The 72,089-nt window shown below is 35.1% G+C and overlaps 1 protein-coding gene across 1 annotated transcript; it reads left to right on the forward strand.

Moving 5' to 3' along the window:
- The first annotated feature begins 14,640 nt into the window (after positions 1-14,640).
- On the forward strand, positions 14,641-56,276 carry GABRA6 (gamma-aminobutyric acid type A receptor subunit alpha6). Its single transcript, XM_020992381.1, has 9 exons — positions 14,641-14,690; positions 14,845-14,963; positions 15,353-15,420; positions 17,349-17,569; positions 17,655-17,737; positions 18,102-18,245; positions 18,668-18,820; positions 24,114-24,361; positions 55,962-56,276. Exons 1-9 carry the CDS (start codon positions 14,641-14,643, stop codon positions 56,274-56,276), a joined length of 1,401 nt encoding a protein of 466 aa, XP_020848040.1.
- Positions 56,277-72,089: the final 15,813 nt, after the last annotated feature.

A 72,089-nucleotide genomic window follows, 5' to 3' on the forward strand; every position in this document is an offset into this window, starting at 1 on the left:
GGAGAATTTTTACTCATGGAGTTCATTGATGGCTTTTTCAACTTTTTTTTCTAAAATGGGTTTTTTAGGTATAGAGGTTATTTCCTCTTCTGTCAATCTGGGCAATTTATATTTTTGTAAATATTCCTCCATTTCACTTAGACTGTCAGATTTATTCACACACAGTTGGGCATAATAGCTTCTAATTATTGCTTTAATTTCCTCTTTATTGGTGGTAAATTCACCCTTTTCATTTTTGATATTGGTAATTTGGTTTTCTTCTTTCTTTTTAAAATCAAATTAAAGAAAGGTTTATTTATTTTATTGTTTTCCCCCATAAAACCAACTCTTAGTTTTACTTATTAGTTCAATAGTTTTCTTAATTTCAATTTTATTAATCTCTCCTTTGATTTCCAGAAATTCTAATTTGGTATTTAATTGTGGATTTTTAATTTGTTCCTGTTTTAGCTTTTTTAATTGTATGTGCATTTCTTTGATCTCCGCTTTCTCTATTTTATTCATGTAAGAATTTAGAGATATAAATTTTCCCCTAAGAACTGCTTTGGCTGAATCCCATATGTTTTGGAATGCTGTCTCATTATTATGAGTTTTGGTATGTTGTCTCATTATTGTCATTCTCTTGGATGAAGTTATTGTTTCTATGATTTGTTGTTTGACCCACTCATTCTTTGGGGTTAGATTATTTAGTTTTCAATTAGTTGTTAGCCTCTCTTTCCATAGCCCTTTAGTACATGTAGTTTTTGTTACATCATGATCTAAAAAGGATGCATTTAATATTTCTGCCTTCCTGTATTTGATTGTTAGGTTTTTGTGCCCCAATACATAGTCAATTTTTGGAAGGTGCCATCTACTACTGAGAAAAAATGTATATTCCCTTCTATCCCCATTAAGTTTTTTTCCACAGGTCTATCATATTTAACTTTTCTAAAATCCTATTCACCTCTTTAGCTTCTTTCTTTTTTATTTTGTGGTTAGATTTATCTAGTTCAGAGAGGGGAAGGTTGAGGTCTCCTACTAGAATAGTTTTGTTATCTATTTCTTCTTATAACTCACCTCCTTTCTCCTCTAAGAATCTGGATGCTATATCACTTGGTGCACATATGTTTAATATTGATATTACTTCATTGTCTATGGTTACTTTTAGTAGGATGTAGTTTCCTTTCCTCTTTTAATTAGATCTATTTTTTTTTGCTTTGTCTGAGATCAAGATTGCTATGCTTGTTGTTTTTTCTTTTTTTTATTTACTTCAGCTGGAGTATAAAACATTTTCCTCTAGCCTTTTACCTTTACTCTGTGTCTCTCTGCTTCAAATGTGTTTCTTGTAAACAACATATTGTAGAATTTTCACTTTTAATACATCCTGCTATTCACTTCTGTTCATCCCATTCACTTTCCCAGTCATGATTATTAACTGTGTATTTCCCTCCATCCTATTCCCCCACCTTGTTTATACTTTTCTCTCTCCTTCTTTACCAGTGTTTTGCTTCTGACCACCAACTTCCTCAGTCGGCTATCCCTTCTGTTAGCCTCCCCTCCCTTTTCTTTCCCCTTTCTCCATCTACTTGTGCCCTCCCTTACACCTTCTCTTCTATTACCCCTCCGTTTTCCTCTGTCTCCCTTTCTACTTCTTCATAGGGCAAGATAAATTTCTATACCTGAGTGTGCATGCTATTCCTCCTCTGAGCCAAATCTGAAGGGAGTAAGGTTCAAACAATTCTCACCCCTTTCCTTTTCTCTCTCTGCTGTAATAGGTCTTTTCTGCTTCTTCATGTTACGTAATTTATCATATTCTGCCTGCCCCTTTCTTCTTCTCTGAATACTTTTTTTCACCCCTTAAATTTTTTTATATAGTCACTTAAAGTCAGCTTATATCCACATGCTCTGTCTATGTATACTCCTTCTAACTGCCCTAATAGAGATACGATTCTGAAGGGTAACAAGTATCATCTTCCAGTGTTGGGGTGTAAACAGTTTAACCTTAATGAATACCATGTTGTTGTTTTTTTCTTTCCTGTTTACCTTTTTATGCTTCTCTTGAGTCTTGTATTTGAAGATTACATATTCTGTTCAGCTCTGTTTTTTTCATAAGGAATGATTGAAAGTCCCCTATTTCCCTGAATGTCCATCTTTACCCCTGAAAGATTATGCTCCATTTTTCTGGGTAGTTGGTTCTTAGTTGTAATGCAAGGTTCTTTGCTTGGAATAGCATATCCCAAGCCCTGAAGTCCTTTAATGTAGAAACTACTAAGTCCTGTATATTCCTGACTGTGGTTCTATGGTATTTAAATTTTTTCTTCTGGCTTCTTGCAGTATTTTCTCCTTGACCTGATAATTCTGGAATTTGGCTACAATATTCCTTGGAGTTTTCATTTTGGGATCTCTTTCAGGAGGTGATAGGTGGTTTCTTTTAATCATTGTTTTACCTTTTGGTTCTCGGTTATCAGGGCAGTTTTCCTTGATAATTTCTTGAAAGATGTTGTCAGTCCATTAATTCTTAAATTCAATAATGTTTCAATGTATCTCCAACCTTTATTGGATGCCTCTTGGGCTTATTTTCAGACCAAGCACGGTTAAAAAGAATTGATTGCAGACACATCAGTGCAATATACAGGGGGAAGCAGACAGAAAACAGTTAGATTTATGCCAGCAACTAATCTTTGCATTCTTCAATTCGGTGTTTACCCTAATGGTTTTAGGAATGACAGAAATGGTGTGTCTGGCCTAGTCAAAGAGAACACAGCCAGAGTGCTTTAGGTTATGGTAAAGGAGGATATATTTAAGGAGAAATGAATGATGATCCCAGGCACCAAGTCTCTGAGACAGAAAAATAATACAATAATATTTGGAGTCTTTGGTTTAGTAATTCAAAGGGAAAAAGTTTCAGCTGTGTCAGTAAGGGCTTGTTTTGTGGATAGAGGTGAGGAAGGGAGGCATGTAGATATATCTCAGGAAAGAAGCATGATTTCAATGAAGGTTTCTGATGTTGATCATTGCTAGGGATGATATATGTGAGAATTATGCCTATGATTTAACTGGGTAAATAGAGGTTAAGTAACTTGTCCAACATCACACAACTAGTGTCAAATGTAGTATGGAACTTTTCTTTCTGACTCAAACACAGCAATCTTTTCACTCCGATGCTTCTGAGAAAGAAAAACAAGTCAAAATTCATAATTTTCTGTCACATATAGTAAGTATTCTAGCAGCAAATCTGCTATTTTGAGTACCAGTAGTTGAGGCAGTATGAAAAAGAAAAGATTTATCTACTCTTTTTACAGAATTATCAGAGTCTATAGTCAAAGAAGCTTCTCTGAGACTTTCTTTCATGCTGAATATTAGATTCATCTGTACATTAAATCTCTTCATTCTCCTTGAAGTGTTTTTTTTCCTTTTTTGTCCCTTGAAATTTCATGTAGGTATTAGAAACAGATAATATTTAATTCAATAAACAAAATATAGCATTTAAACAAAAACTATTTCTGGAGATTACCTGATATTTGGGGGAAAATTTGATGACCTCAGAGGGCTGGAGAACACAAAACACATAGACTAGTTATATATGGTTATGTGCATTTATATATGTACATATATGTTTATGTATACACATATGTGAGTATGCATGTGTACATATGCATATCTCAGTGGCTAAGTTGCTTTTGTGTTATCCCCATTCTTGAGACTATTTATTAGTCTTCAGCTGTTAAGGCACCATTAATATCCATAGATTAACTAGTATAATACTTCTCTGCTAAGACAGAATCCCTCTTACCCTAGCTTGTCAGTTGTAAGAGATTTGACCACATTTAAATAATTTTTTAAAGAACTGAAAGTCAGAAAAATAAAACAAAGAAATAAATTTAATTCAAGAAATATCAATTGAATGACTAACGTAGGTAGAATATTATACTGAGAGGGTGGGCAATGGGTCCACTGGGTAGGGGAGAAAATAAATAAACCAATAAATAAGATAGCCCATGTTTTCACAGAACTTTTATTTTACTACGGAAGAAGTTGGACTTACACAAAATAATTAGAATTCAATTGAACTGTGAAAGTTCATGAAAAGAATTATTTCCCATCCAAATTCTTTCCTGGACTTCATCATATGTAGAAACTCATCATTCTGCAAGATGATAACAGTTCATTAACTCAGAAACCTTCTCAGATACTTTCTCACCTTGGCTGTATGACTTCATTATGCCTCTGAGGTGGGTAAATTCCTCCACCTTCTCTTCAGCTTCTTTTTATATGTTGTCTTCTTCATTAAATTGTGTGATCCTTGAGGGAAAATTATATCTTAACACCTTTCTTTGTGTCCCCAGTGCTTAGCATAGTGTAAGGCACATAGTAGATGCTTAATAAATACTTATTGGCTCTTTAAAGAACAGCTCATGAAACATGTAAGGGTCAGCCTAGACAATTTCCCCACCTCATATAAAGTAAATGATAAGATGCTATCTTATCCTTACCAAATGAGAACATATCTTAATCAATCAGAGACTTTAGATGAAGCAGAAAAATCCTTGAAAGCTATCAGAGGAATTATAGAGACATTGGAAGGGAAGTCTGTTCTGAATGGTTGAGGAACTTGGTCATGCCCTGAGGGGCTTATCTAAAATGAGGAGCTAGTTCAACCCAAGAAGTTAGAATAAGTGGACAGACAAGAAAAAGTACATTTAGCCAAATTTCCTAAGAAAGAGTCGAATGTGCAGGAGGAAAACACCAATGATTCCCTAGCCTTCCTCGAGGAAGATCTTATGAAATCTGGAGGTTTGGAATAATTGTATTTCTCACTGGCATCCTTCCAGTGTCCCTGGGACAGGAGCAGCTGTCAGCATTGTCTGCGTTGGAAGCCAAGTATACATACATGCCATATTTTATTGCAGTTTGTGGATACTGTGTTGGGTGTTTTTTGTTTGCTTGTTTGTTAACAAATTGAAGATTCTCAGGGCAACCCTGAGTTAAGTAAGTTTATAGGCACAATTTTTCCAATATGTGCTCATGGCATGTCTCTCTGTTGAATTTTGGTAGCTCTCACAATATTTTAAACTTTTTTGTTATTATCACACCTTTTATGATGATCTATGATCAATGATCATTAATGTTAGTGTTGTAGTTATTTTGGGAAGCCATGTACCACACCCACATCAGAAGGTGAACTTAATAAATTTGGTGTATATTCTGACTGCTCCCCTGACCAGCCATTCCCCCACCTCTTTTCCTCTCCTCAGTCCCCCTTATTCCCTAAGACTCAACAAAATTGAAGAATATTACATAAACTTAGTTGAAAAAGGAGTAGCACAGTTTGAGAGGATTAACTCCAATTTTGAAAGAAATCCTACTGAGGGTAAAATGCTATCAAACAGCATCATGTACTGTAGAAAAATCTGTTAGAAAAGGAAAAGTCAACAGATGCAACAAACTTCACTGTTTTCATATTTTAAGAAATTGCCACAGCCACCCTTACCTTTGGCAACCACCACCCTGATCAGTCAGCAGCCATCAACATTAAGGCAAGACCCTTCAACCGCAAAAAGTTTATGACTCACTGAAGACTCAGATGATGGTTTGTACTTTTTTTAGGAATAAAGTATTTTTATGCATAATATATAAATTTATATAAATATTTGTATATTATATATCAAATATACTAACATATTTTTATATTTAAAACATATTAAATATTTGTAATAAATATTATACATACATACATACATACATACATAATACTATTGCACACTTAATAGGCTACAGCAGGCCTGCACAATCTGTAGCCCCACAAAAGATTTAGGATGGCCCTCAAAAAATGTAGAGGAAAACATTCTCTACATTGTTCATGAGTCTTTGACTGGCCACAAATTGTGCAGGCCTAGACTGCAGTATAGTGTAAATATAACATTTATATGTATTGGGAAACAAAAAAAAATGTGTGACTTGCTTTACTGCAATATTTGCTTTAATATGGCAGTCTAGAAGCAAGCCTGGAAGATCTCTGAGCTATGCCTGTAGATTGCATGTAATGAGAAAATGCAGATTGAAGGCTTCACAAAGACCCCAGCTGAAAAGCTACCACATACCTAAAGGCAACTAATTCAATACCTTATCAAGGAGAGAAAAGAATTTGTAGTTGCTTTGTGCCCTTTGCCGCACAAATGATCCCTATGTGTGAGTCCACTTTCTCTGAACGTCATTGTGGGAGACTGTTTTTCAAGTCTGGGGAGGTGTTTTATACCAACTATACCATCATAATAAATAACTGTCTAAAAGCTTAGTTTCACTGACTAATTCACACTAATGAAAATCATTGAGGATCTTGAGCTATAGCAACAGTTATAGCTGAATAGTAGGGAGAATCCCTAGACTAGTAGTAAACCTGTAGGCATCTTAAAACTTCAAAATGGCAGGGCAGCTAGGTGGTACAGTGGATAGAGCACTATCCCTGGATACAGGAGGACCTGAGTTCAAATTCGGCCTCAGACACATAACACTTACTAGTTTTATGACCCTGAGCAAGTCTCTTCATCCCATTGCCCCAAAAAATAAACAAACAAAATACAAAACTTCAAAAAGGCTACTACAATAGGTACCTTCACTTTCTCTTCTCTCACTCTCTTCTTATCTCTTTACCGGCTTCCATTCTCATTACTATTCCACTGACCTTACTTTCTCCAAAGTTACTAATGATGTACTTATTGCCAAATCCAATAGCCTTTTCCCAATCTTCATTCTTCTCTACCTCTCTACAGCCTTTGATGCTGTTGGTATTTTTTTCCTCCACGATACTCTTTTCTCTCTAGGTTTTTGGATCACCTCTCTTTCCTAGTTTTCCTCCTACTTATCTAACCACTACTCCTCTGTCTTTTTTTCTGGATCATCCTCCACATCATGCCCTTTAAATTTAGGTGCCCCTGAGAGTTCTATCCTACACCCTTTCTTCTTCTCCCTATATAGTACTTCACTTGATGATCTCATTAGTTCCCACGGATTTAATATTTTTATGTTGATGATTCTCTATTGTATTTTTTCCCAGTCTAATGTCTCTACTGACTTCAAACCTTGCATTCTCAACTGCCTTTAAAATGTTTTGAACTGGATGTCCAGTAGACAGATTTTCTTCTAAACCCTTCCCCCCTCCTATTTTTCCTATTACTGGAGAGGGAAACAGCATCCTCCTAATTTCTTAGAGTAACAACCTAGGAATCATCCTGGATTCCCCACTACCTCTACCACCTCCACATTCAAACTGTTGTCCAGGTCAGTGGATTTCACTTTTACAACAGCTCTCAAATATGTTTTCTTCTCTCTTTTGACACTGACACCCTTCTAGTACAAGCTTTCATCAACTCATGCCTTGATTATTACAATAGTCTGCTTGTGTATTTGCTTGCCTCAATTCTCTCCCCACTCTAATCCATTCTCATTCAGCTACTAAAGTAATTTTCCTCAAATGCAGGTCTGATCATGTCACTCTCCTACTCAATAAACTCCAATGGTTTCCTATTGATCCAGGAGCAAATACAGAATGCTGTGGCATTCAAAGTCCTTCATAACCTAGCCACCTCCTATCTTTCCAATCCTTTTTTACACCTTGCCTCCCAACACTGATTCTGATCCAGTGACATTGCTCTTCTTTCTGTTCCATGAAGACACTCCATCTTTTGGCTCCCAGCATTTTCTCTTGCTCCCCCTCATGCCTCAGATGCTCTCCCTCCTTAAATTGACCTATAGATTTCCCTTGCTTTCTTTTAGTCTCAGTTAAAATATCACCTTCTAAGGAAAGACTTTTAATGTGCTTATTAATTCCAGTGCTTTTCCTCTTTTAATTAGTTTCTATTTATCCTGCATTAAGCTTGCTTTGTATAAATTTGTTTCCATGTTGTCTCTCCCATTGGATTGGAAGTAGCTTGAAGGCAGAGACTATGTTTTCCCTCTTTTTGTATCCCCAGTGCTTAATGCAGTGACTGACACATAGTAGGTACTTAATAAATATTTTTTAATTCATTGATCTAACCTGCAGTGCCAGTAGGGATGTGGGGAGTAACTTCAGAGTTCATATATACCACAAAGGTATAAAATTCCAAGAACAGAGAATATCAGCAAGTTAGTGCACATATTTTTCTTGCAGGTTAAAAACTATATAAGGCACTGTGGAGAGCCAAAGGAATTATAAGAAGAGTCTCTGATAAAAAAGATCCTACAATCTAATTGGGAAGATAGAATGAAATAACATAGAGCAGCTAGGTGGTGCAGTGGATAGAGCTCTAGCCTTGGAGTCAGGAAGACCTGAGTTCAAATCAGGCCTCAGATACTTGACACTTACTAGCTGGGTGACCCTGGGCAAGTGACTTAACCCCAATTGCCTCACCAAAAAAAAATTAAATAACATGGTACATGGTAAGAGCAATACAGTTATATTCAATCAATGGACTAAGTATAGGTTGCCGATCTCAAATAGTACAGTAGTTTGGAGAGATCACTGAGAGTCAACAGTAGCAGAAGTTTTCAGGGAAAAGGTGGGGCTTCGACTGAGTTTTCAAGGGTGAGTAGAATTTGGATAGACAGAGGGAAAGGAGTGTTCATGAAAGAGGAACATGAATGAAGGACTGAAGGCAAGACTGAATGTGGCATTTTTGAGGGATAGTGAGAAGACTGGTATTACTTGAACGGTAGATGCATTTATGTTGAGTCATCAGTAATAACTGTTGGCTAGGTAAGGTAAAGCAGGTCAAGAGAATCCTTGAAAACAAGACATTTATGTTTAAACCCAGAGGGAAATTGTAGCTACTGAAGTTTTTTGAGCAGTGGAATAAAATGATGAAATGTTAATGGAAGATGAAACTGGTATAATTATACAAAACATATTAGAATTAAGAGAAATATTAATGAAGCCAACTCAGAGACTGCTGTCCTAATCTAGGCATGAGGTGATAAGGTCATAGAATAGTGTGTCATTAGCAGGGATGGAGAGGGACAGAGGAAGTCAAGGGACATCAGAAAAGGAATATCAATAGGACCTGGAGATTGCCTCAGTATGAGGTGGAAAAGCATGATGATTTAAGGTTGATCCCCAAGTGTCCCAAAATGTGTGGATGCATGGGAATACAGTAGAAAAAGTATCTCGTCAAGAAAACAAAATATTTTTTTGCTGTGTCTTCAGATCAAAGACAAAATGATAGCCATAGAAATGTGGTATTAGTGGTGCTTAAATATTGAATGTGGCTTTAATATTCTATGCACAATGGAGACCTATAAAATAGCAATGAATGTGCCAACAAGATCAAGCAGATGGTAATAGAAACATAGACAAGTCTAGATAAAGTTTCAAAGCAATGAAGCAGAGAATCAAGAGCAGGAAGAGATGAGAATTTAAATCTTCATATTTCCTTTCCCATAGCAATGTCCCATGTTTATTGAGTGCTTTACAGTTATGAAAAATTTTGCCTATGTAATTAATTTGGATCTTTGCAATAATCCCATGAAACAGGTAGCTAAAATATTGCTGTCCTCATTTCATTCATGAGGATACTGAAGTTCAGAGAGGTTAAGTAACTTACCCAAAGACACACAATTCAGAAATGACTGTGGTAGATTTTGAATCTTCAATTTTAAATCTACATTTACTACAGTTTCAGTACTCTTTACTTACTACACCATACCAAAGCTGTCTCTACCACTTTTTTTAAGGTATTAGTACCCAGCAGGATTATTTTTCAAGCTATTTTGCAGCAAAAATGATATAACACCCCATTCTCCTGCAACAATACCATAAATATCATAGCATTCTATGAATTAATTTACTTTTACATTGGAATTATTTTTAAATCTCTGAATAAAGGATAGCCCCAGAAAAATATATGACCAACGAACTGCAGCTGTCTTATCCAACATCATAAAATCAGAAGGTCTAATCCTCTCTGCCTCTGAACAGGGATTTCATAACTATGTTTGTTGTCATTTAGCATCTATAATTAATGAAATCTTTTAAACACCCACCCATTAGGAAACTGCTTGCTGGGATTACGCCCTTCCAACATCATTAAATGGTCATCAATTACGATGTAGAAATAGTTCCATTATGACCTTTTCCCTTGGGAAAATTTATAATAAAATGCTCTATTAGTACATCATGGTAGTCACTGGCTTGTCCAAACGAACTTGCAATGGAAATGATTCCTAAGTAGCTCTGCACGAATAAAGTAGATGAGTAGACAAAACCACTGAGTGATGTATTTTGTCTATATTAAGTAATGACCTCTTCAGTGCAAGAAAAGTTTAGTCTTGCAGTCATCATAGCACCGTCTGAAAATTTTACTTTGGAATACTGCAACCCAACAATAATGTCCAATTTCATGGGCTCCTAATGATTATAGAACTCTAGTATGAAGAAATCATAGGTTTTAATCTTCTCATTCGACAGATAAAGAAACTGAGGTCCATACAATTAACAGGTAATAGATTCAGAGTCATAGGGGATATAGAGGCCATTTAGTCAAATTCTCTCATTTTACAAGTGAGGAAAATGAGGTTTAGAACAAGTAAATGACTTGCAAAATTCACACAGGTAGTAAGAAAGAGAGGCAGAATTTAAACCCATCTGATTCCAAATTGAGAACTGTGTCTAGTGCACTAACCTTCCTTGACTTATCTAATGTTTTAAAATGATCTTCAAGCGGCCATGTTCTAGACTTTCTAGAAAGTTTTGATTATTGACTCCTAGGACTGATATTAGACCTCTTTCATTTAATAGGATAATTAGGATGCTTTCTTCAACAGAGATGTTGATTATGTTGTGTAGTTTTTCTTTCCAGGATATTCGTTCTGTGCATGTAATCAACAAATCCTACAGAATTGCAGCAGGATCATCATTAACTAATCTACTGATATTATAGTCCAGGTGCACTGTTGAATGTGAGCATTAAGCCACTTAGGATCATTGAAGCCACTGAACAGCTCCCTAAAATGCAATGCAGGTTATTCTTCACTATTCTTCTTCAGATCCAGGGTCCGCAACTTTGTCCATCTGGAATGCTTATCCTTTATACCTACACATGCCACAATTATGTAGATATATCTGTATAGAGACACATGTACCTATAGATAACCTATAGATATGTATTCAGAGATATTTATAGACTTATATATATATAGTCTAGGTATATATACATATAAATACATATCTATATCTGTATTTACCCATACATGTGTTTATATATGTGTATGTATACATACATGTATGTATACATACATACATATACATATATGTGTATATAGTGTGTGTGTGTGTGTTTGTGTGTGTAGATAAAATTGCTACATATACTACTCCATAGTGTGACCTGGCCAATTAATATTCTTTATCTGCTTTGTATCTCCAGTTATCTTAATCTTTTTCATGGGTGATAATTTTTCTTTAAAGATCCCATTTTTTCTGAATCATACTTCTCAAGCAAAATAGGTCCAGAATACATAAGAATATGTATGTGTGTGTATACATATATATATATATATGTATATATATATATATATATATATGTGTGTGTGTGTGTGTGTGTGTGTGTGTATGCATACACATATCATAATTAGGGAAAATCTTTTTTAAACTTTCATTAATTTAAGAAATCTTCTATAAAAATTGTACACATCTTTGATGTATGTGTCTCCTTATTTTATGCCTCACAATATTGATACTTAGAAGAGTATTATATATAGTTATCTGTTTATTCATATTTGGCATAGAGTTTCATACTTTTTCAATATATGTGGGTAGTAGAGAATCCACATATTGCTTTAGGAGGGTCTTTGGGAGTATGTTGTATTCTGTGAAGTCATAAACTTTCTGGAAATGTGCAAACAGTAGACATGGCGGGACATTTTTTCCCCTCACATTGCCTCTCAGTCCCTTGTGATTGTGAACATTGTCTGCTTCTGGAAAAGACTGTGTATTCCATTCTCATACTTTCATCAAAGAAATGAGATAAAATGCTTCGCAAACCATAAAGAACTATATAGATGTGAGTTATTGTCATTGTTATGTATAGAAAATACAGATGATGAAGTAGGCATATGGGTAGGTGGTATTATTATCTTATCAAGCACGACTCTGTTCTTTTTCTTCCATAAATAAAGAATTAATGATCTTTTTTCACTTCTACCAATCTTCCCATTTAGAAGATTTCTTCAAACTATTTCTAGGAGACTCAAATATTGTGTTATATCCAGCATGGATTTCTTCAATCTATGCTTTGTTACAACAGCTCTCCCTGGCTTCGTGTTTTTAAGCACCTGTACTGCTTTGCACATAGTACATTGGGTATTCTGGTAGAACACAAATATGGCAGCCCCCTTATCATTTCTGTTGAGTGGAAGTAGTTTTTCCATATAGTTAACTGTACTCAGTATTTTTGGGAAATTTATTTTTTTTTTCTTAATCCTGAATCCTGAGAAAAATCAGCTTAGAATTTGTGGAAAATTATTTGGATTTTCCAGTGAGAATAAATGGCTGTCAATCAACCTAAAGATACCATTGGTTTGATGCCATCCATTGACATTAAGGTGAAAGAAAGATCAAGAAATGTTGACCCCTAGGTTAAAGTTGACATTTCTGGGAACTAGGAAGAAGTATGTAGGAGAGAAGCAGTCACTATCTAATCAGTTTTACTTATAACTGTTGCCATATTGTAAGTGTGTATTCGAGGCCCTGTATGCTTGTAATGGTGAGCCATTCTTGCAAATAAAAAATTATTAATAAGTTTATGTACATAGTATACTTTATGCAAGTCTGCTGAGTGGCGTTCTAATATATTACAAGTTTTGGATGCAAAATAATTCTTCAAGTTAACATTTTTACACATGGTTCTCTGTAGTGTTGTTAACCTTGTTAGGAGATTTGAATGTTAGGTTACATAATACCTAATAACGCTCTTGAGCATTTGCCAGTATTTGAATATTGTATGGTTCTTATACTACTAAACTTACTGATTCTTATTTGTTAAAATTTTTATATATCAATATTAATGAGTGAAGAATACAAGGAATGTTGGGAGTATTTTAAGAAAAAATAAACATAATCAGTCACCTCATTGCCAGCTATGTCTTAAATCATTACCATAATATATCGGTTCAGGGTAACAGTAAACTATGGATTTACTATTACATTAGTTTTTCACAGAAAATTTCAGTAAATTTTAGTTCATAACCTTATAACAGAAAAATGATTCACCATTTGCTATTATAAGTACTCATTGTTATTTAAACAATAAAAAATAAAATATCATGAAAAAACTTATTAATTCCAGGTTTCCCAAGAAGTTCCTGGAATTTCCATTTTTCATTCCCAAATCCAATGGATTAATATATATTGGGAATTTAGAAACACAAACATATGTCACTAATTAAATGGTGGCAGATTCATTCTTTTTTGTTTTCTTCGCTGTTCTCCCTTTAGCTTCATTTTCAAGTACTATCTTATGATAACAGTTTAAGTCAGTTTTGCATGAAATACCTTTTCTCCTTGTTTGTCTTCCACTGATTTGTGAGGTGCTATCATTTATAATCTTCTATCATCCTACTCCATAATATTTTGCAAATGAATTTGTACTCTAAACTGTTACTGTTCTAGCCTGTTCTATCTCTATGATTGGTAAAAACATAGAATGTTTGTTGCTTGACTCTTTTGTTGTGGTTATTTTTGGTTATTTAAATTTCTTAGAGAAGTCTAACTAATAAAAACTGGCCATCCTTCTAAATATTGTGCTGGTACACATTAAGTCTCAGGCTGAAAAGTATGTGCCTAAAATGGAGGTACATGTGGAAATGCTTGCATTACTTCACATGTATAAAGGATATCATATTTCTTACCTTCTCAATGGGTTGGAGAGGGGGTGGGAAAGAATTTGGAATTGAAAAATGAAAATAAGTTAAAATAAAATAGAGGTGCAAAGGAGTTTGGGTTGGGGGGATTCCTGGTTTTAGAAAGCAAACCAAAAAAACAAAAAAAACTGAAAATGAAAACATATACTAACAAAACTCAGGAGTCCTTTTTCTGTGTTTTTGCATGCTCATAGGTAGGAAATTATGGCAATTATTAAAATACAAAGAAAGGATCTATCACTAATAAATATAACAAAATAATCAAAATGAAGACCGTTTATTTAAAAACAATCTTTTAATGTAGTAGGAACCGAGTAGGAATATGTGAACCATAAAAATAATAATTGTGAGCCCATTTTGAACATAATCTCAATCAGCAAGATGCCACTGCTCTTCCAGATTCCCTAATGGGAATCTGCTAATTCCTTGCCAAAACTAGCAGTGGATTTCTTCCTTTTAATCTCCCCTAATGCCTTATTCTATTATTGTCACTGCTCTCTCACCATGCAATGTCCCTTCAAACCCTCATTTTCCAACTAAGCCAGTCAGAGAAACCTAAGTAGTGGTGGTGAAGAAGTCTAAGAATACAAACTCCCCAAAAGGAAGAGGAGTACCTCCTTGTACACTCCCCTCAAACTCTTCCCCACCAGCTTCTTTATCCACTGAATTACTGGGTCGAAGATAATAAGAATAAGGAATATGTAAGGTCTTTGGAGCATTGCTGCAATAGACTGGCAGAGGAGGGTGGGAAAGGGGAAGCCCCTACACAATACAATGCCCTGCAGGATGCCCTCGCTTCTGAAGTGGCTGTATATCATTGTATGGTAAGTGCTTCCCCTACCCCGATTCCTCTCTTTCCTTACAGTAGCAGAATGGAGAAGGAGAAAACCATGTTCTGGGTTCCTGATCAAATGAAATAAAGAGATCAGGTGGGAGTGGGGGGAAGTGGGCCACATAGCATGTTGCCTTTATCTGCAGCCTGGACAATGCCCTGGGTGATTCTATGTATGAAGGAAACCTCTACTCAAAGAATATCAGCAGGATATTGGATAGCTTGTTAGATGGCTACGACAACAGGCTTCGACCAGGATTTGGAGGTAAGGGGGGTGAACTTTGACCATTCTTTTTCTCAAACAATCTCCTTCTTCCTTTTTTGTCCTTTCATGACCACACTATTTGCAAGGGAGCCTGAACTGACTTCCATTCAAGTTTTTCTTTATTCAGCCACATCTTACGCAGCTTGGGCAAATCCAAGAGCCTGGCTCACCTTGAATCTTTTCGTCTGGGCTGGCATAAGTTAATTTTCACAACTGAATGGAACTAAGGATTCCTAGGAAAGGAAAGAATCAGGGAATGGTGGGCATACTGAGTGCAGGATGTAGCTGGCTTTTTTTTATGTAGCCCTAAGGAAATTTCCTAAATCCTATTCAGATGGGTAGGGTGTAAGGAAAAAAAAAACCTTCACTCTTCCTCACCTTTATCTTAGGTGCTGTTACTGAAGTGAAAACAGATATTTATGTGACAAGCTTTGGTCCTGTGTCTGATGTGGAGATGGTAAGCATACTTGGAGCTCTAAGTGTTCCAGGATATCCTATATGCTCAAGCATTTGTTCTTCAGAGAGTAAGAGTAAAGACCAGAAATCATGGGGTGTATCTACTATTTCCACGTATCTGTTGCCCTAGGTCCATGATGCAGGATTAGTTTATGTATGCCCAATGCCTAGAATTTTAAAAGTGATTATTGGATATTTGATGAATTGAATTGGATTGAAATATTTCCCATCATATTGGAAGGGGACTATTTTTTTAGACTAGATTGTTGAATTTAATCTCCTAGACAACCTCACTAAGGCACCAAGCTTGAACAATTTGGAAGGCACTTTCTCAAGACTTTAGTCCTTCCTCCTTGAAGGAAACACGAACAAACAAAAAAGGTGGTTTAAAATGTCATTTCTGAGTGAAAAGGTGGGCATTATCAGGTTGGGTGAAGGATACTAAGAATCCAAGTGCATAACAATGAGGTTGAGGAAGCATTTAAGGTTTGTGGCATAGCTACCTTTTGAATTCCAACACAGAAGATTTCACTAAATGTCATAGGGAACCACTCAGGAAAGCATGATGCAGTCAATAATTCATTTTATGGATAGACCAGTGGGTATTGGAGGGATGGACATATTTATGGTAAATGGCACTAAAACTCTAAACAAACCCTCTAGAATTAAGTACTTTCTGGTGTTCTTTGGATGTCCTCAAGTAATGTTTTAACCCATCCATTAAAACAATAGCTAACACCACTCATAATCATCCTCAAATTGCCCCCCTGCACAATGTTTTATAATGGAAGTGCCATTGCTGTCTTTCTTTACTTTCTGCTCCTAGAATCAACAATTAGAGATAGAGGGAGGACAAGAATCTGAGATTTGAGAGAATTCCATTTTGGAACTGCCTGAAAAGTATACCAGTACTATTGAATCTCACCACTAGGACCCAGAGCTTGATTGCATAGATTCAGACCATGTTTGTCACATTGTCTAACCCAAATAAACAAATCCTAGCAGCAAAATCCAGAGATAAAAAGGGAGCTGAGAAATAAGATGCATATTTCCTGAAGTTTTAGGGAAAGAAGATATGTTATTTCTCAGTAAAAATATTCCAATACATTCACTTACGTATTTTCAAGGTACCTAGCATATTATTTTTAAAGACAAATTCTAATGAGCTATAAATTAGTTACAAATAATTTTAACTATACATGTAAGAGACATCATTCTTGACTAGACACTGGAATATTGGAATTAATAATGCATTTTGAGAACTACCTAACCAAACTTTGATCTGAGGATAAAAAGGCACTTGGCAATCAAAGTTTAGCTACCCTCAAGGCATCAATGAATGGTGAGACCACACTCCTGTATCCATTTAATAGATGATTAAATGCCAAGGGAAGACATAAGATTCATTAAGACTAGGTGAACACTCTGAACCTAGAATAGAATAAATGTTTTAAAGTTATGTTCTCCATTAGAATGATAGAGATGAAGATAATATGGATATTGGGATAGAGATAGAGATGAAAATGGGAATGGAGATATGGATGGGGATGGGGATGGTGTTGGACAAATAGGTGGGAATGGGGATGGAGGTGATTTGGAGATGGAGGGGAGAAGAAAGAGAGAGACAGAGAGAAGCAGAAGATGTTGAGAGACACACACAGAGTTTTTTTAGTCAAGAGAATTGTTTTCATGTTAGGTTATTTATAACTACTTCTCTGCATGTGAACAGGGTAAATAATATAACAAATATTCCAAGAAATAAGAAGAATAATGATTCAATAAGATCAAAGCATTTTGAAGGCTGTTTCCCCAAAGAGTGGCTATCTTCTAGTTATCCCCTAAAGGAAAAAAGATTTGATATTAAAGCTGTAAATGAAAGGTGTTTAACAAATTAGTAGGCAGCTCAGTGACTGTTTTGCCTTATCACAGGAATACACGATGGATGTTTTCTTCCGTCAGACATGGACTGATGAGAGGCTGAAGTTCAGGGGCCCATCTAAGATTCTAAGTTTGAATAATTTGATGGTCAGTAAAATCTGGACACCTGATACCTTTTTTAGGAATGGAAAAAAGTCCATCGCTCATAATATGACAACCCCAAACAAGCTCTTCCGTATCATGCAGAATGGAACTATTCTCTACACAATGAGGTGAGCTTTGAAGAGCTATACTTCCTCAGTCCTCACGGTCTTCTAGATGACATACCACAGCATCCCCTTTTTCAATGTGTTTTAGACTTACCATCAATGCTGACTGCCCCATGAGATTGGTTAACTTTCCTATGGATGGGCATGCTTGTCCACTGAAGTTCGGGAGCTGTAAGTCTGAAAAACCTCACGTATGCAAATAGCTAATTCAACCTAAGTTATTATTTGAGTAACTAAATCTGTATCCCAGGGAGCTGGAAAGGAGTATCACTATAAAACACACAAACAACTTGCAGCTGCTTGTAATTCTCAGTATGATTCAGGGAGCATAATTAATTCATCACATCTTCTGTGTGTATGTAGTGATGCAGGTTCTAAGAAACTTTTTTTAGCTACCCACATAAAATGACAATGACAGCTCAGTTTGTTTCAATTGGATATCCTTCCTTACATAAAATGAAACAAAAATGACTTATGTTGATAGTAGAAAAATACTGAGATTCATTGCTATGCTTAATCTGTTCTTAAAATTCAGATGCTTACCCCAAAAGTGAGATCATCTATACATGGAAAAAGGGACCTCTTTATTCTGTAGAAGTTCCTCAAGAATCCTCAAGCCTCCTACAGTATGATCTGATTGGGCAGACAGTGTCTAGTGAGATAATAAAGTCAAACACAGGTAAGAATCTGGCCCATGGGTGGCAGCCCTCACCTGGTAACCAGATCACAGTTTTCCAATACTCTATCTTGTTGATATTACTTTAACTATTTATTATTCCTTATCTGAACTTGCCCTCCTGAAAGTTCCAGAAAGATTTGCTAAAAATTGATTTCTCCACTAGGTGTGTAGATGTATGTAGTCTGGCTTGACCTTGAAGGATGCTGCTTTTGTCAGTACGTGATAAAAATATCCAAAGAATAAATGGATGCACTTCTCAAATAATCAAGTCCCCCTCCTCCTTTTTTGTGCATTGAGCTTTTCCCATCCTTTTTTTTCCCTCCTAGGACATGCTAATTTAAAATACTGTTTGATTTACTTTAAGCTTCCTTCTTTTGCATGGTGTCAACAACAATAACCCTGATATATGTATCTCTTTGCAGGTGAATATGTAATCATGACAGTTTATTTCCACTTGCAAAGGAAGATGGGATATTTCATGATACAGATATACACTCCCTGCATTATGACTGTCATTCTATCTCAGGTGTCTTTCTGGATTAATAAGGAGTCCGTGCCTGCTAGAACTGTTTTCGGTATGCCTTACTGTCTCTGCCTTCATGCCATTTATCCATCACCTCACATCCTTCTACATTTTAATTGAATATTCATGGCAATTGGGGATTTTTTTTTTTGCCATCAATCAATGAAAAACTGATTCTTGTCTTATTCAGAGAGAATGCCCACTCACCATGTCCCTCATCCAAGTTACATTCTTGACCAACTAGGGAACTGTTTCTCAAAGAATGGTGGTTGGTGTTCTAAATTAGCTTGTGTTCCAAATTAGATCTGAAGAAATGAAATAAAGAAAAGGAGATAGGTCTGAATGTGGAATTTAAAAGACTATTAAACAAGAGAGTAACAACAAAATATGGGGAATATAGTTCTGAGATAAGGGTAAACCCTTCCTTCCCCCACACCCCATTCTGTAACTCCAGCTCTGTAGGTAGACATTATATAGTTTATATCCACTGATTGCATCTGAAAGAGCAAAATAAAGTTACTATAACTAACAGATCCAATACTGTTATAAAAATTAAAAGACAAGCATATAAAACACACATAAAGAAAAAATATGATGCATAAGTTAAATAGCTTAATAACCCCAGCACTATACATTTTACAAGTTCCTTTCATAGACATCCGATGCTTTCATAATTACCTCATTTCATTTTTCAATATAAGCCTACAAGTTCAGTCAGTCAGTCAGTCAGGAGGCACTTATTGAGCACCTACTGTGTTCTAGGAATTGTGATAAGAGCTGAAGATATAAAGAATGGTAAAAGATAGTCCCTACTCTCAATAAATTCAGAGTGTAAAAGGGGAGATAGCTTGAAAATAGCTGGGTACAAACAAGAGAGACAGGATAAATTGGACATAATCAACAAATGGATGTAAGAATAATAAAAGCAACAACAACTGATTGTGTTAAATATCTACTGTGTTCCAAGCACTGTGCTAGGCATGAGGAATACAAAAGCAAACATTGAATAGTCCCTGCACTAAAGGAGCTCCCATTAAAAGGGGGGATATAACATGCATGTGAATATGCATTAATATATAATGAATTTTCACTATAAATATGTAGCATATCATTGGAAAGAAGGCACTGACAACTGAGGCAATCAGGAAAGGCTGCATTTAGTGCTGTAACAAAAAATTTTGTGAAGTTCTTCACATAAATTATCTAATTTGAGTTTCACAATAAGTTTCTGAGGCAGCCACAACAAATATTATTATATTGGTTTAACAGGCGGGGTAATTGAGTTTCAGGAAGGTTAAGCAATTTGCCCACAGCTACTAAGAATAAGAGGTAGGATTTGAATCTTTTGGTCTTCCTGACTCCAAGTTCAGCACTCTATTCAATGTATGACACTGCCTTTTATGGATGAGGAAACTGATGCTTAGGGGGGTAAAGCAACTTTCTTTAGACTAAACAACTAGAAATTGACAAAGATGGAATTTGAACTCAATTCCAACTCTGAATCCAATGTTCTTTTAGTTATACCATGCTATTTCTAAAAGAAAGTACCAGATGTGATAGTATAAAATTATTTAATATAATATTGGGTAAATTGACAACAACATTAATAACAATAAAATTACTTAATAAGAATAAGTGATACTTGTAAAATATTTTAAGGTTTGAATAATACTTTTCCTTAAAACCCTACGAGGGTGAGTTGTTTCAGTATAATTATCCCCTCATTTTGCAGAGGAGGACACTGAGACTGTGAGGTAAAGAGAATTTGTTGTGGTTACATAATTAAAATCAGTGTCTGAGGAAGAAGTGTAACCCAGATCCTAGATCCCCTGCTGTTTCTTATGTGATTATAAATTTGTCAGCATACAGATATATGTCATTCATTGATTATCAATAACCATACAAATGGGAAATATATTCCATACATAGAAGTATATATGTTAGTCCACAAGGTATTTTTTTTTACTCCATATGATATATCATTATAAAACATACATAGCAGATATCCTTACCCCTAGGCAATAATACATTCTTCCCTCTAGGTTTATAGACATTTTTCATAGCATAAATAATGTTAAGCAGAAAAAAGTTTGTATGGGATGATTGGGGCTGTCATATTATTATTTCCATTCATGTGTGTTAGCCATCATTATGCTGTTTACATAAGATTTTAGAAACATCCACTTATTCCATTCAGGCTTATTTACAAAAATTGTTGAGCAATTGATTCATTGTTAATTAATTAAGTATTTGACTTTGGTGAATTAATTTCTCTACTTTGAGCCTCAGCTTTGCTATCTTTAGAATGCATACAATAACGTTTCAACTTCCTACTTTACCAGGTTGTCATAATGATCAATAAGTCAATGAATGTGAACATATTTTTAAAACTGATATTAACATGATCTCATTGTTATTGTTGTTATGGCTAGGAGCATAAAGGAATCGAAAACTAGAATTTAGGATTTCAACATTGAGGGACTTTAAAAATGACCTCACTCAAGCTTCATTTTACAAATGAGAGTACAGAGATCCAGGAAAACTAAGATTTCTTCAAGGCCACATAACGGCAGAATAGTTTGAATTCAGATTCCTAGTCACAAAACAAGTGTCCTTTCCACCACAGCACTTTGTCTCACCAAGTTTCTTAGAAAATAAGGAACTGTAAGGCTTTGACACTGTCCAATATTTTCATTGTTTTTTAGATCAGTCGGCTAAAGTAATAAAAATTGCATATTCACTTTTTAAATAAAATGAGCAGTTGTCAACTTCAAATTTCTCAAGGCCATGTAATTGAAAGCTTGGTGCAGTGGCGACATTGCAGGCATCAGATGACCTGAGATTGAATCCAACCTTTCCCATTTATGAGCAAGTCACCCATCTCTCTGGGTTTCTTTTTCCTAGACGGCACTTCCAATTCTAAAGCTTATCCTAGTTTACTTTAAACTAAAAGCGCTGAGATTATGCCTGCCTAAAATAGAAATTAGTCCAAAATTATACAAATTCAGTTCAATTAAATTTAATAAAATACACAGTTATTATCTTGTCTGACAAGTAATATTTAGATGGCATTTTCCTCCTATTAAATTCAAAAAATGCAATATGGAATTGAATTGAATGGAAGCAGAAAGGCAGCTAAGATTTTAGGTACCAGGCTGCCAATATTGTGCTAGAATGACTTCAGTCTAACCTGAGTCTAGAATTGAGTTGGTAAAAAGCACCACTAAAGAATTTACACAATTACGAATATTCTCTGACAGAAGCAAATGTAATCATAGAATAATCTTTTTAAATTCTAGCGTGTTTTTGTAGAAGAGCACTGGCCTGGGATTTAGAAGCTAGGTTTGAATCGTGGGACTTCTACTCCCAGCCTGGATGACTTTGGGCAAGTTGTGTACTCTTCCTGGTGCTCAATTTTGTCATCTGTAAAATGGAGAAGTTGGGCAGACACATCTCCCAAGGTCACTTCCAGTTTTAAAATTCTACACACAAAAAATGATATAATATCTTGTTACTCTTTAACCAAGGCACTGATTAGAACTTGATAGACCTCAGGAATTAAAAAGCTCCACCCCTCTATTTTATAGATGAGAAAACCAAGGCCTAGAGAGTCTATGACTTAAAACTATGGGGATCTATTTGTATGCTCTTTAGTTATAAAGTAACATTAAAATTCACAAAAAAATTAAAATTCTTATATGATTTAAAATGTGACCCAATAGCACTCTCTTACATTAATCCTACAATTAAAGAAAAATTCATACTCTGATAAAGATTTACAGATGTTAACTTCCTAGTACAAAACAAAATCGGTCTGTGCCCAGGAGTATTTTGATATTGCTTCCTAAAAATGATTAAAAACAGAGGTGTAGTATAGCACATGCTATTATGAAGCTTATTTCTATACAAGTATCTTGCATACTCCTTGAGGGAAGGGCCCAATGACATATATTTTTTTTATGCCCTCAGTGCCTAAGGTAGTGTTGAGTACATAATGGGTATGCGATCATTACTTGTTGAAGTCAATGGAAATGAAATTCTCAGGTATGCCAACTAGATGCATCCGAGTTAGTCAGAAAATAAAATGAACTTCATCTTCACTTTATATAGATTTCCCCCAATTAATCTTTGAAAAATGGTTGTAATAATTAACATTCTAACATAGGGAGTGATGTAAATTATTCCTGAGTCACAGTTCATGCATGAATAGTATTGTGAGTTTCCCAATTGGAAAAAAGAACACACACATATAATATAATGCTGATATATGACCTAATTAAGTACTGACATTTTCTTCTTTATCAATTCATTTGTTTCTTTAATAACTTATCTATCCATCTTCTGGTTTATTTATTTACTGTAGATGATAAAGTGCTAGCCTTGAAGTCAGGAAGACCGGTTTTTAAATTTTGCTATAGACCCTTAATAGCTATGTGACCATGGACAAGTCAATGATCTTTTCTCAGCTTCAGTTTTCTGTGGCAATAATAATATTTCACATGATTGTCTCTAAAGACCAAATACAAGTAGAACACTTTGCAAACCTTAAAGTGCTATATAAATGTTGTTGTTACTGCTGTTTTTATTATTATTATTAAATGTACTGAAGCTAGGTGACATAATAGATAGAAATCCAAAACTGAAATCAGGAAGATCTTATTTCAAATATGGCCTAAGACACTTGATAGCTTTGTAACCCTAAGTAACTCACTTAATCTCTGCCTTAGTTTCCTCATCTGTAAAATGGAAAGAATAATAGCACCTACCTTCCATGGTTGTTGCGAGGATTAAATGAAATGACATTTGTAAAGTGCTTTGAAAATTTTAAAGATGTATTATTACTATTATTGTTATTTATATTCTATTCCTTACTTCCTAACAGTCTCTTACATTGTTAGGAAAAAAAGATTAATGTGGTTTGAGTTAGGTGAGAATAAAGACTAATTCATCGTGAATAAATAAGTGATTAGTTCCAAGACTATTTTAAACCAATAAAATTAAGAATTTGGGGGCCTTATCATCTCATCCTAAGGGTATTTCCATCTCTATGTACTTCTGTCCTATTCCTAAAAGATTGATTAAAAAGGACAGAAGTTTCAGGAATGAATAACTTCCAAGGAAGACACAAATGTCCTTAAATTTCTACAGTCAATGTCAATTTAATCAATACCAATTTCTTGACGTTTGTAGTCAACCTTCATAGAATTTAAAAGCACCATTGTAATTGCTAATACGTTTCATTAATTCAGCACTTCCTTTATGCTTTTCATTAACACTGTCTCATTTGATCTCATTATAGGATCTTCAGTTCTAAAATCATACCTTTCTTTCTTTTTTCTTTTTAGGAATTACCACTGTTTTAACCATGACCACTTTAAGTATCAGTGCTAGGCACTCTTTGCCAAAGGTGTCCTATGCGACTGCCATGGATTGGTTCATAGCTGTGTGCTTTGCCTTTGTCTTCTCTGCCCTCATTGAGTTTGCAGCTGTCAATTATTTTACCAACCTTCAGAACCAGAGAGGAATGCAGAAGGTGTCCAGGACAGCTCTGCCCTCAGTCACAACAATGCCAGTGGAGGATGAGATTGTTTTGGTAATGGTTCATTTTTCTAATATTATGAATCCTACTGCAAAAGAGCAAGAGTAATGCACTCTGGTACTTGAAGTATCTTGAAATAGTGTTAGATGGGAGCAAAACACTTACCCCTGAAGCTTTCATTATTACATTGTAGTCAAAATTCTATAGTTTCAGAGGGGAAAAACCTCACAAGTCTTCATTTTCCTTTTCTAAAAATTATTTTACTCTCCTGACTTTAATACCAGATTTCAGATTCCCTGAGGAGCCTGTAGGGATGTTTTTAGGCTTTAGATGTATCCTTTGAACATGGACACACACACCAACTACAGAGGATAAAAAGAAACAAGTGGCATTCAACACATTGAATCTTCAGACACTGAAGGAAGCCAACAGGGACTGATATATGGAATTCAGGAGGGGAGGTGTTTATCAGAAAGATAAATTGATAAAAATGTAAAACTGAAGTTACATGTAAATATAGAAAAATTGTAGCCAAAGTCCAGACTTTTTGTTCATACTCATAAAAATATCCATTTTTTTATATTTAGTTGTTTGAAATATCTGGATAATCAATCAACAATTTTTAAAAATTATTTTTATTTATTTAATTACATATTTTCCAATTACATGTACTTTTTAAAGTCATTCCTTAAACTTCTGAGTTCCAAATTCTCTCCTTTCTCCTTCCTTAAGGAGGCAAGTACTTTGATTTTTATTATACATGTGAGGTTATGTCAAACATTTCCATATTAGCCACATTGTAAAAGAAAACTTAAACAAAACAAAATAATAACAATTTTAAAAAGTTTAAAAATACACTTTAATCTTCATTCAGAGTTCATCAGTTCTCTCTGTGAAAGTGGATAGTATTTTTCATCCTGAGTCTTTTGAAGATGTCTTGTATCATTGCCTTAATTAGAGTAGGTAAGTCTTTCACAGTTGATCATCTTTACAATATAGCTGTTACTGTGTACAGTGTTGCCCTGGTTCTGCTCATTTCACTTTGTGTGATTTACAGACATCTTCCCAGGTCTTTCTGAAACCATTTTGCTCATCATTTCTTGTAGCATAATACTATTACATCACAAGCATTTACTACAACTTGTTTAGGTATTCCCCAATTAACTGACATCCCTTTGATTTCTAATTTTTTGGCAACACAGAAAGAGCTGCTATAAATATTTTTGTACAAATAAGTCCTTTTTAATTTTCTTTGATCTTTTTGGGATACAGACCTAAAAGAAACATTGCTGGGTCAAAGGGTGCCACAGTTTTATAGTCCTTTGGACCCAGAATTGTTGGGCTAGTTCACAACTCCACGAACAGTATATTGCAATAATTTTTCTATCTCCTCCAGAATTTATAGTTTTCTTTTTCTATCATAATAGCCAATTTGATAGGTGTGAGGTAGCATGTCAGAGTTATTTTAATTGGCATTTCTCTATAGTGATTTGCAACATTTTATTATGTTACCATTGAAAGCTTTGATTTTTTTCTTTTTAAAACTGCCTATTTATATATTTTGACCATTTACCAACTGAAGAATAGCTTTTATTTTTATTAATTTGGCTCAGTTCCCTATATATTTGGGAAAGGAGACCTTTGTCAAAGAAACTCACTGCAAAAATTTTCCCCATTTTCCTGTTTTTGTTCTAATGTTGGCTTCATTAGTTTTTGGTTTTTTAAGCCTTTTAATTTCATTCAATCAAAATTATTTGTTTTACTTTCCATAATCTTCAATATCCATTGTTTGGTCATAAACTCTTCTCTTGTCCACAGATCTGACAGGTACATTTATTTCATACTCAACTACTTTATTATATCACCCTTTATGTCCAAATAATTTATCCATTTTGACCTTGTCTTGGTATATGGTGTGAGATATTGGTCTATATCTAGTTTCTGCCAAACTGCTTTCAAGTTTTCCTAGCAATTCTTTGTCAAATAGTGAGTTCTTGCCCTTAAAACCTGCATCATTGGGTTTATCAAAGACTAGATTACTGTGGTAATTTACTATTGCACATTATGTAGCTAATCTATTCCACTGATCTCCCACTCTATTTCTTAGCCAGTACCAGACTTTTTTTTTTAAATTACAATTTGTAATATAATTTGAAATCTGGGACTTCTAGGTCTTCTTCCTTCACATTTTTTCATTGAATCCCTTGTTATTTTTCTCCTTTTCTTCTTCCAGATGAAATTTGTTATGACTATTTCTAGCTCTGTAAAATAATTCCTTAGCACTGAATAGGTAAATTAACTCAGATGAATTGTCATTTTTGTTATATTGGCTCAGCCTACCTATGAGCAATTAGTATTTTTCCAATTATTTAGATTTGTATTTGTGTGAAGTGTTTCATAATTGTGTTCATATAATTCCTTGGTTTACCTTGGCAGGTGGGTTCCCAAGTATTTTATATTGTCTGCAGTTATTTTAAATGGAATTTCTCTTTTTGTTTCTCCTGGACTTTGTTGGTAATATGTAGAAATGCTAATGACTTATGTGGATTTATTTCATATCGTACAAGTTTGCTGAAGTTCTTAATTGTTTTTAACTAGTTTACTAGGTGCTTCTCTAGGGTTCTCTATACTATCATATCATTTGCAGAGTGATTGTTTTGTTTCCTCATTGCCTATTTTTGTTCCTTGCATTTCTTTTTCTTGTCTTACTTCTGTAGCTAACATTTCTAATATGATATTGAATAATAGTAAAGACAATAGATATCCTTGCTTCCCTCCTGATTTTACTATAAAGGCTTCAAATTTATTCTCATTATAGAAAATGCCTGCTCTTGGTTTTAGATAGATATGACTTATCATTTTAAGAAACGTTCCATTGATTCCTTTGCCTTCCAGTGTTTTTAATAGGAATGAGTATCGTATTTTCTCAAAGACTTCCTTAGCACTTATTTATATAAACATATGACTTTTGTTGTATTTTGTTGCATTATTGATACGGTTAATTATGCATATTGTTCTTCTAATAGTGAACCAGTTCTTGATACGTTGCTATAATTTCCTCACTAGCATTTTCTTTAAAATTTTAATATTGATATTCTTTAAGGAGACTAGTCTACAGTTTTCTTTCTCTGTTTTGCCTCTCCCTGGATTATGTATCAAAAATTACATTTATGTCATAAAAGGAATTTGGTAGGACTTCATTTTTTTTCAACCAGTTTATGTAGTGTTGGTAATAATTGTGTTTTTTTTTTAATGTTTGGTAGAATTCACTTGTGATCCATCAGGTACTGGGGACTTTTTGTTAGGAGCTCATTTATGACTTATTCAATTTTCTTCTTTAAGATAGGGTTATTTAAGTATTCTATTTCTTATTCTGTCAATCTAGACTGTTAACATTTTTGTGAATATTTATCCATTTCACTTGATTGTCAGCTTTACTACCATATAATTGGGCAAAATAATTCCTAATAATTGCTTTAATTTCATCTTCATTACTGGCACATTTTTAAATCAAATTAACCATTGGATTAGCTGTTTTTATTATTTTTTTAAAAACAGCTCCTGGTTTTATTTATTCAATTTTTTAAAATTTTTATTATTTTTTTTGATTTTCAGTTTTCTTATTTTGGTATCTAATTAGTGATTTTTAATGTCTTATTTTTAAAAAATAGTTGCATGCCTGATTCATTGATCTGCTCTTTTTCTATTTTATTGATGTAAACATTCAGACAATTTTCTCTAATTTCTACTTTGGCAGCATCCCCCAAATTTTGGTATGTTGTCTATATCTTTAATGAAATTTATTGACTTTTATATGTTTTTTTTCTTTGACCCATTCATTTCTTAAGATTAGATGATTTACTTTCCAATTAATTTTTAACCTATGCTTCCACAACAATTTATTGAATGTAATTTTTTTTTTTATTGCATTATGGTCTGAAAAGTATGTATTATATATTTCTGCTTTCCTGCAGTTGCTTTAAGGGTTCTATGCCTTCATACATAGTCAATATTGTGAAGGTGCCATCTACAGCTGACAAAAAGGTATACTCCTTTCTATTCCCATTCAGTTTTCTCAAAGGTCTATCATATCTCACCTTTCTAAGATTCTATTCATCTACTTGATTTCTTACTTATTTTCTGGTTAGATTTAACCAGCTCTGAGAGGGGAAAGTTGAGATGCCATTTTAATATACTTTTATTATCTTTTTCCTGCAGTAATTTATTTAACAATTCCTTTAAGAATTCAATGCTATGTCATTCAGTGCATATGTTTAGTACTGATATTATTTCATTGTCTATGTCACTTTTTTTTTTTGCAAGATGTAGTTTCCCCATTCATCTCTTTTAATTAGGTCTGTTTTTGCTTTTACTTTGAGATCATTATTGCTACCCTTGCCTTTTTTTTTTACTTCATCAGCAGTATAATAAATTCTGTTCTATTCCATTACTTTAAATGTGTGTGTGTGTGTGTGTGTGTTTTCTTTCAAGTTTGTTTCTTGTAAACAGCATATTTTGGATTCTGATTTCTAATTCATTCTGCTATCTGCTTCCATTTTATGGGTGCATTCATCACTTTCACATTCATAATTATGATTGCTTATTGTGCATGTCCCTCTATCCTATATTCTTCTGTTTATCCATTTCTCTCTCTTTTTATCATGTTTCTCCTCTAAAGTCTGTTTTGCTTCTGACCAGTTGCTTCTTCTATCTGCCCTTCCTTTCTCTTATCCCCTTTACCTTCTATTTCCCAGTTGAGCAAGAGAGATTTCTCTCATCAATTATGTGTGTGTGTGTGTGTGTGTGTGTGTGTGTGTGTGTGTACAGGCACACAATACATACATAGATACACACATATATGTATACATGTATGTTTCTATATATTATGTGTGTATGTGTGTATGTGAAATTTTATATAGATACATAGGTGTGTATTCCCCATTTTTGAGCCAATTTAAATATGCATGAGGTTCAAGCTATGCCTGCCTCCCCACTATTTTCTCATCCACTATAAAAGCTCTACCTTGTAAGCCTCTTTTATGTGAGATAATTTCCCCAATTCTTCTATTCTTCCTCTCTCCCCTTCTCCCAGTGCATTCCTCTTTCTCACCCATCATTTTTTTATATCATCCCAGCATAATTGACTCACTCCTACACACTCTTTTTATTTATAATTCTTATATATACCCTAATAATGATAAAGTTCTTAGAAAATGTAGGTATCATCTTCCCTTATGGAAAAGTACATAATTTAACATTATTGAGTCCCTAATGATTTCTCTTTCATGTTTACCTTTTTATGTTTCTCTTGAATCTTGTATTTGAAAGAATTTGTTTTATTTACCTCTTGTCTATTCATCAGGAATGATTGAAAGTCCTCTATTTCAGTAAATATCATTTTTTCTCTTGAAGTATTATGCTTAGTTTTGCTGGGTAGATTGTTTCTGGTTGTAATCCCAGCTTTTGTGCCTTTTGGAATATATTTCAAGCCCTCTGCTTCTTTAGTGTTGTATGTATTAAATCTTACGTAATCCTGACTGTGGCCCCACAATATTTAGATGGTTTCTTACTTCCTGCTTGAAGTATTTTGTCTTTGACCTGGAAGCTCTGCAATTGTGGTTATAATATTCCTGGGAGTTTTCACTTTGGGATCTCTTTCATGTAGTGATCTCAAATTCTTTCAATTTCTATTTAATCCTCAGTTTCTAGGATAGCAGGGCAATTTTCCTTGATAATTTCTTAAAATATGATGACTAAGATCTTTCTTTGATCATGTCTTTTAGGTAATACAATAATTCTTAAATTATCTCTCTTTAATCTATTTTCTAGGTCAGTTGTTTTTCTGAGATTTTTTCAGAAAATGTCATTTTTAAATTTTTTTTTCATTTTTCTTTAATGTTTTTCATGATTGTTTTTGGATATCTCTTGCAATCCTCTTCCACTTACACAATTCAAATTTTTTAAGGACTTATTTTCTTCAGTGAGCTTTTGTACTTCTTTTTTCATTTGGCCTATTCTGTTTTTAAGTTCTTTTTTATTTTTGAATTTTTGTACTTCTTTTTACTTTTGGTCAATTCTGTTTTCAAGGAGTTTTCTTTAGCATTTGTGTGCCTCTTTTACCAAGCTATTAATTGTCTTTTCATAATTTTCTTCCTTTGCTTTTATTTCTTTACTCAATTTTTTCCTCTACCATTTTTATTGGATTTTAGAAATTTTTTTTCACCTTTTCAAGGAATTCTTCTTGGCTATTGTCTAGATCAGATTTTTTTCCTTTTAAGCTTTGCTTCTAGCTTTTCTAAAAAACTTCATTGTCTTCTGAATTAGTGTCATTAATTTTTATGGTCATTTTTTTTGTTTGCTCATTTTTTCTGTATTTCTTGATTTGGAAGTTTATGTTATCGTTGGGCTTTGTTTCTGGCATGAAGAAGAGGGACTCTTTCTCAATCTTCAGGTTTTATACCCTGCTGTTTTCAAAACTATTTCTAGTGTTTTGGAAATTTTCAGTCCTATGAAAGAGGTGTGGTCACTTCTCTCGTGTTCTGCACTCTGGTCCTTACCCAGGAAGGGCCCCTGATCCCTTTAGGATTGCAATTGACAGTATTCCTTTTTGACCCTGGTCCCTTAGGGCCAGAAAAGAAACTGCTTCTTAGGGATTCCACTCTCTTTTGACCAAAAATGCTCCTCTCTGATTTAGAACTATGATTTAGAAGTGAATATAAGCAATGGAGTTGTCAAACGGCATCTTATCTTGTGTCTAGTGCTAGCACAGAGGTAACCTTTTAATCTCTTTCTGACCAGTTGTCAGGTCCACTTACTGTCTCTGGCTTGGGAGCTCCCCAAATTACTGCTGTTTCTGTATCCACCACATAGTTCCACTACTGGTGTTTCTTCCATGTGGATTTTAGGTGAACTCCTCCCCCATGTTACAAATCTCTCTTTCCAACTTCTTATGGTGTCTTAGGCTAGAAGAATGTGTCTCTCTGATCTCTGCCACTCTAGAATTCAATCTGAGGTATTATTTTAAAGTTGTTCGAAGGGGAATTTGGGGAGAGCTTGTTTAAATGCTTTTCTACTTACCATCTTGGCTCCACTCATGGAAGATGCAACAACCAAATATTTTCTTTGTTCATCCAGATGGATAATTTCATGCAGATAAAATCTGAATAGTTAGTAAATTTAGAAAATCCAAATGAATCATTAAGAGTTCTTTCTTAGTATTACCATGTGTAAAGAAGGGTCCCAATACATTTTTAAAATGGAAAAGAAAAACAAAAATGACTGTCTATTGCCTGTCAAGGTATCTGAAAGTTTCAACAAAAGATGGCAGAGAATCCACTGATTATATATTTTTCACCAGGTTACTATAAACAATATGATATAAATCAAATCCTTCTTCTCCATTCTAAATGGAGGAGATTACCTTAAGGATGGAGAACTCTGACAATAATGTCAATGTAAATGCTTTTTTGAGATCCCTATTAACAGCTCTTTGCAAAGGAAATTTGTTGCATTGTAAATGTATTATCATATAAGGAATCTTTAACTTTTAAAAGTATCTTAGATATCAACTAGCTTTTATTTTATAGGTGATAAAAATAAAGCTTACCTGTGTTAAGTTACCTACCTAAGCAAGTAAAAAGCTGAACCGGTTTAGAAACAGTTCTTATATTTGACTCCCAATACTCTACTGATTACATTATGTTACTGTATTTTGATTAGTTCTAGGATATGAACTACAATAGCAAAAAGGCCCATATTGTGTACTACTTACACATAATTCTGGGAAACTCACATACTGTATTTTTTGTATAGGCTTAAAATTATTTACAAAAGGTTTCTTTGACTCTCTAATTGCTTTTGGGAATTCATTGTAGATGTTCACCTAAAATGTGTTAGAGAGTGGCTCTCTACAGCCTCAGCATAGATCATTTGAGAGGCCAAAATAAAGCTTTTGTGCTTGATGAATTTTTTTCTCAAATATCCAACTATTTTTGAGAATGGGTTGTTTTATGCAAAACTCAATGATTTCTATATCAGCCAATGCATTTTAATATTCTGCATATTGTCTTGCTATTCAGCACATTATGCAAAGCAGTATTTTATCATATGTGTGTGTGTATGTGTGTGTATGTGTGTGTGTGTGTGTGTGTGTGTGTTTATATAACAGGTCATGAAGAAAAAGAAAGGGAATTAACATATTCTAGAACATGGCTGCTCATTAAAGAAGTAAAAAGAAAGAAACAATGAATGAATGAGGCAGCATGGAGTAGTAGATATGGCACTAGCCCTTGAATCAAGAAGACTTAGATCCAAATATTGCTACAGATGCTTAATAGATGTGTGTGACTATGTACAAGTCACTTAATCTCTCTGCCTCAGTTTCCACATCTGTAAAATGGTGGATGAGACTTACTAATCTTTAAGCCTGGGGCTTTTAAACGTGTGTGTGTGTGTGTGTGTGTGTGTGTGTGTGTGTGTACGTGTGTGTGAAGAACCTCTTTAGCAGTCTGGTGAAGCTTATGGATGTCCTCTAAGAATAATGTTTTCAAATGCTTACAATAAAATATATAGTGCCACAAAAGGAGTCAATTATATTTAAACACAGTCAGTACAGTTTCTACCTATTAAAACTATAAATATAAGATTATGCATTTGTAATCTCCTAAACTACATGCCTCTTTAATTAATAAATAACTTTAGGCACAGACAATGCTGATCTTCCCACTTCTTTGTTCTTCCCCCCAAAAAAAATTAGTTTGTAAAAATATAGATTATTACTGTTCCTGTATTATTATTATTATTACTATTAATTAAGGTAGAACTATAAAACAAAGGAGCTCTTACATTTTCTTAAGCACTAAACATACTAGATTATGACAACTAGCTGATGGAGTATTGGAATTATAGACAGGAAAGAGTACAGTTTGAATTACATCTCTGACATTTACTATCTATTTGACCATGGGAAAGTTTAATAAGCTTCCTCTGGAAAATTGAAATGATGATGATGATATTGATATCTTGTAAAGATCAAAGGAGATGAAGTATATAAAATGATATGTAATTTTTAAAGTATTTGGTTTCATTTATTGTTATCTGTACTATTTTATTATTATTATCTTTACAGTGGAGGTCAGAGAACAATTACCCTGAGATAAATCACTATGCTATTCTGTCTATATATAATTTTCTATGGGCTCTTTCACAGGTAAACAAAATAATTGCTATTTATAGTTGAATCAGATCATTAGGTCATGAACTCATGTTCTGGCTTGAAACTTCACAAAAACTTTCAATATTATTGATTTCCTTTGTAATGCTATGTGAATTTATGTACTAATGATTTGATTCAACTATAAAAAGTGATTACTTTTTTACCCGTGAAAGAGTCCATTATCATGGAGAAGATATGTACCTCTTCTTATTCCCACATTATTTTGATTTCCTAGGCCTTCTTAAATTAAAGCTTTTTATTATTTTTATTTTTACTGTAACTTTGAGATTATGAGTATTTGCTATAGCAAAATCATTTAAAATAATGTTCTTACTTTTTTTTTATGGAAATGTTATATCAGGAAAGGGTGGGCAACATTTCTGTCTCTTATAATGCTCTAATTCCACATATTTTATAGGTTGAGTTATCTAGGATATTTTGAGATTTGTATTTATAGTATGGTTTGTCATTTGTTCGTACGTGACAGATAGCAAGCTTTTGATGAATAATGGTAACCAGATACTGTCTTACTAGGAATCTGATAAGTGCTAAATTTTGTAGCTTTCTGCGATGTTAGTCTAATTCTACCATTTCCATTTCAAGGCGGATCTTCTTCAGGATTACTCTTTTATAATTTCTAGAGAGAATAACCTAATCATGAACTGCCATAAAAAGCTCCTCCATTTCTAAACATATTGTTACTACTTAGCCATTTATTTAAGGCTTTTTTCGTTGATTCATTGTTGGTAAAATTATGTTGGTATATCCCTGGGAATGTGTTTTTATTCCATTCTTGAAACTATTTAATAGATTCCATGTAGAGGTAAACCACTGTAGACTGTTTGACTTACTCAATAGTGCATACCTGTTTTCAGTCCTTAGTATTTCTCAGTGAAGTGATAATTGTTTTTTCTAAAACTATTTTGTAAGTTTTTGACATGCATATATATATAATGTGCCTGTGCATGTATTGGTATAGGTATATGTGTATGTATATGCATGTGTGAATGCACACATATACACACACATATGTATTTATACATGCATGCACACATATGAGAATGTCTATTGATTTTCTGCCTCCATTTTAGCAAATAAGTCTAAACTTTTCTCTACCTGCCACAGGTATTAGAGCCCAAATCTTGTTAATATTGCACAGGTTTTTGTTAAGAGCCTTTCCAGATCTCTTATGAGCCATTTTACGAAACAGTGAATATTTAGTCTCCCATTGAATAGGTATTACTTGCTTCTAAATATATTATGTCCATTTTGGCTCTATTTCAGAATACTAACAAGTCTCTTAATGCATTTTGTTTTTGTTGTCGTTTAGTCATTTCAGCTGTGTCCAACTCTTCTCATGACTCCATTTGGGGTTTTCTGGGCAAAGATATTGGAATGGTTGGCCATTTCCCTCTCCGGTTCATTTTATAGATGAGAAAGTGAGGCAAACAGGGTTAAAGGACCTGCCCAGGGTCACACAGTTAATAAGTGTCAGAGACTAGAACTGAACTTGGGAAGGAGTCTTCCTGACTTCAGGCCTGGAACTATATCCACTGTACCACTTAGATGACACCCAGCTTTCTCCCTAATAGCTTAATGTTCACTCTGTCTTGCCTAGAAGAGATCAAACTATTTTGAAGTATAATATTGATTCAATTAATTTCTGAATCCAATCTTAAACCCCACTTTTTAAACTCATTCATTGGTATACATTAAGAATTTCATACTTAACTGAATCCAAATGATGTTGTGATATCCTTCAAAAAAAGATTCCCACTAAAGGAAAGAGAGCCTTTTGATTGGTTTTGTCTATTTTTTCGGGGGTAGAGCTATATAGGTTGGTATGACCTAGTACATAAAGTGATGAATGCTATGTTGTGGTTTGACTCCCTCTTTAACATTGAAGCTATAATTAGTACTATTTAAGAAACATGGTAATGAGTTTAAGGATAGGCAAAATCATAATATGCTTAAAGAGTTTCCCTGAAAAATGCTACATTTAAGAGCAATTGTTCTTGACATGTTTGTGTTGATGTTGATTTAATTAGTCATTTTTTAAAGTGGACATTAGATACTCTGGTTTTCTTCTTATACTTGGTTTTATTCTATATATCCACTGTGCATGGACAAGCCATGCATGAGAAACTAATTCAAAAGCTTTGCAGTAGTCAATAAAGGCACTGTTGCAGCACTCTTAGGCAACTTAGCCAATAATATTTGAGAGAATAAGTCATGTTTATACTCCTCAGACATTTTCATACACTCTTTTTGCTGTTTAGTTAATACATTTTTTTCTTATAAGTATTTATAGTTTTTTTGTGATATATTATGAAAGTACTTTTTATAAAGCACACAAGAACATAACTGGCACACATAGAGAGCTTACTGTTGTAAGTTCTCTTGGTAATAATTATATTGTACTCTGTTAAGAAAGAAGGGGTGACAGGAAGCTGGTAAAATGCTTTACTTGAGATTCATGCTACACTGTGAAACATTTGAACCAATCATAATGAATCTTATCTAGTCCTACCACTTTTTGTGGAGATTAAGTGACTTGCCTAAAGCTTCATATCTAAGAAGTGTCTGAGATTGGATTTGAACTCAGGTCGTATTAATCCCATTTCACTGTGCCCTGTTTTCAATGATCTTGTGTTCTTCAACTTTTTCCTGTTCAGATTTAAGTAACTCCTCAATTTCATCTCCTATTTTTTTTTAATCTAGGTTCAGAATAAAATTTTTCTTATGATTGTTTGGGGTCCATAATACAGGTCCAGCATGTTATTATCTAAATGGTGCTGAAGGTTGCTTTGACAAAAAGCATAAGAAGTCCGTGCCTATTACCAGTAAGATGTTTCCAACTTTGTTATTATATAGTACCTATTACACAGTTATTATACAGTAAAATATAATATGTAAGCAAAATTAAAATATTCATGTTTTCATCCCTTTTCATGACCACTCATCATTTGCCTACATTGGTTTTCAATACCATATGCACTGAAGCACTTCTAGTAATTGAGCTATTGGCATTTGTTATTTCTAGTAGTTAATCTTAATTATTGTGGTAGCACAACATAATGTCTCAGAAGTCACTCCCTTCTTAGCATCAAGCTGATCATCTCTACAGTTTTGTGTGCTCTTATTCTGCCACTCTGCCTGTGTCTTTGGCTCATAGGACAGGAACAGTTGCATTGCATTGACCAGGAGTTGGTCTATCCCACTCCTGGTTCTTTTCATATGTCTCTAATTCTCTTAATTTTCCATTGCCACACACTAATCTCAACCCCATCACAACATGGCTGAACTTTGTTGGGGGTATTATTATTAATGAAGTTACCAAAAATGTCTTTCAAAGCATGTGAAGATAATTCACTCCCCATTTTGGGGCAGCAGTGACCTTATCTGTAAAATGAGATGACTGAACTAAATTATTCCTAAAGGTTCTTTCATGTTCTGGTATTCTATGATTCTGTTTTGTTTGTTTGTTGCTTGGTTGGTTGATTTTAAAATGAACAATCTTTTCCCTTTTGAAAAAAAAATGAAAGCGTTTCAGAGTCCTGCTCCATTTTAAGAATTTTTTTAAATGAGGGATAAAAAGGTTTGTTTCTAAAAGGTTAACTCAAATTGTAAAGAAAGAAACCACCCTCAGAGTCATAAGAAATGAACTTAGATTTTTTTCAGAGCATTTCTGTTTTATTTGTTCACTGAAAACCCTGAAAATTTGTTTTATGGAAATGCATAAGAAGAAACAAAACAATATTATAAACTCAAAGCCATTCCCCCCACCCTAAATATCATGACATTTAAAAATGACTATTGTCATCAAAACAGCACTATTTGAGTAGACTTGCTGGTGGAAACATAAATTGACGTTGTGAAGGTTAATCGACATTAAACATTTGAGTGTCTCAGATTATCATCAATTCCAAATCTTTATGTGAGCATGCCTTTCCAATGCTTAAAATGGGATTAGGTGAGAGGCTGCCACTTCTATTACTGATTGGTGCTAGAAAATGGTTATTAAAACATTCTTCATACTTCTTTAGTGTTCATAACAGAAAGAATACCCTAAAGAAGAGCTTCCTAGGTTGCCCTAATTATCTTTCTGTTTCAAGGCATCTGGAATAAGTTTTTTTTTCATCCCCAGTTTTCCAGCATTCTCTGTGGGTTTTGTCCAGCTCTATGTCACAAGTTTTCTTATTTTCTTTGTCTGACACACTGATTCAGATTTCAAAATTCTTGAATCCTAATCTGGCACTCAGTGCCTGTGTAAACTTCAGCAAGTCATTCAACTTTCCCTGCTTTCCTCTCTTCATCTATAAATGAGAGGGGTTTCAGTGACTTCTAAACCTCGAATACACTTTGAATCTATGATCTGTCAAGTTATAATCCTTTCTTTTAATTTATTTAATTCAATTATATTGAAAGCTCCTTGAAGGCAAGGACTGTCTTTTGCCTCTTTTTGTATCCCCAGCACTTAGCACAATGCCTGGCACATAGTGGGCGCTTAATAAATATTTATTTAATTCAATTCAATTCAGCAAGTATTGTGAGAAATGGTGCCACATGCTGGGGATAAAAAGACTCCTTGAGGCAACCTTCCCCACAATGTACACATACACACACAAAGAAAGAAACAGTACCTGTGGTCAAGGAGCTTAAATTCTACATGAGGAAAACAACTTCTATACAAATGAATACAAAATGTACGATAAATCAATTCAAAGTGCTTTTGGGAGTGGTGGGGAGACACAAACACTAAAGTGGATTTAAAATGGTCTTGTGTGAGAGGAGGAATGCAAATTGAGCCAAAAGAGAATTGAGGAAAAGTATCTAGGTATGAGATAGAAGTAGGAGATAAAATGTAATATATGACAATAGTATGTAGATCAGTTTGGCTGCAGTGTATAGTATATAAGTGGGAATAATGGGAAATTAGTATGGAGAGATATGTTGGAACCAAATTGTAAAGGGTCTTAAGCACCAGAGAAGTTTGTATTGTCTTAAAGGAAATTGGGAGCCATTGAAGCTTCTTGCCCAAGGTCATAATTATACTTTAGGAATATCTATTGTATCAAATCAAGTTAACCAGAATCTATTAATCACATATAAATATTAATTGCCAAATCTAATAGCTTTTTCCCAAATATCCATCTTTCTTGATCTCCCTGAAACCTTTTACACTATCAATCAGCCTCTTCTCCTTAATCCACTCTTTTCTCTAAGTTTTCTTGACACTGCTCTCTCCTTGTTGTCTTCCTGTCTCTTTTATTGATTCTTTACCCATGTCATGATTGCTAATAATGGGGATCCTCCAAAGCTGTGCCCTACAAACTCTTGTCTTCTTCCTCAGTATTATTTCATCGTATGTTCTCATCTTCTCTCTTAGTTTCAATTATAAACCTTATACAGATGCCTCTTGTATATAATTGTCTATCCTGAATCTTTCTCCTGATATCCAGTCTTGTATATTCTATATACATCCAATTGCCTATTAGATAACTACCTGTAGATATCTTAAACTCAATATTTCCAAAACTGAATCATAAACTTTCACCCCAAACCCTGCCTTCTTCCAAACTTCTTATTAATGTCAAGGGTACCACTTCTTTTCCAGTTACACAGGTATATAACCTATGATGCCTCACTTTTTCTCACCCTCCACATCTTTTATATTTAATTAGTTAAATCCTGTCATTTCTACCTTTGTGACAACTCTCCTACATGTCCCCTTCTTTCCTCTGACACTACCACTACTCGTATATGGGACCTCATTACTATTAGACTGTGAGCTCCTTGACAGAAGGGACTATTAATTTTTGTCTTTTGTAATGTCCCCAGCATTTTGCACAGAGCCCACACAAAAGTAGGTACTAATTGGCTTGATTTGACTTAACTACTATGGATCAGGAGCTTTGCTAAATGCTGGGGTCACTAAGAAAGAAAAAAAAATGAACTAGTTCTTAAGCTGAAGGAGTTCATCATTTAATGAGGAGAAAACAGGCAAACAACTGTTATAAGCAAGACATATAAAAGCTAAATTGGAGATAGTCATTGAGAAAAGGTATTAGCATTAGGCAAGTGCTTCTTACAGAAGGCATAATTTTATCAGAGACTTGAAGGAAATCAAGGAAGATGGGAAGTGGATATTTGGTAGGAAAGCAATCCAGACAGGAGAGATTCCCAGGGAAAATGCATAAAGTCAAGAGATGGAGTATTTTCTGTGAGGAACAACAAGGAGGACTGTGTTACTGGGTCATAGAATACATGGAGGAGAGTAAGCTATAAAAAGAGGATAATGTTGGAAGGAGGCAAGTTATGAAGACTTTAAAAGCCAAACAAGTTTTTTAATTTGATCCTTTAGGTAACAGCAATCAATCAGAGTATATTTATATTGAATAGGAGAGTGACATGGTCAGAACTGCACTTTAGGAAGTTCCCTTTCATAGCTGAGTGGAGGATGAACTGGAGAGGAGTAGGAGGCAAAGAAAACAATTTAGAAAGTTTATGCAATTGTCCAGATAAAAAGACATGAGGGCCCTAACTAAAGTGGTGGCCATGTGAGTACAGAGGAGACAGACATGGCATCCATAGGGGACAAATGAGCAAGACAATAATTATCTATTGATTAAGGTAGATGAAGAAGAGTCAAGAGTTGAAGATGACACCAAATTTGTGACATTAAGTTGCTGGAAGGTTATATCTTCCATACGTAGGAAAGTTGGGAAGAGGGGTAGGAATAGGAAGGTAAGATAATGAGTTCCACTGTTAATCTTTCGAGTCTGGAATGCCTATGAGACATCCAGCTTGAGATATCCAGCAGGTAATTGATAATATAAGACTGGAGCTCAGGAGAGAAATTCATGTTAGATATGTGGATTTGGGAGTCATAGAAATGATAATTGCACCAATGAGAGCTAGTAAGATAAAGGAGACATCATAAAGAGAGAAATGGAGAAGATCCAGGATGGATAGACATATTCATGAGGCATACGATATAGATGATCCAGAAACAAAAGAGCTTAAGAATGATTGCTCCAATTTATAGAACCAGAGATGATCTAATATCTTGGAGGGAGTGGAAGTGAACCGTGTTAAATGCTGTGGAAAGGTCAAGAAGAACTAAGATAAAGTAAAAGCCATTATGCTAGGCCAGGGGTGGGGAACCTGTGGCCTCAAGGTCACATGTGGCCCTCTAGGTCCTCAAGTGTGGCCCTTTGACTGAATCCAAACTTCACAGAACAAATACTCTTAATAAAATGATTTGTCCTGTAAAAGTTGGACTCAGTCAAATGCCCAAAGACCCAGAAGGCCACAGGTTCTCTACTCCAGTATTAGGCAATTAAGGAATTATTGTTGATTTTAGGGAGAGTTATTTCAGCAGGGCTTGAAATGGTGGGGCTTGAAGCCAAATTAGAGTGGATTGAGAAGTGAATAGGAGATGATGATATGAAGGCAATGAAAGTAAATTCTCTCTTCTCCCACTCCTCCCCTCTCCCCCCACCTAGTTTGACTGAAAGATATAGGATTATTTTGAGGAAATGGAAATGCTAAGTGAAGGTGTTTTTTGGTTTTTTTTTTAAGCAGAATTTCTATCCGCTTGTAGGCAGAGGGGAAGGAACCCGTGGATAAAAAGAAACTGGAAATTAGAGAGGGGGTGGAGATTACTTAACGAAAGCAAACTCCTGGAGGAAAAATGGGTTGGTATGAAAAGCACAAGTACAGGGGTGACCTTGGCAGAGATTGAATTTGAACTGGGCCTTGAAAGATGAGTAGGAACTGAATAAGTGGAGTTGTGGGTGGGTGGATAAAAAAGAGGGATTATTGTGAGTAAAGGTGCCAAAGGTAGTAAGGTATGTGGCTTGCTGGAGAAATGGGCAATCCAGCTTGTTTGGAGAATGAGGTGAATGAAGTAGAGGTATTAAGAGACCAAGCTGAAGAGGTGGATAGGAGTTAATTCATGGCTATAATGTAATTCCTTGAATGCAGTGAAAAATAGTTTGGGGCAACTACTGAAAATCTTTGAGTAAGAAAGTACCACAACTAGGGATGTAATTTAAGGTTAACCTAGAAGTTTCATAAAATGGATGAGAAGAGAAAGGGAGAAAAGTTGGTTCAGAGAGTGTTCTTGTCCAGATAAACTGGTTACTAAGTAAGCATGGATACAGGCATAAATTCTTATACTTAAAAAATCACTTTCAACACATGGAATTGCTCTGTCATTGGGTCACTTACGTATTCTTTTTAAGATGCTTTTATTAAAAAGCAAAGAGTAACAAGCAGTTGACATTAAACATGCAAACACATTGGCTGTACCCTAGCAGTGTTTTCCTAAATAAGTGGATATGATAGCACGATGCTTCTTGAGATAATCAAGTTTGCCCAAAGGACTCTGCATACCTTCAGTGATATAATAACAACTTGCATTTACTGAGCACAACAATTAGTAAACACTTTGATTTTCAATATTTTCTCAATACCTTTTGTTATCATGTTCATCCTAGTCTAGGGACCCAGGATGAAGCCATCCCTCGTAACAAAAGATAAAACCAAAACCAAACCAAACCGATAATTCAACTGATAATACACCAACTGAGTTTGACACTATATGAACTATTCCATGCTGACAGTCTCTTAACATCTACAAAGAGTTTGCTTGGAAAAAATGGCAGGGCATTCCTTTATGCATTTTCTCATTTGACCACCTGCAACACACCTGTGAGGTTGTATGTGCAAGTGCTATTTCCATTGTAAAGATAAGAATACTGAGGCTGGGCAAGGATAATGTACATGTCAAAGTCAGATAACTAGTAAGAGGCAGAAGTGAGACTTGAACCCCCAGGTCATGTGATTTCAAGTTCTGTCATCTTATCAGTAAAGCTACTTTATTAATGAACTATTAAAAACAACTACTTCTATGAAATGTATGCTACCTATATAATAGATACTGAAGCCTTAAAGTTCCTGCATCAGTTGGGAGAAATTGAACGTGATATATATGATTCTTATTAAGTAAATTTTCCAAGTAACTGAATCAGGACTTTTATGCTCAGCATATAATAATCACATAATATGGGCTTATGGTAAATTGTAACTTTCTCCATTAACTTTTCTCATTTTACTTGTCCATGTCTGTTTACAGACTATATCATAATCATTACCATTTATTGAACATCAACTGAGTGTATAACGAATACAATATATAAATTAACAGAACTATGTTTCCTTAAAAATACCATTCAATTAAACCTTTCTACTAATTTGAAAAAAAATTTTGCTTCCTGATACAGTAATAGAAAGAAGACTTGCTGGCTGATAATAAGGGTTTAAGTCTTAGTTCTGACTCTTATAGTCTTTGCAACCTTGAGCTAAAATCCCTCCAACTTTGTGTCCTGACTTTCTCATTTGTAAACAGTGTCAACAATTTATTATCTTACAGGTTTGTGTGTATGTACATGTGTATGGATGCATGTACATATACATATGTGTGTATACACACACACACACACACACACATTCTATTCCTCTCATTTTAAGGATAAGAAAATTAAGTACTAGAGAAGAAATGTGATTTGCTTAAGGTCACAGAAGTAGCAGATACAAAATTTGCACCAAGGTTGCCCTGACCCCACCAGATTTTTTTTTTGAAGCTATAATAAAAAACGCCTTGCCAAATCAAATCTAAAGATGGCCCAGTTAAGGAGGGTTAGACCTTTAATGTATTTTTCTTTTAACCCCTTGAGCTTCAGGGATTACAGTATATTTCTGAATATATTTTCTCTATGAATAGAACAACTTGAAAAAAAAAAAGAACCTTTAAGCATCCATCAATGCCCTTTTCTTCTACTAAGGGAATGATTAGTCCTAATGGCTAGTTTGATGCAAGATGCTTTTTTTTTCCTTTTAAAATGGCATTTACTGAAAACCAAGCATTGTCTAAAAATATAGATGGCAGGATGGCACTCAGTGGCAGGTGTGCCCTCTGCAAATTCAAAACCATAGGTGCTCATTCTCCTCCAAACAGTGACGGCCTCAAGCTGAGCCCTCATCTGCACTATGACAGAAGCCTGTTTTAATGCTGACTAGAGCCTCTCCCCTTGTGCTTTAGAAGGTAGGTCCTAATTTCAAACACAGAAGAATGATTTACAAATTGGCTCTTCTTTTCATCTTAGAAATCTATTATTTTTATTTTTTGCCTTGGGGGTTCCTACTGTCAGCTCTTTATTATCCAAAGGCTAGTTAACTAGCAAATGGAAGGAGAAAGAAAGAAGGAAGAAAGAAGACAGGAAGAAGGGAGGAAGGGAAAGAAAAAGAAGGAAGGAAGGAAAGAAAGAAGGAAGGAAGGAGGAAAAAAGGCCAAGAATGAAGGAATCAAGGAAGGAAAGCAGGAAAAAAGGTCCAAAAAAAAGGAAGGAAAGAAGGAAGGCAACAAGGTAAGGAGGGAGGCAAGAAGGAACAGAGGAAGGAAGGAAGGGAAATAAAGAAGGCAGGAAGGAAGGAAGGGAGAGAATGAAGGAAGGAGGAATTTATTAAGTACCTCCTATGTGTCAGGCCCTGTACTAAGCACTTTAACTAATTCTGTTACCTTCAAACATAACCAAATCTTCCACATCACAAACTAAGGACTTTACTATACTATCTCTTCAAACTATTATCTTATATCTCTTCTCTTTTCTCAGCTGAAGTAATAGAAAAAAAAACACAACTGTTTACATTTATTATCTCCACTTCTCTTACTCTTCAATCCTTTCAAATTTGATTTCCAATTTAATCTCTCAACTGAAATTGTTCCTCTAGAAGATTCCAATGGCCAAATTTCACTATCTTTTCTCTGTCTTAATTGTTTTTCATTTCTGTGTAGCGTTTGACACTTTTTACTATCCTCTCCTCCTTGAAACTTTCTCTTCTCTGTGTTTTTGTGATATTATTCTCTCCTGGTAAACCTCTGTGTGGGTAAAGAGGGTGAGGACTCTTATTCCCCCCACACCTTAGATCACAAGTCAGTCCACCAACAAGCACTTATTAATTGCCTACTATGTAAGAGGCCCTGTACTAAGCACTAGAGATACTAAGAAAATCAAAAGGCAAAATGCAGTCCTTCCTCTTAAGGAGCTCAAAGTCTAAAGGGAGAGATAACATTCAGGCAGCTATCGATTCTTGAAGACCATGACATCTGGGAGGTTATGCCATGACTTTCAAGTGAATTGGATTTAAATGAGGGAGGGCTGTGCAAAGCCACTAGCCTCACTTTCTCCTCCTATGCCATCTGGGTTCAGTGGGAAGATAATAAATCAGGAAGACTGGAGATGGCCCTAGATGCTTAAGGCTAGGTAAGAAAGCAGGCAAAGAATTGCCTCTTTTATCTAGTTTAAAAAAAATAACAATATGAGAGGGGGGGAGATTGTAAAGGTTTCTGACCAAAACAGAAACAATTGCTATTTACATTCACACTGAGCCATTGGGGCCCAAATAATGATCAGATAGGGCTTGGGCTGGGACCTATTGTTGGCCAATCAGTGACAGTCAGAGTGATTTGGGATACAAACAAGATACATGCAGGATAAATTGGAGATGATCAACGCAAAGAAGAGACTACCATTAAGGGTGGTCAGTAAAGGCTTCTGGTAGGAGGTGGGATTTAAGCTGGGGAATGAAAAAAGCCAGGGAAGCTAGGAAGCAAAAATGACTAGGGGGAGAATTCCAGGCCTGAGGGGACCAAAGTGAAACTGTGGATAGAAAAACCTACATTAAAGCACTAATATTCTCCTTGCTTTTTAGTATAGGAAAGACGTAATAGCAGAAGAACCAGTTACACTTTCTTTGTATGTATGTATCCATTGATCATTTACCTGCAAAATTATACTTTCTATATACACAAGTTTGTAGCATAAATGCTATAGACATAAAAAAATACCTGAAAACTTATTTAAATTTAACACTTATTTAATCTTATTAATCTCAAATTAAATATTTTAAATTTTAATTTAATATTATGAATGATTTTCTCACACTAGTGGATCAAGAGATGAGATCCTGTTGCTTGGCCACCTTAGTCACCTTGATGAGGTCTAGATTCTTGGGGTTCTGGGACCCCAAATCATGACACTGCAGATGCTGCCCAAATGAATTCGACCCAAATCTTCTTTCAGCTAGAAACAGAGTTTTGTTAGGGATGGGCCATACAGGTGAGACTCTTAAGGAATCTGACATTAGTGATGCCCATAAGGATGGGATGGCATGAGGAAATCTCAGTATTTAAATGTGGGCCAGGGTGGATTTTATATACAGCCAAATAATTTTGCGTGTTTGGAGACGGTACTGGGAGAAAGATCCTGAAGCTGAGGTGAGTTTAGGGAGAATTCTGATTGGAATGCCTGGGAGGTTGACAATAAAGGGAACTAGAAGGAAGAGGTTTGAATTTGGTCTGGATAAGATCAGAGGTGGGAAATATACTAGGATCAAAGTCTAAGATTCATTAGGTTTTCAAAGGGACACTGGGAGAGTCTGAATGAGAGATAAGGAAAGGCCAGTTGTGGAGTATAGCCTCAAGGAACCATTTGAGACCGGAGTGAGGTCAAAGAAAATTTAAGGGGTTTCTGGGTCCCTTAGACAAATGGGACCCAAATTCTTTTTGGGGGCAAGGGGCAAAGGTCTCTGCTTGGGCCCATGTTCCATGAACTTTATCTTTCTCCATTAATTTTTTTTCTATTGAAGTCACATCAACACTGTCATAAATGTATCATAACCTTATAACCTTATGGATGATTTTAAGAGTTACTGTTGCAATATTTCCAGTCACTGAGCAGCAGTTGCTAAAAGTTTTTGCAAAATTCAAAATTGACTAGATCAATATGTAGCCTACAGAGGTTTTGTTGAATTGAAATGAGAAACCTATCAGTATTTTAACAATTAATTAAAAAATTAATGAAAATTAAAAAAATAAATATTACTTTCAATATTTGTTTTCAAATGTTGTTTTTGTAAGCTTATAGCATTCATACTTCCAAAATTATTGAAGGTTAAAATATCACTAAGATTTTTTAGGACATATATTTATACTACATATGTATGTATGCATGCATGTATGTACATATGCATGTATGTGTGCCCACAATATACCAATATATGTATATACATGCATATCATGTGTGTGTATACTTACATTAATATACATTTTTTTTAATCTGGCATTTATCTGGCCCTTTGACCTAACCATTTCCAGTTTGTCCTGGTTTGCTCTCTCTGTCATGTCCTGGCAGCCTGTCACCCCCGGAAATCACTGTCATTTTGTTTGATAGTGCAAACATCCAGTTGGTTTTAGTCCTGCTACAATTCATGACGCATGAAGTCAAGTGAGTCACCAACCTTAACCTCTCTGGTTACAAGGATAACAGACATGTGTCACCACATCCTATACATACATATACACATACGTGTATATGTATACATAGATACATGTATGTATACACATCTAAAGGTATATGTGTATATGTGTATACATACATGCATACTTACACACACTTGTGATCCAAATGAAGGTGTGATTCATTACAATCTGAATTTTTAATTCACTTTTTTCCCCAATGTGGATAGCTAGAATGATCTTACTTGAGAGAATACAGATCTCGTTGATAGCCCTTATACTGTTCTAGGGCTCGATATAATCAGCATAATGCCATTCATGAACAGGTAGAACTGGAGAATCTTGCTATTCAATAATATGTTCATTGGATTCAACCCAGTAGTCTCTGGCTGCTCATGCTGGCTGTTCTAGGCAGATCCTCCTATGTCCCATTTTCCTAGCCCATCTCTATATCTTTCATGACTTTTCTTACTCTGTTCCATATGGTTGCAATGCCCCTCAGTGCTTCCTTAGTCTATGGAACTGAATATTGAATCTATTCCATAAAGAACAAATGGAAAATTATGCCCACAATGAAATTGTTCTTGATTTTATTGGTCAGGGACAATTTTACCCTGTGACCTGATACAGCCCATTGTTTTAGAATTCTTTAATGTACTTAATGACGTAGCATGAATTGATTAAAATGCCTTATTTGAACTTTGCATAGGATATTATTTTCCATGACATTGGTGAAAACCTTCGACCATCATATATGTCCTTATTTCATGTCTTACTTGATAATGATAATTTACAGATCATTCAATAAAATTGGTTTCATGTTATAAAATTTCCACAAATTTTGACATATGCATAAAAGATAACTTGTTTAAAGAGAGTTATTAAGGTTGCATTTGTCTAGTGAATCAAATGGATTTTTTGTAATCAAGAAACAACAGGCACAATATAAGACAGTAAGATCTTTTTGTTTTCTGTCTCTTCATATGTTTTGTGATTATGAAAATATGTACTTTCTTAGAAACTTATTTGTGAATATCCACCTGTTAACAGTAAACCCTTGCTGTATGCATGGCCCATTCTCATAAAGATTTTATAGAAATAAGAATATAAGCACTTGGATAAGCAGATACTGATATCTCAGTCACCTTGATTTGCTAACAGTAACATTTGTACTGCTATGTATAATTATTTTGGAATCTTCTCTTTAAGATATCTTGAAAATCTATCTTTCAGTGCCTTTAAAATTATGTTACGTCCAACAGAAGCTTATTCCATGTGTAATTTGGTCTCATTCAGGCTTCTCCATAATTTCAACAAACATTTATTAGCTTCTTATTCCATGTAAGACACTCAATATTTGACATACAAAGAGAAAAATGATTACAACCTCTTTCCTCAAGGAACTTATTTACATTCTACTGGAGTTCATATACTTAAATGTCACTATCACTTCACCACATAGTAAACAAGATAATAAGGTGGAAAAGAAGGTAAATGTGATGATTTTAATAATATTGTTAATTAGAATATATCACCAAAAGAACTCCTAGAAGAGTTATGTTTCTTTGCTTTACATTTCATTTTTATAATTATGAGTGGTCTCATTTCCAATGCTGTTAGAATGACCAGGCTTAGCTGGACCTTATGTAAAGTATTCTAAATGATTTTTCCCCCTCAACTGCTTTTTTGTTATCTTGTCAGGGGATATTGTTAAAATTTTTTGTAATTATTCTTAGGAATCTTTTGTATGTTAGTTTATAAGGTTCTGTATTCTCTTGTTTCTCTATTTGGCAAGGAGATAGAGTATTTGCTAACTGAGGTGATTTCTGAGCTCTTTTCTGCCTCTTTATTATAGTGAATGTTCTTCATTGGTTAAACTTGGCTAAGAAATAGTGATAATTAGAATCAATGTCTTTGCATAGGTCAATTTCCATTTTTCAAAACTGGTAGCTTGACTAAAAGAATGGGTTGTAGATGTTGTTGTCACAGGCAGTGTCTCCTAATAATGTAATGTTTCCTTTTCTTTGTTCAAACCAGTAAGTCATCTGATAGTAAGGACAACTGAATATATAACTATATAACAATAATCAGACATTCCTGTCTATTAAGGCAAAGTGATTTTGGATGATTTATTTATTTATTTATTTTTGGCATGCACCACTTTCAATGCTTTCTGGATTGCCCTCTTGAAGAGAACATTCATCACATACAGCCACCAGTCTTCTGAGTAGCATAAAAATCTTTGCCTTTTTTAATGTTAAACTAAATTTCCTGTGTTTAAAAACAAACTTTATTCCCATTAAAAAGTACTCACAAAGTATAAATGAATATACTTACATACTTAATATGCATGTTCTGACTCCACTCTCTCAACCTGAGGAGATAGAGATGGGGCGGTCTCTTGACTCAAGACCCAAATTGTGTTTTGCCCATTTCTTGGGGAACCAGAAACTAGAACCACTTAACATCAATTGGCTTTTACCAAAGGCTTTTTTAAAAATTAAAATATATGGCAAAAATAAACATATAAACATTTATCCTCTCATCAGTATTTTTGAGCCATAGTCTCCTCTATACCACCTCAGTCTTTGACTCGCATCTTAACATAGAATTGGTCTTATCAAGTCCATGTCCAGATGCAGCACAATTGTCCAATGAAAATTTTTTCTGGAGTCCTCAAAGCCACTTGTATAGATTACTTTTTGCTTCTTGACTGCTATAGTGACTGCTATACCCAGTCTCGTTCTCACTTTAAAATTCAAATATAGCTAAAGACAATGAGGTAAAGAGTAGGAAATAGGGAGTAGCAAAATCTGAAAGGTATTTTTGAATGCTTCCTCAAACCAATTAAAACCATGTGGTTAATTGAATGGAACAAGTCACAAAATGTTCACTAATGCTCTACAATTTCTCCAAGCCTCCCCTTAGATGTCATTAAGCTACCAGACAGGCAGGCTCCCAACTGCTCTTCATAGAGAGACTCTACGGGTTGGGCATGTGTCAGACCCATATTACACATAGTTTGGAGAGTTTACCCAACCTTCTTTTTCCTAATTTGAGATAATAAGATCAGAGATACAGAGCTGCAAGGGACTTCACAGACTACATAGTCTAAACCTCTTATTTTATATACGAAGAAAATAGAAACCAGAGAATTGTACAAGGTCACACAGATAGTAAGCTGTCAATATTGAATTCAAGCCCTCTGACTCTAAAATGACTTTTCATTCTATTAATTTGGCATAGATATCTTCATATTTGTTTATTTATGCTCATCATGGACACTGGAAGACAGATGATCAAGTGTCCCATGCACAAATTTTTTTTTCACTCTTGAAATATGATGAAACTACCTCAGCCGATTCTTTTGTTTCACTCTCAAATGAAAATTTGGGAGCCCAAAGCATATGGCTTCTTTATTTCTTCCATTTTCATGTCTGGTAGCAGCTAGGTATCTCAGTGGATATAGCACTGGGTCTGAAGTCAGAAAATCCTGTTCAAATCCAACCTCAGAAACTTACTGGCTGTATGACCCTGGGCAAGTCACTTATCCTGTTTTCTTTAATCCACTGGAGAAGAAATTAACAAACCACTCCAGTAACTTTGCCAAGAAAACCCAATGAACAGTATTGGTGTGCTATGGTCCACGGGATCATGAAGAGTCAGATATGACTGACTGACTGAACAATAACAAAAACAATGTACAAATGATATAGTAGAGTTTCCCCAATACTGTGTCAATTCTTTAGCTTTTTGACAAATATTTCATATCAAAAATGCCAGTAGTTAAATGATTGGCTATACTTGGTCTGGGATCTTGTTATTCTCTGAAGCACCCAATACCATTTTTGCCATCCTGACCCTATCCCATTCTCCCACCAATGAACACAGTGTGCATGGAAAACAGTAGACACACTCTTGCAGAAACTTAACAGGGAGGTGTAAGTAGGGAAATTCACAGGCTTGGGGCAATTCATAATGCTGGAAGAAAGGTGTGAAGACCTTGGTCTCTCTGGAGATTAGTACTCAACATACATCATCTGTTGGCTAAAACATCTCTTCTTCTGCTGTTCTTATGGTTGTCAAAACTCACCTGCTGAACAAAGCTGCTTCCCGCCCCCCCCACCCCAAATTCAGCCATCGAAGCTATGACAGGCTCTTTAGAGCATAGTCACCCTTGGTAGAGTGCTGAAAAAAAGTTAAGCTCTTTCAGTGACAAGGAATTCCCTTTAAGCAGACAACTACCAAGGTCTTCAGATATGTAAATAGCAGGAGATTCTGCTTTATCCGGTTATCTGGCTGGAAATCCTAGCCTCTTCCCATGGCAAAACAAATTTAGAGCCTATCTTTTCCCCTGTTCTATTTTTTCTTTTCTGCTTTTATGTGGGTTTTCCCTACAGCTTCTTCTCTGACTTCCTATGCTACAGATCAATGTGTCTTAATCAGCAGCCCCCTATCTTTCACTTATGAGGTAAAAAGTCAGCAATTACACCTTTAGGTTAGGTATGATGTTAGTAGTTTTGTACAATCTTCCCATAGTGTCAAAAAAAATGTTTTACAGTTTTCACTTATAACCTTTAAAATTCTAAAAATATGTACATGTAAGTGAGGCACTGAACCACCGCATCCTGTAGCCATTATGACTAATATCTCTACTCTTTCTTAATTCCCTCTGGTACATTCATCTTAGTGGCAATTATCTATCAGGTGCTGAGAAAAATTTGGGTTTCTCCTCAGTATTTTTATCTGAAAGGCCATGTTTCTTCTCATGCTGATTTCATCAGTTTTCCCTCAACTGTTTCTTCTTCTTCTTCTTCTTCTTCTTCTTCTTCTTCTTCTTCTTCTTCTTCTTCTTCTTCTTCTTCTTCTTCTTCTTCTTCCTCTAACAGCAGCCAAAATGTCCACATATCAAAGGGACAATACCTTACATATATATCAAGCCTAAATTTGCTTTTTTGCCACTTTTACCACTGTTGTAGTTCTGCCCTAGTTCTTGTTTCTTGAAGGCTCCTCTAACTATAGGACATACATATCTTCAATCAGTAAATATTTTATTAAATGTTTTCTACATGCCAGACACTGTGCTAACTGCTAGAAATACAAAGACAGAATGAAATAGTAATTCAGCTTAAAACATTTTCATTCACTGATTGAGATAAGATGTCCGCATATTGTTAATTATACAGGAGAGCTACAAGAAATGCGTTAGGATGTGTGATGATCACTTCAAAGCTTAGACTTGATGGTATGAGTCAATTCACTCTGGAATATTGTGAAGGAGATGATTTGACTCACTAACTGAGGCAGAGAAGCACAGAATAACTAAAAGGAGCCACTGCTGTGGGAAATGGTTATGAGAAAATAAACTAGAGTACTTTGAACAGAGACTCACTCACAGAGAGTTTGTTATTTCCCTGAAAAAAAGAATCTCATCTTTCACACCAAAGCCTATGCTTAAATTGCAGCCAAGTCTCTTCAGTAAATTGAAGGAAAGCCTTTAGGAGGAAGAAAGTCCAGAGAGAAAAACTGTAACAGTTGTTGTTACTTGTGGTCCAAATGTCACCAGATCTGCAGGCCCTTCTGTACTGTAGGCCAACCAACATTCAGTGGGGTGCCCAACTTATCCGGTGGCTGCTGAGTTTCAGGCCAGAGTCACATGGGATCTGTCCATGTGAGCAACACACCCCACTGGGCAGCAAAGTGGCAATTCTCCTGCCAGGGTGTAAACAAGTTTATTTTATGAGAATGAGGAGAATGTGTAACATGTGCTGTGAGAGAGACCTGCTGTAAGGTAAACCCAGCCTCAAGTAGCGTGCTGAGAAATGGGCACTAAAGGACGAGTGTACCACAGGGATTCTCACAGCATGGATGGGAAGATGCCCAAACCTCACAGTATCAGGTTGTTAGCCTATGCTGCTCATAGTGGGGGGAAAAACTGACCAGCATTCAACTTTATCACAAAGCAGGTAAGGAATTGGGTGTCTTGGGAAGTAACCTAGAGTGGACATCAGGAGAACAGGGTTCAGCCAAGGCAAGTCATGTAACTTCTCAAGGGCTTGGTTCCTTCGACTGTGAAATGGCAGGATTAGCAAATAAGCTTTCTAAAATTGTGGTTCTGGCATTTAGTGATCTAGGAAGGAAATGCTGAACTATTTAGGGTCAGGAACGCTAAAAGAGAGAAACAGAATTCAGTAGGAAAATTTTGTAATAGGTTTTTCTTGTCAAAGCACAAGGACATTTAAAGGGCCAAAGAGGTAGTCTCACTTAAAAAATGTATTGGTGGATTATGCTTGTTGTTTGAAGGGAACATGGGTGCATACATGTAGGAAGGACTGGGGAATAAAACAGATAAGATGAAGCTAAATTGTTGAAAGCCTTGAGTACCAGTATAAAAAGTTGTCTATACTGTGCAAGAAATGGACAGCCAAAGTTTTTATTCCCTTGGAAATTTTAGACTCAAGTCTATGGGGGAGTGCTCTATGTAAATGATTCCTATCCATCTTGAGTCACAGTTGTCAAGGGTAATGGACACAAAAGAAAGGCCTTGTGGGAACATTGGTTTATACTTAGTTAAGGAATGAACTTCCAGAAGTACTTAATATCAGTGCAGGTGATGGAGTTATTAGAACACACAGGAACTTGGTATTTTTGTGTTTTGAAGAGAGAGACAGAGAGCAAGAGAGACAGAGAAACAGAGAGAGAGAGAGAGAGAGAGAGAGAGAGAGAGAGAGAGAGAGAGAGAGAGAGAGAGAGAAAGGGAGGGAGGAAAGGAAAGAGGGGAGACAGACATAGAAAGACAGAGACAGAGAGAAGAGGGAAGGGAGAATGAAATCAGATCATTCATTGATTCATTGGAACATATGTTATATGGCAGTATCAATGTTTGTCCTTAGTGTAAAGGAATGTACTTTAGGAGCAAATTTAGTGAACCGAAGAGAAACATAGTATAGTCCTGAAACTGCTCTGAAATAAATGAGCAAGACCCAATTTGTGCTTAGCAATTTCAGCTCCTACAGTTAGGAGAAAAGGAAGAAAGGCTGAATTTAATGGTCCTACTGGCAAGAAAATCAAACACCATATTGGACTTAAGCACAGTTTTAGGGAAAGGGGAATAATCACACTTTCATGGTGGCTAGCACCAGGAGGTGAGAGTGGCCAAACTTTGGTCTCTGCTGAGAAATGTCTCTAAATAATTTCCTATTTATAACCTCTTCCTCCTCCTGGCCCCAATTCTCGTCCCATGGCCCATTCTTCCAAATGAACTGTCTATAACACTCTCTTTATCATACTCACACACACAAATTTAAACTCCGAGTTCCAGTCTGGCAAAGTCCTATAGTAACATATTGAACAAAACATTCAGTTAACAGAGTTAGCACAAGAGATGAGGGTGAAAGGTTATGATATTTAGGAAAGTCATGCAAAAATATTATTTTCTATAAAAATGAACTTAAAAATCTGCTTAAAGGTGTTTTCCTTTGTTGTTGTTTACCTTCCTCCTTTTTAGTTTCCCATTAAGAGTGTGAAGAGTGGGTCTGCATGCTTTTTGCTCTTATGGTGTAGTTAAGAGATGACCTGAAAAATAGGTAAAACATTATCTAATTCTCCTAAATCCAATCTGTGTCTTTATATCTTCATTCCTATTCCTGTATTAAGTATACTCATCTTTCCAGGAATCTCTGTGATCCCAGCCATTTTCTCTCAGATTCTTCTAACGGTTTGATTTTGAGGAAATGTGGTACAACAGAAAGAGCACTTGATTTAGAATGACTCAGTATGGGCTCTAATCATGGATTTGCCACTTAATTCCTTTGTGACTTTAGGCAAGTTACTAGACCTTTTTGGGACTTAATTTCCTCCTCTACAAACGTGTTGGAGGAGGAGTTGGCTTCTTACATTTTTTCCAGCCCTAAATCTATACTTTGATAGATTATAGAGATGTGTCCTCTTCAAGGATATGATTCTAGGATTTCATCATGGACTCAAAAAGAAGGGTCTTTTGAGAGAAGCTCATTACTGTGATGAGTGAGCTTAGGAGAGGTTTTAGTAAATATCTTGCTTAAAGGTTGGCAATACTTGTTCATTTTGCTTTTTCCGACAAGATTTGCCTAAGAGAATGAGAGCAAATTAGGAGGAGCTCCAAGTTATTTTTGAACCAGACAAGAGACAAGATAATACTTCTCGTGGATTAATAGTGTGGGGTTTTTGAGATTTGCAGTCTGCCATCTGAACATGACAGGAGTGGGGCATAAATTCTTTTGCCTTAAAGTAAAATATCAAAACCTTAAATTTAGGAAGTTGTTTTAGACTTAACTCATCACGCACTCATACCATCTTGGTATCTCTGAGTCACCAAGAACTATGCGCAGACCAAGTGGCAGAAGTATGAAAATCTCAAAGTTCCCAGCATTCTCTGGAGTCAGCCACTAACTTTTTTGTGCTCACAAATTCACTGAGCCTGCTCTTTCTGTGTCAGAGTTGCTTAATCAATATTTATGAATTGATTGAATGATTCAGTGATAGATAGATGGTAGGGTACTTATTAAGCACTTACTATATGACCAATACTGTGGATAGAGAAATAAGAAAACAAGATAGTTTCTCCTGGAGCTTATAACAGGGGAAGACAAATCATAAAGGGGAGCTGAAAAGGAGGAAAAGGAAGCTGGATACACAAGCAAGTTGATGTTACTGGGTCAAGACAGCTGGTGGGAAGGTAGAACAGTCCAAATAGTGAATTTAGGTAGGAGTGAAGCAAGCATTATGGCTGAGGCTCCTCATGAAATGTCAGTCCCAGCCAGGGACTTATCAATCAGGACAGCAGGCCTCAGATCTGAATCATCTTAAAGTGATGTGATAGAAAGATGTTAAGAAATCATAGATTTTCCAGGGAAGTATAGAAGGAAGATATTTTTGATGAATTACTTACATTGTTTTGATTATTACAGTGAAGATCTTAGCATAGCCCCATGCACATTGCATTGAAAATAAAAAGGCACTCCATAAATGCCTACTGAATGAATTGTCACCTCTATTGACAAGTATGTTACTAACCACTGAGTGCTTTCTTTCCACAGCGTCCTCATTCCAATTATAATCTGAAGAAGCGAGTGAACTCTCTGACCTTGCCAAAACTTCAGTCACCTGAGGTGAAGAAAGTTCTCACCAGGGCACCTAACTCACAGTGGATGCCTGACATGCCGCTGCCACTGCCACCCCCACCCCCGCCCCCACCCCCACCCCCACCCCCACCACCCGCCATTGGTGGCACAAGTAAAATAGACCAGTATTCCAGAATTCTCTTTCCTGTGGCATTTGCAGGATTCAACTTGGTATACTGGATTGTTTACCTGTCTAAAGACACTATGGAAGTGAGTAGTAGCATTGAATAGTTGTCAGACAAAATAACTGGTACAGGTAGTATCTGTATGTAATGTATCTACAATTTACACTGAATATAGCATAGGGACTCAAGCTTTTAAAATTGTATTAAATTAGGAAACATTATTTGGAAAGCATAAAATAATTATGTATTAATATTGCTATTAAAGAGTGAAGGCTGGAAAAATAAAATTTCTAGTCAAAATGCTATTTTCTAAAAAGATTGGAATGATATGTAAGTATAGATATAAGAGATTTAAAGCATATTTTTTGGTTTATCATTGATGACTAATTTTCCCTGTTAATCACAAGATAAAGGATATGAAAATGTTAACACCTTCAAAAGTTGCCTTAAAATGCATTAGTTTTGGCCCATTTTCCAAAGTAACTAGATTATAAATATGCCCTAAATATTTATCAACAGGTGAAGATCAGCATGGAGGTGACCTTTATATTGGCTAAGAATGGCTTTCACTTGCATTGTGAAATCAGCATTCAGTCTGACCATTATTTTTTTAATCTTGCTGTGCTCTCTTACCTCAATAAAGTATGGTATTTGTATATTTATGAATTATTCATTCAATATAAAATATGTATGCATATGTACATAGCTTAAGCGCTATTCAAAAAATAATGCAGCTGTATACTATTAGATTATCCTTAAGAAAATGTGCTCCACGCTATGTCCTACAGTTATTGAGATTGTACTGGTTAAAATGAAATCATTAAAAGCTTATATTTTACATATAAATGTCTCCTTTTAATCTTCCTCTTCTTTCCAAGAATGCCCAAATAAATCAACCCTGACCTTGTTACGCCTTTAGTAAAAAATATTAAGCAGTCATCCCTAAGTAAGGCAGTCCAAACTAATTTGCATTTATTAAGCACCTGCTATTGATAAGGCAGCATGGGATATAGAGATGCTTCCCAGCCCGAACCCCCAAAATCAGACTCAGCCCACAAGAAGTTTATAGGCTGATAAAGATCATTGCTTAGCTTGGAACTGTTAAGCAATGGAAGAATTAAATGGGGATGTAGGAGGTGTTCCACTTTATCTGGTGTTGAAAAACAATCTGAGTAACATGGTTATTCAAGAAACTATTCCACCATTGATTAGGAGGCACTACCTCTTTGCGATGTACTAAAAATGGATTGGATTGGGACTGAGAAGACCTGGACGGAAACTTAGCTCTACCTCCACTATTTATTACCTCTCTGGCCTTTGTAACTCACTCTCTAATCTTCTAATCAGAAAATGAGCTGGGGTGTGTGTGTGTGTGTGTGTGTGTGTGTGTGTGTGTGTGTGTGTATGTGTCTGTGTGTCTGTGTAAAATTGATAGTCGTCTATAGCTCTGATATTCTTCTATGATCTTTTTCCTTTACTTGAACCATGCTAGACTTAAATGTTAAATAAATTCAGTTTTAAGCTTATGGAATTTGTAATACTCAGACTTTGAGAGTTGTAAAGATTTTTGGTTTCACATTTGCCAATTGCTTGATTTTCTTCAGTGAAGTTAATCAATAATAATAATTCACATTTATCAAGAAATAGATAAGCAAAAAGTTAAAGATTTGAATAGAAGCTTAGAAAAGTTAAATTAGAATCACGAAAACTAATGAATGTGTATGGTAGAGAGTACATTAATTACTTAAGTTGCATAGCACCTTTACGACAACTCACCATGTACCAGAGCATTAAATACATATGAAATTCAGAAAAGGAGCAAATTAAATATATTGTTATAGAATCAAAATTTTTTTAAAAATTATAATCAATAAGGAAAAATTAAAGAAACAGTTCAATTTTAGAAGAAGGCTTTGTGGTACTTCCAGTGCCAAGATGGTGGAGTGAGGAAGGAACTCTCTAAAGCCCTACCAAATTCCCCTCCAAACAACTTGAAAACCACCTCAGAATTGATCTAGGAGCAGAGAAGCAACTTACCAGCACAGGAGGAAAGGTCTGTCTCACAGGGATGGAAAGAAAAGTAGGTCCTGAGAGCCAGAACTTCACAGTAGGGGGCCTGTGGCAGGGTCTCCGAGCCTGGGGCAATCCACTAGTGAGGCTCCAACATCCTTCAAGCCAGCAGTTTCTACAGCACAGCAAGTCCCCACTCCAGTAGCCCCATCCCCAGCACAAGCCACTATTCAGGCCTTCACCCCTTTGCTGACAGTAGAGAGGCTCCACCTCATGGCAGGCCAATAGGAAGATCCTGCCATCAGGGCCCTCTCTCCCAGAGAGGCACTGTTTCCATAGCAATGTACCATCAGGACCTCACCCCTGGGACAGACCAGCAACAAGATCCCTTCCCCACGAACAACCAGCAGAAAAACTGTTTTCATAGCAAATCAGCAGTGAGACCCTGCTTGTGGGGTGGGGCAGGCAGCAGAGAAACCCCACACTCAGGGAAGATCAACAGGGAGCCCCACCCCCTGGTACAAGCCAGAAGGTAATCATACTCTCTACTGCAAGCAAGCAGCTAGTTCTTGAATCCAAGGGAAAAGGAGAAACAAGACCCTGAGCCCTAGCACAAAAAGCTTGGGACAGTGAAGGACCAGAGCTTAACTCTCATGTAAAAACACCAAGTCACTAAATACACAGAAAAAAATGAGCAAAAAAAAAAAAAGGAGGAGAAGAAGAAGAATTTGACTATGGAAAATTACCATGGTGACAGGGAGGATTAAGGCACAAACACTTAGAAGAGGAGACTAGTGTCAAAATGTCTACATTGTAAAGCCTCAAAGAAAAATGTAATTTGGTCCCAGGCCCCAAAAGAACTCCTGGAAGAGCTTTAAAAGGATTTTAAAAAGTAAATTGGAGAACTAGAAGGAAAATTGGGAAAAGAAATGAGAGCATTACAAGAGAAATATGAAAAAAAGAGTCAACAGCTTGGAAAAAATGTATTCAAAAAATCACTGAAGAAAATAACTCCTTAAAAATACAATTGGTCAAATGGAAAAGGAATTATAAAAGCTCAATGAAGAAAGTAGTTCCTTAAAAATTAGAATTGAGCAAGTGGAAGCTAATGACTCCATGAGGCATCAAGATATGATTTTTTTTTAATTTAAAAAAAGTAAAAAATATAGAAGAAATTATGAAATTTTTGTGGGAAAAATAGCTGACCTATAAAGTAAATCTGAGAGAGATAATTTAAGAATTATTGGACCACCTGAAAGCCATGATTAAAAAAAAATTGCCTGGACAAAATCAAGAAATTATCAAGGAAAACTATGCTGATATATTAGAACCAGAGGCCAAAATCGAAATTGAAAGAATTCAATGATCATCACCTGAAAGAGATCTCAAAATAAAAACTCCCAGGAATATTGTAGCCAAATTCCAGTGTTCACAGATCAAGGAGATAGTACTGCAAGCAGCCAAGAAGAAACAATTCAAATTTCATGGAGCTACAATCAGGATTACACAGGACTTGGCAGTGTCCATATTAGAGAAGCACAGGTCTTAAAATATGATATATTGGAAGGCAAAGTAGTTAGGAGCACAACCAAGAATCACCTACCCATTAAAGGTGGATATAATCTTTCAGGAGGGAAACAGATTTTTAGCCAAATAGAGGACTTTCAAGAACTCCTAATTAAAAAAAAAAACTTCATTGTCTATGATTCCTTTCAACAAAATATAGTTTCCTTCCTTATCTCATTTAGTTGGATCTATTTTTGCTTTTGCTTTGTCTGAGATCATGATTGCTGCCTCTGCTTTCTTTAAGAGACATAGTCAAAGCAGTCCTTAGGGGACAATTTATGTCCCTAAAGACTTTCATTAAAAAAATAAAGGAGAGAAATAAGAGACCAATGACTTAAATATTTAAAGAATTTAAAAAAAGCTTAACTAGAAGAAGAAAAAGAAAGACTTTAAAATGCAACTAAACACAAAAATAGAAATACTAAAGGTCAAAAAAGGTCAATAATATTGAAAAAACTACTAAATTAATAGAAACAAATCTTTTTAACAATAAACATACTTAATTTGATAACAGAAGAAAAGCAAACTATGAAAATGAAAACTGAAAAAAGGAGGAATCACAATAGATAGATGAGGAGCAAATAAAGAAAAATGTTTAAAACTATTTTGACAATTTATGTACCAACACAATTGATATCAAATGAACTAGATGAATTTCATCGAGACAAATTACACAAATCAGTGGAACAATACAGAGACATGATAAATAACCCAGCTGAAGGATAATAAACTGAATAAACTATAAATGAACTCCCAAAGGAAAAAAAAATCACAAGGTCCATCCAGCTCAATACCCACAGGCTTTCTATTAAACATTCAGCAAAGTTACTATAAAACTACAAAGCTCATTTGCTAAAATAGAGAATAAAGACATCCCCCATCAACTTTCTTCTTAAAAGGTTGTTGTTGTTCAGTCAGTTATGATTCCTTGTGACCCTGTGGGTTGTAGCACTGCAATAGAGTCCATAGAGTTTTCCTGTCAAGGATACTGTCAATTTCTTCTCCAGTAGATGAAGGCAAACAGAAGGTGAGTGACTTTCCTAGGGTCACACAGCTAGCAAATATCTGAGGCTGGATTTGAACTCAGATCTTCCCGATATGAGGCCCGTCACTCTCTCCACTGAGCCTTCTAGGTACCCTGATAGCCAACAAAGGCATACATAAAGCAGTGAAACGTAACTATGGGCAAATGAATGTTGCTACAAATTAATGGATAGAATATTAACAATGGGTTATAGACCAATATTTTTTAAAATATGCATTATGCCTCAAACCAATACAATCTTAAAAGATAAAATGTGCAACTTTTCAAGAAAGAAAACACTAGGAAAAAAACCCCATCACATTAAATTTCTGATAAAGATCTTATATGCAAGGTATATAAAGGTTTGATATAAATAATTAGTGATAACAGCATGTAATTATTAGATTAAGAAATGTAAGTTATTAAAAACTATATGAAAAAATTCTCCAGATCCCTAATTAAAAAAGAGAATTACAAAGAAAAAGCAACTCTGAAATTTCACTTCATACCTTTTAGATTAATAAGAGACGACAAGAGAAAAGTAGCAATTTTTGGTTTGTGGTTCTGGTAGGACAGGTGCATGAGTGTATTGACAATTGACTTGTGAATTGTTTTAATTGCTTTGGGAAATAATTATACCCTCCACAGTTATACTGCATATATCCTTTGCTCAGTGATACTACTATTAGGTATTTACCAGGGAGATTAAAAAGAAAAGAAGGAATGGACCCACGTATGTAAGAATACTCATAGAAAACTTATTGTTATAGCTAAGAATTAGAAAATAATAGATGTCTATCAATTCAGAAATGGATGAATGAATTTTCATATATGAGTAGAATCACATAATATTGCTCCATAAGAAATGATGAACATGATGGATTCATAAAAATATGGCAGAATCTATATGTACTGATACAGAGTGAAATGGAATTGCCATGAAAATAATAAAAATATGGGGAAAAACAGCTTTGAAAGAGATGAAAGTTTTAATCAAAGCAAGAACCCATTGTGACTTCAAAAGACCAGTTATGAAATATTCTTCACACCTACTTGCAAAGGGGTGATAGTCTAGAGGTTCAGTATGAGACATTGATTTTCAGATATAGTCAATGTATTTGCATGCATGTGTTTGTTTAAATTATGTATTATAAAGGATGATTTTTTTTTCTTGGAGTAGGCTGATTGCATTAATGGGAAATGATAAAGTAAAAGATGGGAAAAGAATATTCCAACTAAGTTACTATCCTTTATAGGAAGACCTTTCTAACCTTTCTAAATTCTAATGCCTTCTGTATTGTAATCATCACCTATTTATCTTGGATTGTACTTATTTCTCTTTTCTTCAGTACATTTTAGTTAGTCAATAAACATTTATTAAGTACCTACTCTTTGCCCTGTACTGTGCTAAGTCTTTGGGATATAAAAAAAAGTCAAAAGACTGACCCTGTCCTTAAGGAGATCACAAGGTATTTGGGGAGACAACAAGCAAATAAACATGTACAAACACGTATGTACAAGATTATACACACACACACACACACACACACACACACACACACACATATATATACACATGCACATACCTACATACACACATACACATATGAATATATATATATATACATAAAAACATAGAGATACACATATACATACACACATAAATAAACATATGTGTATTGATAGATAGATAGCTATAGAGACAGAGATAGAGATAAACACTCCAGGCAGTAAGACGCCCTTCTCAGAATAAGCTCGTCATTTCTAAACTCACTACCATGCTGTTAACTGAAGGCTTGATTGGCTCTGCCTCCCTCAGCCTCCTCTCCCTTGTCTGGAGGACTGGTGGGTAGATTACCAAAACCCTCCCGATACCTTCCTTTATAGAGGGCAGGAATTAGACTCTCAGATCACTTCCCCTTGCTCCTGCTGCCCTCCCTGGTTTCATCTCCAAGGAAGAAAATACAGCTGCATTGGGTAGCCCCTGGTGTCCCTCTCCACACTTCCCTCCCTGTTTTTGTGTAGCTTAGATAGTAAGTTTAGGATTGTTAAGGCAGTGTCTGTCTTTTGTTTTTATTACTTGCAACCTCAGTGCTTGTCACTGTGCCTGGAACGTCATATGCACTTAATAAATGTTTATTAGATTGGACTGGATCATTTACATGTAGATAAAACAACAGCAAACTGAAATCAATCTCAATAGGCCATTGTTCCTGACATTGTTTCTCCCTGAAGTCCATTCACATAGCCAATGGTCTTATTGGCAGAAGGAGAGGGGCAAACCTGCATTACTCATGTGTGTTGCAGAATCAGATATAAATTTTTGAAGTTAATCCCTTGCCAATGTTCTTAGGGATTTTTATTTCTAAGGTTGCTTGAGTCGTGTGAATCAGACCAGCCCCAAAGTTTGAAACAGAAGAAATTTCATGAACCCTGGATATCATATCTCCAGAAATCATAGAGGAAAATTAACCAGAATTATTGGAAGCAGATAGAAAAGTAGAAATAGAGTGCTTCTACAGAACAAAAGTAGAAAGAAATATTAGCCAACAACAAAATTATAACATCAAATTACAAATGTTGTGAGCAACTGGGAGAAGAAAACAGAAAAAGGAAACTTTTCACATGTAATAAGGTTGCTTCAACGTGATTTACAGTGTTTCTCTCTCCACTGCCCTTTCTCTAAGGTAGTATGGTTACTATCAAGAACAGAAACAAGAGTTTGTGACTAAAATGTGGCCACCACTCTGATCTCCTCAGAGAGAGGATGTACTGGTCTAGAATTATATCTATCTGCTCTCTTAAATATTACTAGCATCGGGAATATTTTCAGGTCCATGCTAACCTCCTGAGTCCTATTTTTTAAGGGTGAATGACTTCAATCTCTATGTACGAGAATGGATTTCCTTCCCATCCAACACCAGTTTCACAATTAACACATATAGAAAATAGTCAAAAGCCCATTTATCCTTGTTGATAGGAAACCAGAGATCAGAGAATATATACATATGATGATATGTACAGGACAATACAATTTGAAGGACTTCTCCCACTAAGAATAACGTAACTTAGTCAAACAAGAGATCAACCCAGATCTGGCCTGTAGGAGAATACTCTATCTTTAATTTATCAAGCTGTGATAGAAAAACAATGGAGACTGCCAGCTCTTCTTAAGTTGGCTTCTTCTGCAGGAGAAGGAAGAGGAGGAGGAAGAAGAAGAAACAAAGAAACAATTTCATTGATAAAACTGTGATTTTATATATTTGTATTATATATTATATTATATTATATTACATTACATTACATTATATTATATTATTATATTATATTATATTATATTATATTATATTATATTATATTATATATGTTATATTATGTTATATTATGTTATATTATGTTATATTATGTTATATTATGTTATATTATGTTATATTATGTTATATTATTATATTATATTATATTATATTATATTATATATATTATATATATTATGTTATATTATGTTATATTATGTTATATTATGTTATATTATGTTATATTATGTTATATTATGTTATATTATGTTATATTATATTATATTATATTATATTATATTATATTATATTATATTATATTATATTATATTATATTATATTATATTATATTATATTATATTATATCAATCATATATCTATATAATAAATCAGTTGAAATATAAGACCTAGAGCAATTTCTTCATATATAAGTGGTAAGAGAATGTGAACACAGCTTCCAAAAAAAGAATTGCATATTAAAGATAACCATATGATTCATGTTCCAAATTAATGATAGAAAATATAAATTATAATAACTTGAAAAGTTTACTTCATAGCCTTCAAATTTTAAAACTAGAAAAAATGGGAATGGACTGTTTTGGACACATCATTGAAAAACAAGCACCTTAGTGAATTAAATGAATTGCTAAAACATTTGGAATGTTAGTTTGGAATTGAGGAAAAAAGCAATTAAACTTTATGTCTTTTGATCTAGCAACTCCATTAATGTGAATAAATGCTATGTTAGATGAAACTAGTAAATATAAATAAGAAAAATAAACTTGGAGTTGTTTTGGCATAAATATTGAGTTTGACTTCATATGGTAATTTTAAATTTGCCATTTTTTCAATAAGTTGTGTTTACATCTTCTGACCATTTTTGTATTGGGAAATGGTTTTCAGTCCTTTATATTTCTTCTGATTATTCATATATCTATGAAACAACATATTTTTGGTGACAGATGATGCCAAACATTTTCCCTCTATACAATAGTAATCCTCCTCCTCTTCCTCTTCTTTTTCCTTCTGCTTCTGCAAAAAAAAAAAATCCTATATACTAACATTTTCATAAGAGTGCATTTATGGTAAAAAAGAATTGGGAACAAAATGAGTGCCTAATGTTATGGGAATGACTCAAAATTTCTGGCATTTGAATAAAATAGATGTCATTTTTTAGTAAGAAATAGTGAATATGAGATATATGGGAAAAAAACCCACAAGATTTGGAAAAATGAATGCAGAGTAAAATAAGGAGAGCCACAAGAGCTAGACACAAAATGACTTCAACTATATAAATGGCAAGATCACAAAAAGAAGCTAAACATCTGATTAATTGAGAAAATGACAATCGTGCCAGTCAACAGATAAAGTAACACATGCCCTTACTTCCCTTTGGTAGAGAGAATATCCTTTATACTGTAAACCAGAGTCATATTATTGGATATTTTGAAGTTTTTTTTAATGTTTTACTGATTTTGTTGTTTTGTTTATTGATTTGTTTTGGTAACAGTGGAGAGAACAAAAGAGAAAAATGACAACTGTTGCAAGGGCCATGAGAAAGCAGGCACACTATTGAACCGTTAGGGGAACAGTGAGCTGGTCGTTCTTGAAAACAACTTGGAACTGTGCCCCAGTGTTACTAAAGTGTACTTATCCTTTAACCTAGCTACTTCACAGCCTATATACTAAAGAGATCAAAGAAAGAGGAAAAAGAACTACATGTACCAAAAAAAAACATTTCTAGCAGCTCTTTTTCATAACAGTATGAAAGTAGAAACCAATGGTGTGCCTGTCTATCTAGGAATGACTAAACAAATTGGTGATATATGAATATAATAGAGTACTATTGAGGCAGGTAGGTAACACAGCGGATTGTGCATTGGGTCTGGAGTCAGGAAAACTTGAGTCCAAATGTGGCCTCAGACACTATCAATTTGACCCAGGGCAATCAAATTAAATTTGAACTGATGTAGCAAAGTGAGTAGAATTAGAACATGTGCTAAGACAACAACCATACGAAGAAAACAACTTTAAAAAACTTTAGAACGTTAATCAATGCAATGATAAATTAATAGCAGTAATTATTAATTAATTAATTAATTAATAGTAATAATAGCAATGAAATAGTAAATTAATTCAAAGAAAAGAAAAGGAAATCTGGTACCCCTTTCCTACTGGAAAGGCAATGAACTTAAAATGTAGAATAAAAAATGAAATTTTGAACCTAGCCAATGTAGGAATTTTATTTTGGTTGTTCACCAAGAATATCTATTATGAGAGTTCTATTTTTCATCTTTAAAAATGTTCATTTAGAGGGCAGTGAAAGAGACATTTTAAAGGCTTATAAAATAAGTACATGATAAAAAAATAGAGAATCATTTGAAGAGGTGAGGTTAAAGAAAAACTATAGTTTCAGAAATGATTGTAAATGAAAACCAAATCCAGTAATAAAATATAAAAAAGTAAGATTTGATCTTAGAGTTTGTCTGAAAATGAAGATATAAGATAGAGATGTAGTGCCTGATGCAATAAAATAAAAGAGAAGAAAATAAATGGGAATACTTTAAGAGTGTTTTATGGAGTAGTAAAAAAAAAATCGCTTGACCACACAAGGAAAGAAAAAATATGTCTTTGTGGATAACTTGCTTCTGAACAGTGTAGAAGTAGAAATATTTTGACCAGTTCTGAACAGTTGAGAGGAATACTGTGTTTTTGAGAAATATACAAATGTGAGAGATACTGTATCTGATGATCATTGTGATTGTACATTGGAAGAAAACTGTGAAATATCTCTAGTTTTAATGAAGTCATTGCTGGAAATTAAAAAAAATTGTTAGCACAGTTTTATTTTTCCTCTTCTGCCAATTGAAGGAATGGACAGTGTAAGACAAAAAATGATATGGGAAATGAATATCTGGCTGACAAGATGGTAAATACTAAGCTGAAGATTAAGTGTATTTTGTGAAGACAGGGAGAAATTCTGGTCTCTGGGATATGTGTTGATCTGATCCAAGGATTTTGCAAGCTCAGTGTGAATCAACACAGTGGTGTAGCAGGGAAAACAAACAAACAAACAAACAAACAAAAACAAAACCCAAACTCAGAGTATTTGAAATGCAGCATTAGAAAATTTTCTATATATATATGCATGCATACATATTTACATACGTACATGAATAATTCACGTCTGTGTGTGTGTGTGTGTGTGTGTGTGTGTGTGTGTGTGTGTGCCGTGTTGTATTTGTTACAAGGGTGGGGAACCTGTGGCGTTGAGGCCACATGTAGCCCTCTAAGTCCTCAAGTGCAGCCTTTTGGCTGAATCCAAATTCACAGAACCAATTCCCTTAATAAAAGGATTTGTTCTGTAAAACTTGGACTCAGTCAAAAAGCCATGCCCAAGGCTCTAGAAGGCCACATGTGACCTTGAGGCCACAAGTTCCCTACCCAGGAAGAGCTTCTAATAGGTGGATGGAGAGATGTTAGTTGGTTGTGGTAGACATGCAAAAACTGAGCATCAATAAAATATTTATTTAATAAAAGTACAGAATATAAAAAGTAATTTTTCTATCATTAAATTATCTATTTATATATGCGTATAAATAGCTTTTAAAGAAACAGTGGACATGTCAATATCTTATAAAACTTTATTATTATTCTTTGAATATTGAAATGTTTGTATTGATGATTGTTGAGGTCATAATAAAACGAAAATGAGAACAAGAAAGGAAGGGAGAAAGCGAGTGAGAGAGAGAGAGAGAGAGAGAGAGAGAGAGAGAGAGAGAGAAAGAGAAAGAGAGAGAGAGATGGTAAGTTCAGGATAAAGGAAGTAATTTAGACTTTAAGTAAGGAAAAAAGTTTTTAATGATTATTGTTATCCCAAATCGGAATGGGCCACTTTAGTAGGCACTGGATTTCTTCGTACTAGGGTCACTTTAAGCAAAAACTGGATGATCATTTGTTAGTCACATCATAGAGAGAATTCACTGTAGGGGCAGCTAGGTAGTATAGTCGATTAAGTGCAAGTTCCTGGAGTCAAGAAGACTCATCTTCCTAGGTTCAAGTCCAGGTTCAGACATTTAGTAGCTAGGTGATCCTGGGCAGGTTACTTAACACTGTTTGTCTCAGTTCCCTTATCTGCAGATGACTGGACAAGGAAATGTCAAATCATTCTAGTATCTTTGCCAAGAAAATCCCAAATGAAGTCATGAAGAGTTGAATACAACTGAAAAATGACTGAATAACAACAGTAACAGGGCAATTTACGTTCACGCATAGCTTAGATTATGGGTTTTTTTTAATATGCATACAATTCTTGAATTCTTGGAGAATATAGAGAAGGGCAACCAGGATACTGAAAGAATCTGAAAATATGCCATATGAGGATTGGTTGAAGGAAATATGGATACTTAGTCTTGAGAAGAAAAGATTTAGGGAGGATATCATTGCAGTTTCTGAATATTTAATGGGTTGCTGTTCAAAAATGGAATGGCTTATTCTGGAGCCATAGACTTTTTAATCACTGAACCTCATCAAAGAGATATTGGATGCCCATTCAGGAATACCATAGTTGGGGGGTGCCTATTCAAATATAAACTACAGTAACTCTGAGGTTTCTTCTAATCACATGAGTTTCCATTCCATTCCATTTTTGTTTTATTTAATTATTATCAATTAATTTATTTTTAGTTTTCAACATTCATTTCCACAAGATTTTGAGTTCCAAATTTTCCCCCCATCTCATCCCTCCCCCTACCTCAAGATTGCATGCATTCTGAATATCCCATCCCCTAATCTGCCCTCCCTTCTATCTCTCCCTCCCTTTTCCTATCCCCTTCCCTTTCAATTTTTCTGTAGGGCAGGATAGATTTCTATACTCCATTTCTTGCATATCTTATTACCCTGCATGTGAAAACAATTTTTTTTAACATTTGTTCTTAAAACTTTGGGTTCCAAATTTTCCCCCTTTCTCCCTTCCCACCCACCTCATTGAAAGGCAAGCAACTTGATGAAGGTTATACATGTGTAGTCATATAAAATATTTCCATAATAGTCATGTTGTGAAAAACTAACTATATTTCCCTCCAACTTATTCCATCCCACTCCCCATGTATTCTATTCTCTCATTAACCCTTTTTCTCATCAGGAGTGTTTGCTTCTGATTACCCCCTTTCCCAATCTGCCATCCTCTCCATCATCTCCCCACTCTCTTATCCACTTCCCCACTATTTTCCTATAGGGTAAGATAGATTTCCATACCCAATTGAGTGTGTATGTTATTCCCTCCTTAAGCCAATTCTGATGAGAACAAGATTCACTCACTCATTCTGTCTCACCTTCCCCCACTTCCCCTCCACTGCGTAAGTTTTTTCTTGTCTGATGTGAGATAATTTACCCCATTCTACCTCTCTTTTTTAACTCCCAGTATAATCCAATCTCACCCCTTAATTTAATTTTTTAGGTATCACCCCTTCATCTTCAATTCACCCTGTGCCATCTATCTGTCTATCTATCTATCTATCTATACATAACACATAATTTTTTCCCCCCAATGACCCTAAAACTGACAAAGGTCTCATGAGTTACAAATATCATCTTTCCGTGTAGGAATGTAAACAGCTCAACCTTAAAAAGTCCCTTGTGATTTCTCTTTCCTGTTTACCTCTTCATGCTTCTCTTGAGTTTCGTATTTGAAAGTCAAATTTTTTATTCAGTTTGGGTCTTTTTATGAAGAATGCTTGAAAGTTCTCTATTTCACTGAATTTCTGTTTTTTCCCCTGAAGGATTATACTCAGTTTTACTGGGTATGTGATTCTTGGTTTTAATCTCATCTCCTTTGACCTCCAGAATATCATATTCCAAGCCCTCCAGTCCCTCAATGTAAAAGCTGCTAAATCTTGTGTTATCCTGACTATGGCTCCATGATATTTGAATTGTTTCTTCCTGGCTGCTTGCAGTATTTTCTCCTTGACCTGGGAACTCTGGGATTTGGCTACAATATTCCTAGGAGTTTTCCTTTAGGAATCTCTTTCAGGAGGTGATCAGTGGATTCTTTCCATTTCTATTTTACCCTCTGGTACTAGAATATCAGGGCAGCTTTCCTTGATAATTTCTTGAAAGAAGATGTCTAGGCTCTTTTTTTGATCATAGCTTTCAGATAGTCCAATAATTTTAAATTCTCTCTCCTGGATCTATTTTCCAATCAGTTGTTTGTCCAATGAGCTATTCCACATTGTCTTCTACTGTTTTCAATCTTTTGGTTTTGTTTTACAGTGTCTTGATTTCTCATAAAGCCACCAGCTTCCAATTAGTCCATTCTAATTTTTAAGGTAGTATTTTCTTCAGTGAGCTTTTGGACTTCCTTTTCCATTTGGCCACTTTTGCTTTTTAAGGCATTCTTCTTCTCATTGGCTTTTTGGACCTCTTTTGCCATTTTGGTTAGGCTAATTTTTAAGGTGTTATTTTCTTCAGTATTTTTTTGGGTCTCCTTTAGCAAGCTGTTGACTTGTTTTTCATGATTTTCTTGCATCATTCTCATTTTTCTTCCCAGTTTTTCCTCTACTTCCCTTACTTGCTTCTCAAAATCCCTTTTGAGCTCTTCCATGGCCTGGTACTGATTCATATTTTTCTTGGAGGCTTTGGATGTAGGAGCTGTGACTTTGTTGTCTTGTTCTGGTGGTATGTTTTGATCTTCTTTGTCACCAAAGAAAGATTCTATGGTCTGACTTTTTTTTTTGTGAGGTTTGCTCATGATCCCAGCCAATTACTTGAGTTTTAAACTCTTTGTTAAGGTAGGGTCTGCTTCCAGCTTGGAGAATATACTGTCCCAAGCTTTGGGGGTTTTGTGCAGCTGTTTTCAGAGATACTTCTAGGAACGTGTAAATTTTCAGTTCTACCAAGGTGATATGATCAAGGGTAAGATGTTTACTCCTTTCCTGGCCTGTGCTCTGCTCTATTAGTGACCACAAGCACTCTTTTCTGCCTTGGAACTATGAGAAGGATTTTCTCTCTGCAACCACTACAAGTTCCACCATACCAGCACTCCTCCTCATTCCAGGACTGCCACCCAGAACTGTGACCCAGATCTAAGCATGGGCAAAGCAAGAGAATCCTGCACCAGCAAAGAGGTTCCTGTAGTCCCCCTCTGATCAGCCACTCAATTCCCCCTTAGTCTGTGGGCTGGAAGCTCAGGAAGCAGCCACCACCCAGGGCCATGGAGGGGTACTGTGGCTGGGACTGAGCTTCTTTCTCACCACAGTCAGAGACTTTTCTTACTGACCTTCTCAGTTGTCTTTGGCATTCTTCAGTTGGGAAGTCTAGACACCACCACAGCTGCATGTGATTTAGCCCTCTGAGGACTATTCCGGGTTCATTGAGGCCTGTGTTGCCTGTGCCCACATGTTGAACTGCGTTCCTCTCCCAGTGTGGCATGATATACCTTTTCTGATCAACTATCCAGGTTGTCTTTGTCTGGAAATTTGTTTCACTGTGTCTTTTCATGGGTTCTGCTGCTTTAGAATTTGTTTAGAGCCATTTTCTACAGGTATTTGGAGGGGTTTGAGGGAGAGCTTTTGCTCTGCCATCTTGGCTCCACCCCCCCATTCCATCTTTAAAAAGAGAGGAATGATGAAGCATGTTACCTAGCAACTCTTAGCAGAAAGGTAATAAAACTGAAGGATACAAATATTTTTGGACATGATCAATATCAGAATTTGTTTTCTTTGGTAATGCACATTTGTTATAATTTTATTTTCTTTATTGTTCAGTTGAGAAATAAATGAGGAAGAGAAAAAATAAAGGAATGTTCATTAATCAGGAAATTCTAGATAGAAGGAAATAAAAATTACAGATGGAAAAAAGAGGACAAAACTAGATTATTTCCAGGTCAATTTTAATTATAAAATTTTTCTACTATGTAATATTTTAATTGATAACCTTGCTAAATGGTATACATTGTCTACTATCTTCATATAAAAGTAGTATAGTAAACTATTGAATAAGTCAATTGGTGAAAAGCTAACTACTTATG

Source organism: Phascolarctos cinereus, unplaced genomic scaffold, assembly GCF_003287225.1.
Source record: "Phascolarctos cinereus isolate Bilbo 61053 unplaced genomic scaffold, phaCin_HiC Scaffold_2;HRSCAF=192, whole genome shotgun sequence".
NCBI lineage: Eukaryota > Metazoa > Chordata > Mammalia > Diprotodontia > Phascolarctidae > Phascolarctos > Phascolarctos cinereus.

Coding starts and splice junctions, on each gene's coding strand:
- GABRA6 (XM_020992381.1), top strand. CDS start 14,641: ATGCCCTGCAGGATGCCCTCGCTTCTGAAGTGGCTGTATATCATTGTA. Junction 17,570..17,654: donor ACTATTCTCTACACAATGAG/GTGAGCTTTGAA, acceptor AATGTGTTTTAG/ACTTACCATCAATGCTGACT. Junction 24,362..55,961: donor TGGAGGATGAGATTGTTTTG/GTAATGGTTCAT, acceptor TTCTTTCCACAG/CGTCCTCATTCCAATTATAA.